Below are 72,005 nucleotides of genomic sequence, written 5' to 3' on the forward strand. Positions count from 1 at the left end.
CATTTCGCACACAAACACAGAAAAAAAAGAACTGCTTATTTTTTGTGGAGTGCACTTTGGGGGTTACACCACCCTTTAACAGACTTATGGGACACAGGCGCATGCTTGGCGCTGCTCTTTTGTTGATGCACATACAGTGCACACAATTCACAAACACAGAAGAAAATGTTTTATTTTTGTTGGAGTGCACTTTGGGGGTTACACCACCCTTTAACAGACAGACACACGCTTGTCGCTGCTGCTTTGAGGATGCAGTCGCGGCTACAGCCCACACAATTCACAAAGACAGAAAAAAAATATATTTTTTATTTTTTGTGGAGCGCACTTTGGGAGTTACACCACCCTTTAACAGACAGATGCACGCTTGTCGCTGCTACTTTGAGGATGCAGGTGCGGCTACAGCCCACACCATTCACAAAGACAGAAAAAATAAGAAGAATTTTGTCAGTGGTGTCAGTATCATATGCAGTGACAGTAGACATGTCAGAAATTGACATTGTTGGCACGTCCTTCAGTCCAGACCAGATGTCCAAACCGGCCCTTGACTTATGACACAGGCGCACGCTTGGCGCTGCTGCTGTGTTGATGCACGTGCGGCTACTGCGCAAACATTTCGCACACAAACACAGTAAAAAAAGAATTGTTTATTTTTTGTGGAGTGCACTTTGGGGGTTACACCACCCTTTAATAGACTTATGGGACACAGGCGCACGCTTGGCGCTGCTCCTTTGTTGTTGCACATGCAGCCACAGTGCACACAATTCACAAACACATAAAAATATTTTTTATTTTGTTTGGAGTGCACTTTGGGGATTACACCACCCTTTAACAGATGAGCCAGCCGGCCCTTTACTTATGACACAGGCGCACGCTTGGCGCTACTTTGTTGATGCACGTGCGGCCACAGTGCACACAATTCACAAACACAGAAAATATTTTTTTATTTTGTTTGGAGTGCACTTTGGGGGTTACAGCACCCTTTAACAGACAAGCCAACCGGCCCTTTACTTATGGGACACAGGCGCACGCTTGGCGCTGCTCCTTTGTTGATGCACATGCAGCCACAGTGAACACAATTCACAAACAGAAAAAAAAAAATTATTTTGTTTGGAGTGCACTTTGCGGATTACACCACCCTTTAACAGACGAGCCAGCCGGCCCTTTACTTATGACACGGGTGCACGCTTTGCGCTACTTTGTTGATGCACATGCGGCCACAGTGCACACAATTCACAAACAGAGAAAAAAAATTTTTTTTTTTTTGGAGTGCACTTTGGGGGAGCACCCCTGATGCACAGATCACCCCCTGGACAACACTACAGCACCCCTCTAGGACTACAGCCTTTATGGGACACTGCACAACACAGTCCAGCCAGCCCCTATAGACTTTGGAGTGGACACAGCCCCTATGGACAACTGACTGCACAACACAGCCCAGCCAGCCCCTATGACAGCAGCACAACACAGCCCAGCCAGCCCCTATGGACAACAGCAGCACAACACAGCCCAGTCAGCCCCTATGGACTGAGTGGTCACAGCCCCTATGGACAACAGCAGCACAACACAGCCCAGCCAGCCCTAGCTCCCACCCTCCCTCTTCACTGTCCACAGCCGGAGTGTGAAATGGCGCCGACGCGGGGACCTTTTATAGAATCCAAAACCCGCGAGATCCGGAAGGCGGAATGATGACGTTTTGCCTCGATTTCAGTTCCGAGTCAGGTGGGAAAAGTCGAGCCTGACTTGGATACGACTCGGATCGGGGGGGTTCGGATTTCAGAAATCTGAACCCGCTCATCCCTAGTATATGTATGTGTGACCCTGCCTGTATGTGTATATACAGGGGCGTAGAGAGCCTGGCCGGGCCCCAGTGAAGGGATGCGGGATGCGTGGTACCCTCCTTGAGCTAAAAAGTCGCACTGGGGAGGGGGGCGCTGTGAGCCCCTCAGCCCACCACAAAGCCAGGGAGGGCGCGACTGGGCTGCAGTGTGAGCCACGAGCAGTCTCCCAGGATATATGTATGTATGTATGTGTGACCCTGCCTGTATGTTAGGCTTGCTCCCGGTATTCGGGAGCTCCCAGACGCTCCCGAATACCGGGTGCAGCTGCCGGCTGCCTCCCGCCCCCCCCCCCCAAATACTAATAGAAACCCCCACAGCGGGGGGGGGGGCGGTGACGAGATTTGCGCTGAATAGCATCATTGTGGCCCCGCCCCCTGCTTCACAATGCTGTTATTTTCATCATTGTGAAGAAGGGGCGGGGCCATGATGATGTGATCGTGCAGCCCCGCCCCAAATTCGCCATCATTACCCAGCCATGTCCCCGCTGTGCGCCCAGAAGGAGGGAGCTGAATGTCGGCAAGTATGCTGTATGTGTATATATGTATGCAATAGTGACCCTACCTGTACGTATTTGTGACCCTGCCTGTATATATATAATATATAGCTGCTGTGTGTGTGTGTATCTATCTATCTAGGCAGGGGAGGGGGTTGGCTGGAGTGACAGGAGGCTAGTGTGACAAGGGGCTAGTGTGACAGTTGAGGATAGAGCCCCCTCAGTTAATGCACCCTGACGTCATCAGTTACTATCCACGAGGACATTGATCAGGATAGTAACCTGCCCATGCCCGAAGCGTGGCGATGCAGCAAGCCCACGAGGGCTGTAACGTCACTGTAAGGGCACAGCACTTACTCCCTCACTCCACATCACGTCCAGGCACATTAATTGAAGGGGATCTATACACAACCCTGACGTGACGGGGCTGAAGAGACTGGGGGCTAGTGTGACAGGGGGCTGTTGTATGATGATGACATTGGTTACATTCCATTTACTACACAAACAGGCATCTTCTAAAAATATTTGATTTCCTACATGAAGAGTGAGTACCAACAGAAGACACTGTCTGCCCATGGAGGATCAATTTCTTTAAGGCACAGGTTGTCAAACTCGGTCCTCAGGACCCCAAACAGTGCATGTTTTGCAGGTCTCCTCACAGAATCACAAGTGAAATAATTAGCTCCACCTGTGGATCTTTTAAAACATGTCAGTGAGTAATGACTACACCTGTGCACCTGCTGGGTGACCTGGAAAAAGTGAACTGTGTGGGGTCCTGAGGACCGAGTTTGAGAACCACTGGTTTAGAGCTTCCCTACTGCAGAAAAACCACCATATAGATAAGGTGTATTTTTATTGAGTACACACAAAACTGGATTTTATTAGTGGGTTGGAATATATAAATAGCCCTCTATGCCCCAGTTAGATGCTGCCCCTAATGTTTATTTTTATTTCCCTTTAATATATCACCACATGCTGGACACGCCTCCTCCCTGGCACACTTGGAGGGAGGCGGGGTGGGCGCCGTAGTACACACGTGCTCCGGACGCCCTGGACACATGCTACGCCTCTGTTTACGCTCACTTCAGGCCACCTCCCAGACACCGGCCAGGAACGCTAATGAATTTGCCCCACCGTTTGTAATGCCTACGTACGCAACAGTGGACTCCACATGCACTCAGGTAAATGCATGCACCGTAGGGGTTTACAGGACATTGCTTGCATGCGCAGTGCAAATAATCACAAGATGTGTGCAGATTTGCACCCATAAATGCCAAGTTTACGTCACCTATGCTTATGTTTTATAACATTTGTTTAGATAGCAAAATATGCATAAATAAAATAAAATAAAAATACTGGGATACAGCAAGAATAACTCTTCCTGTGTATAAATTGATAAAATCCGCTTACAAAATCTATGTACAGATGTGTCCTCTTACATTCTTGCCAATCGCGCTACAAACATGCGCATGCATCGCGCCATGCGATTACCTGCAGCAGCGTATGCTACGGTATGCTATGGTGCGCACTGCAATCGCATTATGCAATCCTATGGAGTCGCGGGTGAGAACGCAGTGTATGTATCCGCTAGTGGGTGTGATTTGCTGTGTATGCAGAAATGATGCTTGAGGACATATCTGTACGAGCAATACAAGAAGGAACTATTAGCATCAGCCGTTAATCCACAGTTAGTCAATCAATCAGAGGCTAGTGCCTGTGCCCTTCACCATCAGGGCATATCTCTGTGTGCCCTCAGACACTCGCAATTGATATGGCTTTGACCTGCAAATATGAGTTTCTGCGCCGGTCTGCCATTACGTACGGCTACGCCAGTCGCAAGAGGTCGGTGTCAGATTCCAAATCTGCATTGCTGCATGTAGATGTGGTATGTTTTGTGGGCATGCACAGTACCAACTTACGCATTTTATGCTACTTAAGCTGGCGTAGGTCCCATTCTGCATTGCCCTCAATGTGGAATCATTCCTGAGATAGTTTCAGGGGCCTCTTTTAATGTGCAAAATGCAGTATTGTTGCACATATATTAATGGCAGGAAACCATTCACAGAAAATCATTGATGGTTGAACCATCAATGGACATAACTACTATGGAACAGGTGTCCGTGGTGGGCCAATCAGAGAAGGGGGTAAGGCTAAGCAAAGAGGGGCAGGGCTAAGCACAGTGTGTCAGAAAAAAAAAAAAACCATTAACCATAGGTGTCAAACCATCGATGGTTGCTAACCATCAATGGTCAATGGCCATCCTTAGTTGCAAGGGATCATGAGGAACACAACGGAGGTAGTTATTATAGCCCTTTTAATGTATAACTTCATTAATTCCCTGAAAAAAAATACATTCAGTTTTGGGTGAGTTATCATTTGTGTGTAATAAATACTGTAGAAACTGAATAAATGAAAGGTCTCCACACCACTAACTCTAATTCATTTTATGAGCATGGCTGCCATATTTTTATATACCCCCTTATACATTTATATGTTCCACTCTGCATTCGGCTATACAAACTCCAGAAGAGGCGGCCCATGTGCTATATATAGACCAGCTGTGCAATTATATTATTATTTGCTGACAGGGCTTCCTCCAGACCCCCAGGCACATGATGTCCTGGAGAGGGTCTTCAAAGCTCTGTTTGTACACTTCTCAGCGTCTGGAGGATGTTAATGGGATGTGGGCATGACCAAGTAAACGTCCGGAGACCCTCACCATTCCCTGAAGGGGGCTCATCTTACGAAACCTTTTTTCGCAACAACGGCATAAGGCTATGAGGGCCGTCATTACACCATCGTCCTGCTTTGGTCGATCTGTTGTGACAAATCATGTGGACTGAGGCTGCGTTAGATAACTAGGTCACACATGAGCTCCTGTAACAGTGGTTATATTTTTACATCTGTGAAACTACTTGTATTAAGGCCCCCATACATCAGCAATTGATTGCAGCAATCGTGCAATCGATTGTGTATAAAAATCTTTCCCTTTTTCAATCGATTGCAGATTGCAGAATTGCCACAATCGATTGAAAAGGGAAAGATTTTTATACACAATTGATTGCAAATTGCACGATTGCTGCAATCAATCTCTGATGTATGGGGGCCTTTAATCAATGGACCTAATAATGGGTAATTTCAGAGTAATCAGCGTAGATACATTCTCACTGCTACAGCTGCAGTTCACTTGCAACATTTTACACTTATCTTTCCTCTCAAAATAAAAATAAATGTATCACATGTCATTTATCTGGGCCAGTTCCTAGTCATATGTATTAGTATACGTCCCAACATGACCCTCTCCAGGAGGGACACAACGCTCGGGTCCTGGACTTCCCTGGTAAGAGGTGGGGCTGCAGCGCAGATCAAAAGTCAAATAGGGGAGTCACACCAACTGTCATTTCACACACTGCCAAACATCACTGGCTGGGACTCACTGGCAGTTGGTGCGACTCCCCTATTTGAATTTTGGACTGTATTGCAGCCTCACCCCTGGTGCCACCACCAATCATAAATTACCAGGGAAGTCTAGGACCAGAGCATTGTGTCCCTCCTGGAGAGGGTCATGTTGGGAGGTATGATATTAGGGTTGTTCTGAGTGAATTTGCCACATATACTGGAGGCAGCCATCTTGTAGCATTGTACATATGAGAATGCATACACTCACCAGCAAGTAGTGATATCACTGAGGTTATTATTAATGTGACCTGAAACCATTTATTTATTATTTATTACCAGTTATTTATATAGCGCACACATATTCCGCAGCGCTTTACAGAGAATTCACATCTGTCCCTGCCCCAGTGGAGCTTACAATCTATATTCCCTACCACATGTTCACACACATACACACTATGGTCATTTTTTTGTGGGGGGTCGATTAACCTACCAGTATATTTTTGGAGTGTGGGAGGAAACCGGAGTACCCGGAGGAAACCCATGCAAGCACAGGGAGAATATACAAACTCCACACAGTTAGGGCTGTGGTGGGAATCAAACCCCTGACCTCAGTGCTGTGAGGCAGTAACGCTAACCCTTACACCGTCTATGCTTGCGAGTTTACAGCTAGATTCCCTTCAGTTTCTGTACCCTGACGTCATCAGTTACTGTCCAACGTCATTCCCTACCATCCAAGTGGGCATAGAGGGGGAATATAATTTTATGGCGAGCGTAGCGAGCCATCGAGCCTGAAGCGTGGCGAGCGAAGCAAGGGGACAATTTTCTTTTTTTAGTGAACTGTGTGGGTAGTGAAACGCACTTCCGCCCTCACTGCACGTCAATTCCAGGTACAAATACAGAAGGGGAAATATACTTTTGCATGCTTGCAACATCACAGCCCAGTGCCACATTCTCAGCCTATCACTGACAAGGAGAAGCAGCAAGCAGGAACAACATCACCACGGGGGGCCATCTTTCATTTTAAATCCATGTGGGGGCGGTGAAAAGTAGTAACAACAAATTAGACGCCTGATCACTCAAACCCTGTTTTAGCCTCCTCCAAAATGGTGGTGCTCTAGGTGACCACATTGGGTCACCCAGTGGTAGCACCGTTAGGCTGTAGTCGGTCCCTGTCTGCGCATAGCCCTGATGGGGTGTCATGCAGTACCAAATACCACTCTAAGGAGATACACCCACAGACAATTATTATCTATTATTTACAGGGCACCACAAAGTGTCCACTGCGCTGTACAATAATGGGCAATACAATTTACAGTAATAATTAGGATGGGTTAGGGTAAGTAACTATGTAGAAGTTACCAATGATTGGTCTTCCAGGTGGTGAAGCAAAACAGTACTCAATGAGTTTATACCCACATGTGGGCAGACAGACAGGGTTAGAATCACTGGTGGGGATAAGGGAGACAGGGATCAGAGGCGCACTGGTGACAGGGATACAGTCTAAGAGGGAGGGTGGTCAGAGGTGCTGAGAAGTGCCAATAGCCCTTATTGGGGTTGATTCGGTGGTGGACGCAGAATGAGCAGCAGCTGCGTCTATTGGAGGTCGCCAGGCTGCGACTTCAAGCAAATGCTGCTACAAAGCCATTTCCTGGTGTACATCTGTGCCTGGTGTATATGTGTGCCTGGTGTACATCTGTGCCTGGTGTATATCTGTGCCTGGTGTACATCTGTGCCTGGTGTACATCTGTGCCTGGCGTACATCTGTGCCTGATATACATCTGAGCCTGGTGTACATCTGAGCCTGGCGTACATCTGTGCCTGGCGTACATCTTTGCCTGGCGTATATCTGTGCCTGGCGTATATCTGTGCCTGGAGTACATCTGTGCCTGGTGTACATCTGAGCCTGGCGTACATCTGAGCCTGGCGTATATCTGTGCCTGGTGTATATCTGTGCCTGGCGTACATCTGTGCCTGGCGTATATCTGTGCCTGGTGTATATCTGTGCCTGGAGTACATCTGTGCCTGGCGTATATCTGTGCCTGGTGTATATCTGTGCCTGGTGTATATCTGTGTATCCGAGTGTGCAAGGCCTGAGACACCCACTGTCAGCGTCCATAGGTGCTTTAATATAGATTGATGCTTCTTTAGACACACCATCCAAACATGCACCACATCCAGCCAGGTGCAGTCTCTCCGTCCGTGTATGGCCTGCTATGTGAACTGCTGAGTGTCTGTGTAACCAAGTACACCATCTGACCATCTGCGTGCGGGCTTCAAGCCACCTTCCAGTAACCACCTAGGAACGCACATAACTTTTCCAAGACACTTCAGATACTGGGCGGGATGTAGCAACCTTCGCAAAATGACGTTACCCTATAGAAGCCCATGGGCCTCTATCGGGAGAGTGCTGTGAGAGGGATCCAATCGGATCCCTCCCAGCACTTCCCGCGGCATGCGCAGAAGGACGCCACACGGACTTCTGGGCCATAGACCCGGTAGTTTCTTATTCGCAAAGGACCGCTCTTACCGAGAGAGAGATGTCCTTTGCGGTGTTACTCATGCATACTGGTATTACTAATGCCGGCATGCATGTGAAGGGTGGCGTTGCCTCATGCATCCCGCCCACTGTGCATCTTGATTGCAACAGCCCCTTTGTGCGTACACTCTGGGAGGAATCCAACTAGCCGCAGGATTTATCCGCACCGCTCGGGGAAATGTTATTCAACAAAATAGCATTTTCCCCTGCGCTGTAAAAAAGGGGTTAATACACAGAAACCCACTGATTCCGCGGTAAGTGCAGAATCAATGGGGTTTTCCCACACCTTAACACCCCGCGAGTACCTTTTCTCACGGACTTTCCCTAAAGTCCACCTCTGGGAAATGACGCGCAGGGTTAACCACACTGATTGAATTGCTGGCCACAGCTAATTGGATTCCCCCATTTGTGAAACAAATGCGCCGAAGGAGTTCTCGGGGATTTTCAGTCGGAAAAAAAATGCTCAACTACATCGGCAGTGCCTGCGACTGTGAATCAGGACCATTGTGCTCAGGTAGTAACTGAAATTTGGCATACGACAGGTGTTGAGATGTGCCAGGTGTTTTCCACGTTCAGATTACTGATATTTATTAAATCTATAATAATATAGAACTCCTCTTAGCGCACAAAATGCTCAGAGTCTGCCGGTGAAATTAAACACAATGTGGGATTCCCAAATCCCACAACATAAAGTAATAAAAATCAGACAGTAGTGATAATTTCTTGGCGCTCAAATATACTTGAAAAAATGTTAAAATAAAATTATAGGCATTTTATTTTAGACATAAACAGCATAAAACATATAAAATCCACAGATAATAAAGTGCTATGTAGTCCTGTGGACCAGGACTACATAGCACTTTATTATCTGTGGATTTTATATGTTTCATGCTGTTTATGTCTAAAATAAAATGCCTATAATTTTATTTTAACATTTTTTCAAGTATATTTGAGCGCCAAGAAATTATCACTACTGTCTGATTTTTATTACTGATATTTATTAGTTTATGTAAGCCCTCTTGCAACTTTTACCAAATGTGCTTTGTCCTTGTTGCTTTCTGTGCTATGTTTAAATTATAGATGAGCGTTTCGGTTCTACTCAGAGACATTCGGATCTGAAAGCTGGCATCTTATTGGCTATCCGGTTCCCATGTGTTTTGGATAGCCAATAAGATAAATGCAAGCTTGCGATAATCTGACAAAAAAAAACCTGAGTAGAACCGAACGACTCATCTCTAGTTTAAATAGCTGCAGACATCTTTGTTTTATATTCTGATTAACTAGAATGTGGTACAGATGGGACGTGCTTAGCTGTGCTGTATCCTAAGGTGAGGGCAATTATAAGGCAAGAGAATAAAATAATAATAATTCCTTTTCTTGCCTGTTCAGTAATAAATATACAAACAGCACTGAGGGCTCCCTGGGCAGTCCTCTATGACTGATAAGCAGCTGTTTAGCAGTGAGCTCATGCTCCCTTGCAGTGGTCCGCGACTGGTGGTGTATGCCAGCATCATGTCTCCATTGTGTCTATTGACAGTGTACTCCCAGCCCCCTCAGGCAGCGATGAGCTGGCACACGTGTGCTCGGAAGCTTTAGGGTTGGGTTTAGAACATGCGTCATAATAATTTATTTTCCAGGTACAGTATGTCACAGTATTCCCTGCAATCTCATACCTTCATTAGGATGATAAAAAAACAGATCATACTTTACAAGTTCTGGAAACACTGCCTGTTTTATGGATGAATATTTGCATTCAGTTTTTTCACTACATTTTATTTTATACTGAGTATGAGGATCTGTACAGAATAACTATACACTGATAATCACTGTGTATAATACAGAGCATCTGTACACTGGTAATAATCACACTGTTATGTACACGGTTGGGTCACATTATTATGACCACCAGCTAATAGCCAGAGTGTGCAGCACGGACAGTAGCTAAAAGGGCAGGGAGTGACTCAATAAGGTGCTGGTAGGTTGGCACAGGTATCTGGAGCCCTGCTGGGTGCAGTACATCCCAGAGCTGTTGGAGGGTGCGTGGTGGAGTATCCATAGAGCGAACACAGCAATCGAGATGGTCCCACAGATGCTCGGGTTCAAGTCCAGGAAATTAGGGGGCCAGGGAAGTACTTGGAAGTCTTGGTCGTGCTAGTCCAACCACTGTCAGACATTTCTAGCCATGCGACATGTCTTGCTGGAAGATCCCATCCGCCTCAGGGAAGACAATCAGCATGTATGGGTGTACGTGCTCTGCAAGGATGGATTCATAACCAAATCGGTTGTGGATGGATGAGTGGGCCCAGAGAATGCCGTGAAAACATTCCCCAGCCCATAACGCTGCCACCACCAGCTTGTGTTCTTCCAGCAATGGTTGCAGGGTGTTTGTTCTCCGATGTTTCTCGCCTGACACGCCAACGTCCATCCGTTTGATGAAGCAGAAAACGTGACTCACTGGAGAAGGCAACCCTTCACCAATCAGCGGAGGTGCAATTCTGATACAGGCGTGAAAATTGAAGCCTTTTCCGGCGACGCACCTTCGTTAGCATAGGTGCAGTGACCATCTGTTTGCTTCGGAGCCCCATACGCAGCAGGGATTGCTGAACTGTCATTTTAGACGCACGTCTGGTGGCCCCCAGGTTTGTTTTGACAGTGAGCTGCTCCACTGTAGTGTGTCTGTCGGCCCTCACGCACCTCCGTAGACGACGTGCACCTCCCACATCAATGGCACGTTGTGCTCCGCAGTTTCCACGTCGGTTATTCGCAATAATCACACTGTTACGTATTATACGGAGCATCTGTATACTGGTAATAATCACACTGCTATGTATAATACGGAGCATCTGTATACTGGTAATAATCACACTGCTACGTATAATATGGAGCATCTGTACACTGGTAATAATCACACTGCTATGTATAATACGGAGCATCTGTATACTGGTAATAATCACACTGCTATGTATAATATGGAGCATCTGTACACTGGTAATAATCACACTGTTACGTATTATACGGAGCATCTGTACACTGGTAATAATCACACTGCTACGTATAATACGGAGCATCTGTACACTGTTAATAATCACACTGCTACGTATAATACGGAGCATCTGTACACTGGTAATAATCACACTGCTACGTATAATACGGAGCATCTGTATACTGGTAATAATCACACTGCTATGTATAATACGGAGCATCTGTACACTGGTAATAATCACACTGCTATGTATAATACGGAGCATCTGTACACTGGTAATAATCACACTGCTATGTATAATACGGAGCATCTGTATACTGGTAATAATCACACTGCTATGTATAATAAGGAGCATCTGTATACTGGTAATAATCACACTGTTACGTATAATACGGAGCATCTGTACACTGGTAATAATCACTCTGCTATGTATAATACGGAGCATCTGTATACTGGTAATAATCACACTGCTATGTATAATACGGAGCATCTGTACACTGGTAATAATCACTCTGCTATGTATAATACGGAGCATCTGTACACTGGTAATAATCACTCTGCTATGTATAATACGGAGCATCTGTATACTGGTAATAATCACACTGCTACGTATAATACGGAGCATCTGTACACTGGTAATAATCACACTGCTACGTATAATACGGAGCATCTGTATACTGGTAATAATCACACTGTTACGTATAATACGGAGCATCTGTATACTGGTAATAATCACACTGTTACGTATAATACGGAGCATCTGTACACTGGTAATAATCACTCTGCTATGTATAATACGGAGCATCTGTATACTGGTAATAATCACACTGCTATGTATAATACGGAGCATCTGTACACTGGTAATAATCACTCTGCTATGTATAATACGGAGCATCTGTACACTGGTAATAATCACTCTGCTATGTATAATACGGAGCATCTGTACACTGGTAATAATCACTCTGCTATGTATAATACGGAGCATCTGTACACTGGTAATAATCACTCTGCTATGTATAATACGGAGCATCTGTACACTGGTAATAATCACACTGTTACGTATAATACAGAGCATCTGTACACTGGTAATAATCACACTGCTATGAATAATACGGAGCATCTGTACACTGGTAATAATCACACTGCTATGTATAATACGGAGCATCTGTACACTAGTAATAATCACACTGCTATGTATAATACGGAGCATCTGTACACTGGTAATAATCACACTGCTACGTATAATACGGAGCATCTGTACACTGGTAATAATCACACTGCTATGTATAATACGGAGCATCTGTACACTGGTAATAATCACTCTGCTATGTATAATACGGAGCATCTGTATACTGGTAATAATCACACTGCTACGTATAATACGGAGCATCTGTACACTGGTAATAATCACACTGCTACGTATAATACGGAGCATCTGTACACTGGTAATAATCACACTGCTACGTATAATACGGAGCATCTGTATACTGGTAATAATCACACTGCTACGTATAATACGGAGCATCTGTACACTGGTAATAATCACACTGCTACGTATAATACGGAGCATCTGTATACTGGTAATAATCACACTGCTACGTATAATACGGAGCATCTGTACACTGGTAATAATCACACTGCTACGTATAATACGGAGCATCTGTATACTGGTAATAATCACACTGCTACGTATAATACGGAGCATCTGTACACTGGTAATAATCACTCTGCTATGTATAATACGGAGCATCTGTACACTGGTAATAATCACACTGCTATGTATAATACGGAGCATTTGTATACTGGTAATAATCACTCTGCTATGTATAATACGGAGCATCTGTACACTGGTAATAATCCATACTTGCCGACTTTTCTGCCCCCTTCTCTAAATATGCAAAAAATTTAAAAAGATGTGCTCCCAAATTAGAAAAAAGTCTATACCAGTCCAGTGAGTCTCTGATATAAAGCAATACTGTGGAATATTGTTGGGTCCTAAAGCATATTTGGATCTGGAATTGTTATCTGTCAAGGATCTGCTGAACTGGTATATGAAACATATTCTATCAGAGACTCACTGGACCGGTATAAACTTTTTTCTAATTTGGGAGCACATCTTTTTAAATTGTTTGCATATTTATTGGGTTGGGGTAACCTTTTTGTGAAATAGCGGCACCCTGATCTGTGCGCATAAGGTGTACTTTGTTCTTTCACACAGCCTTTCAGCCACATGGTCTCCCTAAGTACATAAAAATAGAAAAATGGCATCATTTTGTAAGAAAACTAGAAAAACAATTTTAATACATGATTTATGGCTGACTGTGTGACCAGTTGGGAAGCTAGTTGTCATCATGCTGTCATTATTATTATTATTACATTTTATTTATAGGGCGCTACAAGTGGTCCGCAGCGCCGTACATACAGTAAAGGGTACACAGAACATTACATTACAATACAGTAACCAAAATATAAACAGAACACAAGTAACAGTTAGCAACACAATTCTCCATACACAATACAGCTCTGAAGGTGAAGGCTGTCATAGAAGTGCTAGAGAAGAAGGCTGTGAGACAGTGGGGAGGAGGACCCTGCTCCTAGGAGCTTACAATCTAGTCATTATGATGTTTGTTAATCTGGCCCTGAGGGGAACAAATATCCCCCCTTTGCAGCATGCGGTGCTGATTACCAGTAGCCACGCATAATTGTTTCACACTGTTATGTATATTACGGAGTGACTGGAAACACTGGAGTATATTTACGTAGCAGCGGGTTTTTCTTTTTTGCAAAGTTTGACTTCAAACTATAAAGTGTCAGTAATAATAAGTGCAAAACATGACGGAATTTGAACTTAATATAAATTTTGCTTTAAATTTTGAGGTCAGACTTGCCGCTAAATATGCACAATTGAAGTGAATGTCAAATGCTCTTCCACTGTAAAGGGAGCACCGGAGTTCCATGCAATGTTTTGAGAACGCACCTGCTCCAGTGTGACCACTAATGGGCATTTCCCATTCACTTCAATGTCTCAGTACCAGCAATTTGATCAATATGAACCCTTCTGACTCTCGAGCTGGGCAAGAGCCAGTATGTCACCACCCTAGTGCCTAACTGCAGTAAATAAGTTAATGGTCTTGTTGGAAACAGCTGAGTGAGCTTTGCCCAGTGAGATTTCTCTGGAAGTCCCTGGCTTTCTGTTTCTCCTTATCGCAGGCGGTTCCATTTCATTTTCAAAGCTTGGACAGGAGTCAAGTTTCTGTTGTCAAACATCTTTAACTTCGTCATTCTCTTATCTACCAGATTAATAAATGGTTTTGACTGCAGAGAATTGCTCTATACCTGGGAGAGATAAACCTGATCCTCAGAGATCATTGTACAATAAAACAGACATAACACTTACAAAATATGCAACACTCATAAACACTGCTGACATATGTACACATAACACAGGTGAAACATTCTCTCAGGAACTATATAAGGTGTATTTCCCCCTTAAGGTCCATTTCAGAGGGCGCTATAGAAAAAGGTCAAGTTCCGCTATATTGTAATTGCTATAGAAAAAGGTCACGTTCCGCTATATTGTTATTAAGAGATTTCTCAAAATAAAATGTTTGGTACTTGTGTACTTTACGGACTCATTGCAGAGAGAACCCAATGAATGTTTTAAGTGGTACTTGTGTACTTTACGCACACAAATACCGAAAGTTGTCCCCACCTAAAGAAGAAAGTTGTCCGCTCGCCACGCTTTGGGCTCGGTGGCTCGCCACAAGGTTATATTCCCCCTCTATGCCCACTTGGATGGTAAGGAATGACGCTGGACACTGATTGATGACATCACGGTCCTCTCCGTGAAGGGGATTTAGACATTACCATGATTGATAATAGTAATGAGTGTAGGACACTTGGTTCTCTCTGCAATGAGTCCGTAAAGTGCACAAGTACCAAATGTTTATTTTGTTTGCACAGTAAGAATATATAATAGCTCCTACAGTATTTCCTCAGACAGATTGTCCGTTTCCTGCATTGTCCACTTCCCATAAATAGATCTAATTACGAATTAGACAAATGCATGAACCTAATGGTCTTTTACTAATGATGTCACTGTCCGTCTCCATGGTGAGGTGTCTAATCCCTGCAAAAATAGGTCCTCACAGAGACTGTCTATATATAGAGTGTGGTGTCAGTAAGCCATCTCCTCCTGTTTTGCCATGATAGGTACAGGACAGACACTAAAGGATCTGTTTGTTATGTTTTTTTAAAGATGTAAATCTTGCAAAACAAAACATCAGTTTTCTCAGGATTATGGCAAAAATAAAAGTCGCCTCTATTTATTAGTGCTACAATGCCGGACATAGTGCATCTGGCATATTTTTTAAACTACCGTCGGGTCCTCACAGGGCCTGAGGCACTACAGATGGCAATTTTGCTTATACGCACGCAGAGCAGTTGCTAATATCAGCGGTGATAGGTTTGCATTCACATTGCGATCGCAGCCTGACATAAGGACGCCCACTTCCCCTTACTCACATCTGTATACTAGAGGAACATAGCGAAACCATCGGTAACATCGTACCCATATGCACAGGCCCTGACCATTCAGAAATTGCTACCAGCCACGCAGGCTTCTTATGGCCACGCAGTCGATAATTTATGGATGCCCCTGTGACAGTGTTGAAACGCACTGGCATGCCTCGTACGCCCAACCACCCCCCATCACCACCCACAAATGGCACTTCCTGTCAATCACTCTGCAGAGGCTACGTAGACTCAGAGCAATCGCAGTTCTGATTGCTATTGCTAGTTTGCGCACTGCGATGCATTCGCAGATCACAAACAGAGCGATTACGTGCGTATTAGCATCTGCGTTCCTTGCTGAATCAGGCCCATAGTCCTCTCTGAATCAGGCCCATAGTCCTCTCTGAATCAGGCCCATAGTCCTCTGTGGGGCAGCGATATTGGGCTAATTAACAAGTTCAGAAAAGCTTAGGTAATGCCATCTGAGAGTGGTGCTAGCTGGTTCTGCCTATGGGGGGGAATGCGGCACATTCGCGATAAGCAACAAGATATATAGTAATAGCTTTTATTACCACTATAATGAAAACTCTTAGCCGGGACAGCCTGTTCTTGGATGCGCTGCCCAGCAAGAGTTCCCAGTTTAATTGGTGCTGTAATTCCTCTGTTATCGATTTGAATAACAGTGATAATAAATGTTAATTATCAGGCAAATATCCCAATTATTAATAATTATGCCCTTAAAACACCATTCTAGGTACAGCAACAACATTACTACAGTGAGATATGTATACATGCAGCCAAGATCCAGGCACTTCAATTGCATTAAATTTATGAACACAGATCCAGATGCAGCCCAGAAAACGCAACATCATAACATGTATACACACAGAGCAGGATTATCCCAGACACTACAACACCAGACACGTAACAGCCGAGGCCCAGTACAGACACTACTACACCATGACATGTATACACACAGCCCAGGTCCAGTACAGACACTACTACACCATGTCATGTATACACTCAGCTCAGGTCCAGTACAGACACTACTACACCATGAGATGTATACACACAGCCCAGGTCCAGTACAGAAACTACTACACTACTACACCATGACATGTATACACACAGCCCAGGCCCAGTACAGACACTACTACACCATGACATGTATACACACAGCCCAGGTCCAGTACAGACACTACTACACCATGACATGTATACACTCAGCCCAGGTCCAGTACAGACACTACTACACCATGTCATGTATACACTCAGCCCAGGTCCAGTACAGACACTACTACACCATGAGATGTATACACACAGCCCAGGTCCAGTACAGAAACTACTACACTACTACACCATGACATGTATACACACAGCCCAGGCCCAGTACAGACACTACTACACCATGAGATGTATACACACAGCCCAGGTCCAGTACAGACACTACTACACCATGACATGTATACACACAGCCCAGGTCCAGTACAGACACTACTACACCATGTCATGTATACACTCAGCTCAGGTCCAGTACAGACACTACTACACCATGAGATGTATACACACAGCCCAGGTCCAGTACAGAAACTACTACACTACTACACCATGACATGTATACACACAGCCCAGGTCCAGTACAGACACTACTACACCATGTCATGTATACACTCAGCTCAGGTCCAGTACAGACACTACTACACCATGAGATGTATACACACAGCCCAGGTCCAGTACAGAAACTACTACACTACTACACCATGACATGTATACACACAGCCCAGGCCCAGTACAGACACTACTACACCATGAGATGTATACACACAGCCCAGGTCCAGTACATACACTACTACACCATGTCATGTATACACTCAGCTCAGGTCCAGTACAGACACTACTACACCATGTCATGTATACACTCAGCCCAGGTCCAGTACAGACACTACTACACCATGTCATGTATACACTCAGCTCAGGTCCAGTACAGACACTACTACACCATGAGATGTATACACACAGCCCAGGTCCAGTACAGAAACTACTACACTACTACACCATGACATGTATACACACAGCCCAGGCCCAGTACAGACACTACTACACCATGACATGTATACACACAGCCCAGGTCCAGTACAGACACTACTACACCATGACATGTATACACTCAGCCCAGGTCCAGTACAGACACTACTACACCATGACATGTATACACTCAGCCCAGGTACAGTACAGACACTACTACACCATGAGATGTATACACACAGCCCAGGTCCAGTACAGACACTACTACACCATGTCATGTATACACTCAGCTCAGGTCCAGTACAGACACTACTACACCATGAGATGTATACACACAGCCCAGGTCCAGTACAGAAACTACTACACTACTACACCATGACATGTATACACACAGCCCAGGCCCAGTACAGACACTACTACACCATGACATGTATACACACAGCTCAGGCCCAGCACAGACACTACTACACCATGTCATGTATACACTCAGCCAAGGTCAAGTACAGACACAACTACACCATGAGGTGTATACACACAGCCCAGGTCCAGTACAGACACTACTACACCATGACATGTATACACTCAGCTCAGGTCCAGTACAGACACTACTACACCATGAGATGTATACACACAGCCCAGGTCCAGTACAGAAACTACTACACTACTACACCATGACATGTATACACACAGCCCAGGCCCAGTACAGACACTACTACACCATGACATGTATACACACAGCTCAGGCCCAGCACAGACACTACTACACGATGACATGTATACATACAGCCCAGGTCCAGAAAAGAATATATCTCCCTTTACTCTTATCTGTAGATCCTTAGTGCTACGCCATTCTGGAGGTGCTAAAGTGCCGAATCACTGCTGACTTTTAGAATGCTGTGACCTTTAAGAGTGGCCTCTTTCTCCAGCCAAGTGTAAAGAACAGACAATATACTTAATAAAAGTGATTTTATTTGCAAACAGAATCACATGAAATGAGAAAATGTGTGTCCCAAATAAAAGCTTGTAAAGCGTTATCACTGAGACAGATACAAGAGGAGTCTGGTGTGTTATGACTAGGGGGTGACAGTTCACTGATATTACAGAAATGTGGCTGCTTACATCACGCTAGGGCAATAGCTACCAGCTGCTGAGGAACTACAAGTCACCTAATACCTTGTGATCCAGAGGCTGGCAGGGCAGGCTGGGAATTGTAGTTCCCCAACAACTGGGGGTCACAGGTTGTACAAAGCATGTTTTACGGGTTGATACAAGTTTTGAGACAGATCTGTTTTTTTTCCAAGCTGTTTATGTAAAAGTAATTCAGCCCAAGTCATCCCCCAGTCACTAACACCGGTGTCCATACATAATACATAGTATTACAATATCTATACTTTACACACTTCTTAAAACAGAAGCTATATTTGGAATTCAGCTACCACGGCAAGGTAGCAAATCAAAGCAATTATTATATTAATTCTGTACAGGCATCATCCCGGTCACCACTTTTCATTCTGACACATTCCAGCTTGGAATATTAACCAGTGTAAACATAGGTGCAAATTGGGTGTATCCCTTTGAGAAGAAGTGTCAGAATGTCGTTATATAGGTTAATCTACCACCCAGGTACAGGGTCTCCAGGGGCTATTGGGATTTAGTCAGTGTTATGCCCCTTTCACAGTCTTAGATCGGCGTACAAAAGATATTGGTCCAGGAAAAGGAGCCTCCTATTCACCAGGAGATATGAATCTCTTGCTCGGAGTGCTAGCTCTTTGGATAAGGCACTTAGCGGTTACTGCGTGTAACGGTGACAGAGTCTTACACACACACATACTTTTTCCACCAAGCTTTAGATAAAGTCTTCATCTTGCTAGCCGTGGCTGCCATTTTCCTCTCCCGCTGGTTTCGAAGGTCGGAGTAACGGAGGCCTGAGAGAATGGCCGTGTCAAAGACCTCTTTCAGATTCTTCTGAGTAAGGGCCGAGCATTCAACATAAGCAACAGCCCCAATTTTCTCAGCAAGGGCCCTGGCAGATGAGGCAGGCACAGGTTTCTCCCGATACCGTGCCAGCTGGATCAATATTTTGACATCCTCACGAAGGTCGGACTGTGTGCCCACTAGAATAAGTGGCACATTCGGGCAGTGACTTTGGATCTCGGAGATCCACTTTTCTGATATGTTCTGGAAAGAAGACGGGCTGACCACACTGAAACACAAGATGACGACGTCCGTTTTGGGGTAACAGAAATGACGCAGCTTGTCAAATTCATCCTGAGGAAGAAGGAAAATATGTTCACATAATGTATTGTGTATGGAGAAACCACACATAGGGTGACACAGAGAGGAGCGGGCTGTGACACTTGGCCTGACTGTCCCTTGTCCTGACTGTCCCTTGTCCTGCATGGTGTGTCAGAGAAGCCAGCTAAGGCATATTCAATGGGCCAGATTTACTAAGCTCTGAAAAGTGATAAAGTGCAGAGTGATAAACCAGCAGCCACTCAGCTCCCAACTGTCATTTTTCAAACACAGCCTGTAACATGACAGTTGGGAGCTGAGTGGCTGCTGGTTTATCACTCTGCACTTTATCACTTTCCAGAGCTTTGTACATCTCCCCCATTGAGTCAATTCTTTCTACTGTGGGGTAACACATGAGGCAGCTAAGAGACATGGAGTCAGCCCCTTCTACTGCAGGGTGCCATAGCCAGAAGTGAACTATAACATATAGAGTCTGTCTGTCCCTCCTCCTGATGGGTAGTGCAGAAGGCACTAAGGGATGTTGAGTCTGTTTCATGTACTGTGGGGTGACACAGACAGAAGGGAGCTAGGAGTCATGGGGCAGGATGTACTAAGCATCGCATCAGCGATGCAGTGATTGCCGCCTGTTTTTGGGTACATACTGCTGTATGTACCTAGAATGTCACAAAGGACAGCTCTCCCGATAAGAGCTGTCCTCTGCGATGGCACCGGACGGAGGAACTTCTGGGTTTAACACCCGTAAGTCCCTCTGGCGTCCTTCTGCACATGCACAGAAGGCAGCGGGGGGTGATGGGAGGGATCCGATCGGTTCCCTCCCAGGGGGGAGCGTCCTGATAAGAAAGCCATTGGCTTCTATTGGGTAACTTGGCGTACATAACAGTATTGGCGGGATTTTTACCACATTTTCCCCTTTAGTACATCTCAGCCATGGAGTCTGTCCCTCCCACTGCAGGGTGACACAGACAGATAGGTGCTATGAGACATGAGTATGTCCCTCCTAGTGCATGGTGACATAGACAGATGGGTGTTATGAGATATGCAGTATGCCCTCCCACTGCAGGGTGACAGATAGAAAAAAGCTATGAGACATGCAGTCTGCCCCTCCCACTTCAGGGTGACAGATAGAAAAAAGCTATGAGACATGCAGTCTGCCCCTCCCACTTCAGGGTGACAGATAGAAAAAAGCTATGAGACATGCAGTATGCCCCTCCTACTGCAGAGTAATACAGACAGAAGGGAGCTATGAGACATATAGTCTGTCCCTCCCACTGCAGGGTGACACAGACAGAAGGGAGCTATGAGACATGGGGCCTGTCCCTCCCACTGCAGGGTGACACAGACAGATGGGTGCTATGAGACGTGCAGTCTGGCCCTCGTCCTGCAGGGTGACACAGACAGATGGGTGCTACGAGACATGTAGTCTGCCCCTCATAATGTACGGTAACATAGAGTGCAGCAGTGGGATATGGAGTCTGTTCCTACACTGCGGGGTGACACACACAGAGAGAATAGAGCTGAGACATGGCGTCTGTCCCTCCCTCACATTGCAGGTTGATGCAGCGCCAGTGACACAGGCAGTATAGCTGTGTTATACACTCACGCTGCAGGGAAACACACTGGGACAGAATGAAGCTCTGCTGTCCTTCCCACAATACGGTGACATTTCCAGGTTGACAGACATCCAGCTAAGCACCTACCTGTCCTGCAGTGTCGCACAGTTGCAGCTTCACAGGAGTGTTTTCCACTTGTACCAGAGCTGCAGAAAAGATTATACAGAATTAGCCATTTATACCAGCTAAGGACACTTTACAAAGCGGGCCAGACCACCCTATATTCCTGCACTGATCCCCTATGTAAAATTAAATATAACCTCACTTTAGTCAGCCTAGGAAGGAGCTGGGAGTACATGACCGCTTTACAGTGGACTCTCTCTGCCTGCATAGATATACAGTATATTACATGACAAAGCGAGCTATAGGATATTGTGGTATAATAATAATTCCAAATTTATTAACATGCACCACTTGGAAAGATGTAAAAATAGCATTCTGCAGTATCAGAGGCACAATCTCAGAGCCTCTTATTCAAAAAATAGAAATATGTAATATAAACACATTATCTAGAATTGGGGTGACATGGAGCATTCTGCTACGACAGAGGCTTATGTGAAGTTATGTCAAGTTATATAAAATCTGGCCTAAACCGGTTACTGGGGGAAAAAAAAGTTAGCCCTTAAGACTTATACATTCCGCAATGTTAAATCTCGGAGAGCAGTAAGAAGCACCCCCCAGGGGTGTCCTAGAATTTGCTAACATCAGATCCTTTTCATTAACACACAAGGAAGCCTGTGCAATCAGCCATAACCTTATAACGCATACAGGCCAACTGGGACAGGAGGTGATCTGGTCAAAGCAGAAAGGCTTTGGATACCTTGTGACCCTCAGACTTACACATGTGGACATTATTAAGGCTATCAACCCAACTAAGGTAGATTATAGAGCCTAGATCTAGTTCAGCTTATCCCCCCTTCTCATAAGATATCCATAAGTGTCCTACCTGAAAAGTCATCGAAAGCGGTGGGGATGTAGCGGGTCGGGTAGCCATTGGTGGTGTAGCTGACCAGAAGGCTGGTCTTTCCCACTGCTCCATCTCCCAGTAGCACGCATTTTAGATTCCTCTCTTGACAACCAGCTGGTGGTAGAGGTTTAGGCATGTGAGGTGGCACAGGGGGTGCAAAGTGTGACGTGTATTCCATGGACAACTCTTGGGGGGGCATTGTCCTCTGGTCCAGGGATGTCCACCTTGCCAGATCACCACAGGTATGCTGTTCAGCAAAGCAGAAATCACTTTTTAAAATCCTCTTCCCCTCCCTCTTTGTGCAAGGCTCCCCCCTTCACTCCTGGGAACTCTGCAGGCAGAGGGGCTGGGATCAGGACTTGGGGAAGGAGGAGCTGCAGCCATGCAAGGATAATCAATGTGGGGAGAAGAGAGGACTAAGGGATTGGATGCGGTGGGGGAGGTGGAGGGATTGGGAGGAGGGAGGAAGGGAGGGCACTGGGGGACTGATACACAGTGATCTAAGCTTCTCAGAAAAAGTTTTGCATACAAGTGAAAAGCAGGAATACTGCCCTATAAATCTGTCTGACACTCCCATGACTATTGCTTGTGCTTACCCTAAATTGTGTGAGGTGGAGACGAAAGGGTTAAATGTTCATCCTCATGGAGGCTCCACCCTGGAAAGCTGTATTAGGAGTCTGTCCCAACAATGGACTTTCCTAAGAAGTCCAGATTTTAACTCTCCTGTGCCCAGACCTTGGCTTATTATAGAGATCTGTACGAAGTGGTGCTCCTGCTCCACATAGCTTACACTATAGTATTAGAACACAATACAGTAATCCTGATTTACAGAGTTTATTATACAGAGAGAAGCAGTAAACTGAAGGTACCCCAAAAAAATCCTCTTAAAACTGCTCCCACATTTTGGATCTCTGCACCTGTACTCCTATAGGCATTGGTGGAGTTTGCAGAATACACAACAACAGACCTGTAACATCGCTGGGGAGAAGCCCACACTTGTCCGGCTGTCAGTTACCGCAGTCACTGCAGGAGTAGTGTAGCCCTAGGGCTCTGCAGAATGATGTAATGGTGCGCGCTTGTATCAGAGCCACCACATTCTTGTAAGCCAACATGATTGCCTGCCAGTGAGCTGGTTTCCTCTTACATGCATGAATCTGCCCTGATATATCCAGTGTTCTGTGATCTTATGATGGTCAGCATTAGAAATAAAAATTAAATTCCAACCAGTTCAAAATTGAATTCACTTTCATCGGTGCAGGGATCTTGAATATCGATTCAGAGTTGCACGATATGCCAATGCTTTCGCAGATGAGCAATTATCGGCCGCCTGCACATGCGAACTGAGTCGTACTGCGCAAGTGTCAAAGTACATTACCGTAGTTGCTCACAGCGAGTATTTATTCAAAGTGTGACAGGAAGCATTTAGGGGATGTAACGCAGCCGCGTTGCGATGGTTTCGGGGATTTGTCTCACTCTGTGACTGCAAACCTGTATGCAAGAAATATGGCTCACTCCGTACTGCATTCATTATAAAGATCTGCGGACGGTGCTGCGATATTTTATGTAGATGCTTGGATTAGCAAATCCGCAGGTGGGCGCTTCAATACATCTCCTGGCAGCATTAGCTGTATTATAACTGTGAATCAGGCCCTATGCTCACAGAACAATATTGATTTTATTCCGAGTCATCTTTGCGGTTGCCGACTTGAATTTTACAGTCGACATTGCAAGTTCAGAGTTTAAACTTTGCGTTTCGCTGTTGGTCGTTCTTATTAGAAAAAAAATTTATCCGTTAAGCTACAACATGGTAAAACCAGACTGCATTTCCTTCACTTAAGTCTCTGAATTTGGGGCAAATTTTCGACAAACTCATTTAAAACACACTTTTCAATCATTTTGAGCATCTTTATCGAGCATTCATCCTGTGGGGATTACCTCAGGACTCTCACATACTGTATATTCCCACATTGGAAGTTAGCACTCTAGGTGTGAATAGTGTCACTTTGCCAGGCCTGCACTCTCCCTACTGATTCGCAGCTGTTTGTCTGTCTGTCCCTGAGGAGCAATAGCCCACCCAGCCTGTCCTTCTCCAAACACTCTGTTCCAGATCAAACACTCCGCGCTCTACCTCATAATAGAGGCCTATACTTCAGCTTTCAATGCAGTGAGGCCCACTCCCTCCTCACTGCCACGGCACATATTAGAGGAATGTTATACCATTACTGTGATCTTGTATGTATAGTTCAGCAGGTACTGCATTTCATTCACAACAAAACCACCGTTCAGTTATTAAGTAATAACTTATTCTTTTACGTTATGCAATAATATTATAATTGTTAGTAACTATAGCCAGGGCCGACGCAACCCACTAAGTAATGTATGCAAAGCAAGGAGGCATTTTTCCCGCCTCATCTAGCCTGCTGAGTCCACTGTTGCTACTGGTTGCCGCTGCGTCTCTCAAGTTGTATAACAGGCAGCGGCGCCAGCAGCGTGCCCCCGGAAGCGAGGATCTTCAGTCTCAGTCCTCCACCGCTGTTGCCGATTCCCCGAGCCTTGGCGTGACATCATGAAGTCACCAGGTTTGGGTAGCGAGGCTGGTACAAGGTGGCATGGAGCCCTGCTCCGCCACCCTGGCTATTGCCATTTATCGCAAGCAATAGCCTTCACCAGGGGCATCCTGTGATGTTTACCCAAAAGTATTGGGAAGCCTGTTTATCATGGACAGCTGCAATACAAGTACCTTTGTTGTTCTCTAATAGCTAATATTGTCCCTGGATGGCACCAGCTGGGAGTGCCCACCTTGTTTTCAAGAAGGCACTGCTTTAACCCTGCGTCAGGAGCACCTCTGGGACTCCCAGGTTTGGGCGCAGTGCGCCTGACAGGTGCATGTTAGAAAATCGTCATTAGCACCTAATTAACTCAATTCTAACGTTCTTAAAGTGATCAGTGACCTTCATTAGGATGTACAAAGAAAGAATATATGGAAATCTGATTCACAAAAACACATTTATTAACCTTAAAGCAAATAAAACAAAAAATACTAAATTTTAAGAGGTGCAGTGTTCCTAAGAGGCCACCCTGGACAAATCTACATATTTCCGCAAAATACCCACAACCCTTGTAATTTTCATTCATAAAATGAGAAAAATACACAAAATTGTGAGAAAATAAAAAGAAATGCGTACCTTCAAAAGTCGGACGAGTTTGTGTGCAATGAGCCTGAGAGGCCAGGAATGTCACTACTCCACGCAGGCGGCGGGAAAACTGACTAGAGGGGTTTCAAACAGCACCTAGAGATAGGAAGGTATTAGGAGGGGCAGGCCACTGCGCCCCCTTTGCGGCGGAGAGGTGAGCGAGAACAGCTTTGTTGTGCCTGTCAGGCCAGCTGCGCCTAACGCAGCGTTAAGGGTCCTGACTCCTGACCCTGAAACCATTTTGTAACATGTACTCCATTTTTTCTTGTTTTACATTTGAGAACTTTGCATTTCCTCTGTGCTCTATGCCATAGCAAGCTTAAGCAACTCTTGTGTCTCCAGCTCTCGTGGCACTACCCATAGGGGCCCATTTATTAAGGACCGCATTTTGCAATGCGATCAGGGCATGGAGTACCGCCCATGATCGCATTGCAAAATGCGATCATACCGGCAGAATGTATGACCCGGCACATGCAGGGAGACGGGCTCCGAAAAGAGCCCGTCCCTGCGATGTGGCCGGAGCGCATTCCGGGCTGCTGCGCATGCGCAGTCCTGCGGACTGCACATGAGCGGCGCCCATTGCTGGCGGAGGGATCTGGAAGATCCCTCCACCGGCTGAAATGTGGGCAAGTGCCCATAGGACACAGCGGCTAACACTATCTGCAGATAGCGTTAGCTGCTGGGGTCAATATCGGGAATGCTTCGCATTCCCGATATTCATACATTTGGCAGCATCGCATCCCCCATAGAAACCTATGGGGGAGGCGGCTGCCGGCGGTAATGGACGGATCACAGCAGGTATCGGAGATACCTGCTGCGGTCCCTCCTTCATACATTCGGGGGATACTTAGTATTTGAGGTAAACCCCCGAAAACAGGTGTTTTCTGGGAATTTACCTCAAATGCAGTTTGATAAATGGGCCCCATAGAACTATAGCACATCTTAGACATCCAAAAAAAAAAAGATGTCTGCTGCCACCATGTGGCAGTATTAATGTATCACTCACTCTTGCAATTATGTACTTCATTTATCTGTATGTTAATAAGACACACAAACATGCATTTTGTGGCATCATATCACCCACTAACACAGAACGCAGCAGTTGCCAACATAAATCTGGTAACTAGCATTTCACATATCTTACAGTTATGTAGATTTTTATAGTGGTCACTCTATAGAAAGAGATTTGTGACCGATTGGTCTTGGTCACCATTATCAGGGTAGGAAGCTAGATTTAAGCCCTGTGGAAACAGAAATGTCCATCTGTTTGCAGTTTGCACATATCCTAAGGTGAACATGAAATGAGACTTATGGATCAGTGAGTGTGGGATCAGTCATGAGTGACTAATTCTTATACAACTTTCCTTGGACTCCTGAGATAAACTAAAAAGATTGAATGATTCAGATACGTACACTAATACTGCCGCAGCTGCGCATTTCTACGCAGTGGTTGTGTGAAAATATGCAAATGTCGCAGCCACCATGATTTCTATTGAGACGCTCACCTGTGGTTTTGCAAATTTAAGTGACTCTATAGAAACAAAGATGCAGCATCAGACTCTGGTCAGTAGATTATCGGACTTCTGAGTAATACTATAGTCACACAGAATGGCTGCAGGAACTGCGACGCCAGAGCAATTGTTACTGTGTAGGGGGTTGCAGCCGTAGGCAGAGACTCTCCCCCGAAAACGGATGCAAACACCTCTGCATTTGGTGTTGTGTCCTGTGCCATGTCCCAGAGCTCAAGCTTTAAATTGTACTGCGTCTGCGCAAATCATATAGAAAAGCTCATATGCTGGACGCACACCTTGCGCAAGCCTATGCCCATAATCTCACTCCATTTCATCTCACCCTCTCTTGTGTCAGCCCTCGTCTTTAGTCTCACGATCGGGGCACTCTCGAGTCAGCACATCCTTAATTAACCTTAATAGATATTTGTATTTCTCATGATTTGTTGTTGAACTCACTGGTACTGCAGAGTTTTGAGTCCCCTTATAAAGTAATCAATGATGATGATAATGGCCTAAACAGAGTGGAGACAGCCATTTTGTGTACTGAGGAGTCTGATATTGATTAAAGTCATCTACCGATCACTGCCTAACTTCTGTAGTTACTACTTTGTCTGTCTGTAGGCAAAAGGGGATCCCCCAAAAAATATATTTAACCCATTCTCCTGGCTTATTTGTTCATTCATTAGAACCATTCAGAGTCTAATTTACAATACAATACAACATGCTTATTTTAAGCCCATGTAATTACATTATAATGAACTAACACTTAGCACCCGTGTGTGAATCAGTCCTTTAGGATTAAAGTTCCCACATTAAATGGTAAAAAGCTTGCAGTTAAGGCCCATTCACACAGGTGACTGATCTGGTGTAAAGACTGGGTGGATCAATGATCATGGGCACTTTGTGGCCAGTTCACACGACCATTTGCTTTGTATCATTGCTTCCTGCACGGTTGTGTGAACAGGCCAGGGAATTATCACAGGGTCATTAATCACAAAGGTCTCCTCCTCATGTAGCTGTCAGATATAAAAAATAGTAAAGTCTCGTATGGATTGTCTCAGTGTTAATAATTGTCCAATTACTTTAAATCTTTTTCTCATCTTTCTTGATGAACTGTAGGCATTGCTCCAGTCTGTCGTCTTCCTTAAATCGTCAATTACAGGAATGACCTCCAAAACTTTTTTTTTGTAGGTCCCTTTTATTGTATGACAGTAGGTATATCAGTGATGGGCAACTTTAAAAATCGAATTCAAGCCCCCTACCCCACCCCTCCCTCCTAAAGCTCTGCACATTACTGTTAGGGGTAAATATACTAAGAATCGTGTTTGACCTGTGTCTGTCCGATTTTAAACACGGGTAGGAATCAGAATCAGGAGGGTTTTTTAAAAATAAATTTTGGAATTTACCAAGGTCCTGTGTTTGTCAGGGTCGTGTTTCCCGATGGTGTACCTGATCGTTCTTACCCCTTTTTAATCCCCGTGTTTCCTGCCCATGTTTTCCTCCCGAACAAGCAGCCTGCACATATCAGTGAGATACGTGCAGGTTGCTCATGTGTGTGTGTGTGTGTGTGCATGTAAAAGGTTAATTTAAAAAAAAAAAAAAAATTACGTGCTTCCCCCCTTCCTCCCAAAGAATAACCAGCCTGGGCTCCTGAGCCAGTCCTGGTTCTAAAAATACAGGGGAAATAATGTGTAGGGTCCCCCGTATTTTCGAAACCAGCACTGGGCTCCAAGAGCCGGACCTGGTTTTAAAAATAGGGCGCAAAAAATGCGTGGGGTTCCCACTATTTTTAAAACCAGCACCGGACTCAGATCTAACAGGGTGCAAAGCCACAGCCAGGGGACCCTTTCACTGGGTCTTCCCGATCAAAGCATTAACATCCCAAGCTAGTCAGCTCAAGCCAGAGATCTCAGAGGAGGTGGGGACCCCCCTAATAAATGGGTCCCCCCTCTTTCAAGCACCCCAGACTTACGCTGAAGCCCGTGGCTCTTTCTTGGCCAGTGGGTGCAGGAGTGATAGTGGGAAAATTAGAATGATACTATTGTTTTTTACAGTAGAACTACAAGTGCCCACACATTTTTTACCCTATTTTTAAAACCAGGACCGGCTCTGGGAGCCCAGTGCTAGTTCTGAAAATACAGGGGAACCCTAAACGTTTTTCTCCCCATATTTTTAGAACCAGGACTGGCTCAGGAGCCTGGGGCTGGTTATGCTTTGGGAAGGGGAAGGGGGGGCCACATAATTATTATTTTTTTTTTTAGTTAACCATTTATTGAACGTCAAAAGGCAGAAACATACATGGATCACACTATTCCAGACACGCTGCTCAGGAGGGGGTCTATTTGTAAGTTCTATCTTTACATTGTGTTTGGTTTTATTACACCCGTGATTCTAATCACGATTTTTGGTGAATTCCTGTGTTGTATTCCCGTCTAGGTAAAGTACTGCCGTGTTCAGACGATGGTGTATTCAATTGTGGTTGTATTATCTGGTGCATTTTAACTTCAAAATCGGCCGTGATCACCTCTAAAAATACAGAGAATACCCCCATTTTTTTCATAGTAAATTTCCGTGTTTGAGAAAATGGCAATTTTCCTCCCATGGTTGCAATCTCAGACCAACACGATTACTCCTTAAAGTCAGTAATACAAAGAGAGACCCAAGAAGAGCACTGAGGCCCAGCAATATAACAGATTGCAAACTATCCCCACAAGTCCATTACTTTATCCAAAATGCCCCTCAAACACCCACTGGCCATAAAACATCCCCACATGACCTCAGACCCACAAGTGATTTCAGATCCCATATGAATTTCAGAGGTGAGCTGCATCTCTCCCAACATTCCAGAATCTGGCCAAGCAGCACCTAAGCTCTTACCTCATTTCCTAGGAACATTCCGGATTTTTCAGGTAGTCCCATGAACTCATGAAAGGGTGAGTGAGCCCTCCGCATCCCACCCATTTTATAGTGAAGTGGGCAGGGTGGGAAGTGTAATGGCAGGAATTGCGGCCAATATGATGCCATTCAATGAGAATCCCCACTGTTCTTGGACACGAGATAGCTAGCATCCTGACTTTCGGGATGCTGATGATCCAAATACCGGCACCAGGATCCCGATCCCGCCTCCAGTATCCCGCTCTAGGGGGAGTGTTAGGCACTAAGGAGGGAGGTTTAGGATGCGGGGAGTGGGAGGTTAGGTTTAGGCACTAGGGGGTGAGGTTAGGCTCAGGCACCGGGGGGAAGGGGGGAAGGGGGTTAGGGGGTTAGGGGTTAACGTTACGGTACTTATCTGATGGTGTCGGGTTTCTGACTGTTAGGATGCCGTTGTCGGGATCCCTTACCCAACCCTATTGGACTTGTGATTCACACCATTGTCGCAAAAGGGGGTGGGGCTTCATGACAAAATGCACTCTGTTTGCCCCCTCAGTGACCAGTTGTTAAGGTGCATACACACGTAAAGATTATCTGTCCAACCATCCCAGTTGGTTGGTTGGAATGAAAATCTGGATAGGTATGAAAGTAAATGACAATCAGCAATTTGCTCCCAAACGCCGGAAAATGGACAAAAACTGTTTGAACAAATTGTTTAGATCAAACATTTAACAATCTTGTCCGAACGTCCATTTTCATCTGTTTTCTGGCATTTAGGAGGAAATTGCTAATCATCAGTTACTCCCATACATTACCAGATTTTCATTTCAACCAATCAACTAGTTGGATGGTTGGATAGAAAATCTTTAGGTGTGTATGCGGCTTTAGTGCTGTCCTGTCTGTGCTGGGACTGCGTCGTTTAGGAGTTAATCCTGGAGTTATGTCCCTTTTCATGCTGGTCTGCTTCATGTGGAAGCCACATGCTTCTAATAGTGATGTGTAAAGCTTTGTAGTGTGTTTGAAGAAGAAGTGGTTGGAGGATGGCAAAATCTTCCACGAGGGGGCCACTTTTAACTCCACGCTGCCCATTCCACCTCACATGCCACTAAGACCTGCCTGTATGTCCCCCACGTCACCATACCATACAGAGCTAATATATTAACGTAACTTATTACACTAATTAAATCATTAACTTAAATTAATTTTATTAATGGCAGCCTACAAATGTCTTACCTCCAGGTGGGATCCTGCAGAGGAAGGAAGCTACATAATGCAGATGAATACACTGCCCCCTACCTCTGCTGATATGCTGATAGCAGTGTGTGACCCCCTCTGAGTTGTTCAGGAGAGGTCATGTGATGCAGAACCTGGCCCCCCGTTCAGTATTATTTTCTGCTTTATAGAGTTGAGGTCACAACAAGTGAAGTTTAACTGTAACCAGGTTACTGACATCCTGTTTCCTATCAATGTAGATAAATAATACTGCAACTATTATATTTATACTTATGACAGAACAACTGTACTGCTAATGAAAATATCTATATAACACAAAACAGCCAGAGACTGTTGGAGGATCAAAGCTAATTTCATGCATATGACGCTTGAAGATTCTGTCAATTGCTGGGAATTGCTTGGAACTGATATTGCAGATTGTGGCTCCATCAAGTGGTGAAAATAAGGCACTACACAAGTACACATTGTTAAAGGGGTGTGACATGTCTCAAGCTAATGAGATGGATCGTCTGATTCCCCTGCCATAGATATATTTTCTATTTGACCCATCACTCTGTATAACTGGAGAAACAATCAGTGACTACTTATTAAACTGTCGGCCCTGATAGGAGATGTGATGCTGCCAGATTTACCAACTTCTGCAATGTGAAGCATTCTGGTGATTGGCCTCCGCAGCTAATGCCATCTGAAGATGGCGTTAGCCTATTGTAGCCTACGGGCTACACTTCACATAATTAGCTGGTAGAGGGCTCCCTCCCCGGCAATGGCGGCCGTGCATGTACAGTCAGCGAGACTGCCCCTGCCCTGCTAGTGCCGGATGATACATTCCAGCGCTATGATCGCATCTTGCAATGCGTTTATGGGCAATAATATCATGCCCAGATCTCATTGGAAATGCAATCATAATAAATGGGCCCCCATGAAACATTGCAATCATCTGTATCTAACAATTCTTTCATAAATTCGAGAATGACAGCTGACATATGTCTCTAGAGTGACAAACTTTGCTTTATATTATTTGACAATGCCTAGATATATACTGTACATAGGGCCTGATTCAGAGCCGGACGCTCTGACCAGAGCGCTCGCTCTGAATCAGGGCCCTCCTCCATTAAAATGGAGCGTCCTCCTGGACGCTCGTATAGCTGTGGGTCACCACCCACAGCATATACGAGCGTCCAAAAAGATGGTCGCGATGGTCTTGACCATTGCGACCATCGGACTTGCGACGGAGACCCTGCGGTAGGGTCTCCCAGCCACAAGCCCTGGAGTTATTGTGGCTCTATGGGAACGCCTCCGTCTGGCAGGCACGCCCCCGGCACGCCCACCAAAGGGGGTGTGCTGTCAATCAACATCGACAGCACGCCCCCTTTGGTGCAAGACCCCGAGTGACAGCTTTGCTGTCGTAGTCCGGGTCTCGCGCATGTGCACGATGGAGCTCCCTCCGTCGTGCGCATGCGCAGTGGGGAACATCGACCCACTTGCGAGCGTACTGCCGCTTGCGAGTGGGTCTGAATGACCCCCATAGAGAGCAGGCCGGTGTAATCCTCCCCACATTTATCACGATAGATAATGAATACTCCTGAATCCTTTCTCTTCTGTGGTATTATTATATAATAAAGAAACCAAGGTCAGATCAGTTTTGCTCACCCACATCTGGGGCTGGAACAAATATTTACTGATTAATTTAATGTCTGTTATAAGTTAGCATCCGTGACTCAATTTGATGAAATCATTTCACTATTGGCAACATGGCATTTTATTTTCATGTAATACGTACAAAGTATAATGAACAGAAAGTAGTTTATATTCATGGAAGATCTGGTTTTCTGTCCCGTCGCAGTCTGCAATAGGTAGAGGACTGGTGAGCTCCGTGGTGTATGGAGCACAGAACAGAGAGGGGAGTCAATTACACATAAAATCCCATTGCTGAAAATAAAGAATACAAGCAACAGAGTCATCTCATGGGTATAGATAAATGGAAACACAATTATGTTTATACATACTGTATATATATATATATATATATATATATTATATATATATATATATATATCTTCTGCCTCTGAAAAACTGTTTAGAGGCTCAATCCCTAATATGTAATGTTCTTTATCTCAAATATTTATTTTCATATTCACCCATATCGGTAAAAGGAAAACCACGCCCTTTACTAGAGGTCAGGATTTTTGAAGAATAGAAACAATATTACTTTATGTATCTAATTTCCTATTTTGGTGTCAAGAAGCCTCACAACGAGTGATAAAACATGTGGCGCATGATGTCATTTTACAAACGGATGACAGTTAGGAGCCGGATAATTGGCTGGAGCACAATTATCATATGCAACAAGTTATATCACTCGTTGTGAGTGAGAAAACTCGTTGATAAATAGGCCCCATAGGCTTCACGTGAAAGAAAAACAAACACATAGGACCCACTAAGAAAATAAAAATACATTGATACAGAGAAAAATAAAACACAATGTCGACCACAGAAAAAAAAAGAAAATATAAATTATAAGATTTGCATAAAACAAACAATCACATTGTCCCAGTAACACTGTGCTCCCCATCCCACCCACACTGTGCTCCCCTTCACTTATCCCACCCACACTGTGCTCCCCTTCACTTATCCCACCCACACTGGGTTCCCCTTCCCTTATCCCACCCACACTGCGCTCCCCATCCCACCCACACTGTGCTCCACTTCCCTTATCTCACCCACACTGTGCTCCTCTTTCCTTATCCCACCCACACTGCGCTCCCCTTTCCTTATCCCACCCACACTGCGCTCCCCTTTCCTTATCCCACCCACACTGCGCTCCCCTTTCCTTATCCCACCCACACTGCGCTCCCCTTTCCTTATCCCACCCACACTGTGCTCCCCTTCTCTTATCCCACCCACACTGCGATCCCCTTCCCTTATCCCACCCACACTGCGCTCCCCTTCCCTTATCCCACCCACACTGTTCTCCCCTTTCCTTATCCCACCCACACTGTGCTCCCCTTTCCTTATCCCACCCACACTGTGCTCCCCTTTCCTTATCCCACCCACACTGCGCTCCCCTTTCCTTATCCCACCCACACTGCGCTCCCCTTTCCTTATCCCACCCACACTGCGCTCCCCTTTCCTTATCCCACCCACACTGCGCTCCCCTTTCCTTATCCCACCCACACTGTGCTCCCCTTCCCTTATCCCACACACACTGTGCTCCCCTTTCCTTATCCCACACACACTGTGCTCCCCTTTCCTTATCTCACCCACACTGCACTCCCCTTTCCTTATCCCACCCACACTGTGCTCCCCTTCCCACACTGTGCTCTCTTCCCTTATCCCACACTACTCTCCCTTTTCCTTATCCCACCCACACTGCTCTCCCCTTGCCTTATCCCACCCACACTACTCTCCCCTTTCCTTATCCTACCGTGCTCTCTTTCCTTATCCCGCACTACTCTCCCCTTTCCTTATCCCACCCACACTGTGCTCTCTTCCCTTATCCCACACTACTCTCCCATTTCCTTTTCCCACCCACACTGCTCTCCCCTTTCCTTATCCCACCCATACTGTGCTCTCTTTCCTTATCCCACACACACTGTGCTCCCCTTCACACACTGTGCTCTCTTCCCTTATCCCACCCACACTGTGCTCTGTTTCCTTATCCCACACTACTCTCCCCTTTCCTTATCCCACCCACACTGTGCTCTTTCCTTATCCCACACACTACTCTCCCCTTTCCTTATCCCACCCACACTGCTCTCCCCTTTCCTTATCCCACCCACACTGTGCTCCCCTATCCTTATCCCACCCACACTGTGCTCCCCTTCCCTTATCCCACCCACACTGCGCTCCCCTTCCCTTATCCCACCCACACTGTGCTCTCTTTCCTTATCCCACACACACTGTGCTCCCCTTCACACACTGTGCTCTCTTCCCTTATCCCACCCACACTACTCTCCCCTTTCCTTACCCCACCCACACTACTCTCCCCTTTCCTTATCCCACCCACACTGTGCTCTTTCCTTATCCCACACACTACTCTCCCCTTTCCTTATCCCACCCACACTGCTCTCCCCTTTCCTTATCCCACCCACACTGTGCTCCCCTATCCTTATCCCACCCACACTGTGCTCCCCTTCCCTTATCCCACCCACACTGCGCTCCCCTTCCCTTATCCCACCCACACTGTGCTCTCTTTCCTTATCCCACACACACTGTGCTCCCCTTCACACACTGTGCTCTCTTCCCTTATCCCACCCACACTACTCTCCCCTTTCCTTACCCCACCCACACTACTCTCCCCTTTCCTTATCCCACCCACACTGTGCTCTTTCCTTATCCCACACACTACTCTCCCCTTTCCTTATCCCACCCACACTACTCTCCCCTTTCCTTATCCTACCGTGCTCTCTTTCCTTATCCCGCACTACTCTCCCCTTTCCTTATCCCACCCACACTGTGCTCTCTTCCCTTATCCCACACTACTCTCCCATTTCCTTTTCCCACCCACACTGCTCTCCCCTTTCCTTATCCCACCCATACTGTGCTCTCTTTCCTTATCCCACACACACTGTGCTCCCCTTCACACACTGTGCTCTCTTCCCTTATCCCACCCACACTGTGCTCTGTTTCCTTATCCCACACTACTCTCCCCTTTCCTTATCCCACCCACACTGTGCTCTTTCCTTATCCCACACACTACTCTCCCCTTTCCTTATCCCACCCACACTGTGCTCCCCTATCCTTATCCCACCCACACTGTGCTCCCCTTCCCTTATCCCACCCACACTGCGCTCCCCTTCCCTTATCCCACCCACACTGTGCTCTCTTTCCTTATCCCACACACACTGTGCTCCCCTTCACACACTGTGCTCTCTTCCCTTATCCCACCCACACTACTCTCCCCTTTCCTTACCCCACCCACACTACTCTCCCCTTTCCTTATCCCACCCACACTGTGCTCTTTCCTTATCCCACACACTACTCTCCCCTTTCCTTATCCCACCCACACTGTGCTCTTTCCTTATCCCACACACTACTCTCCCCTTTCCTTATCCCACCCACACTGCTCTCCCCTTTCCTTATCCCACCCACACTGTGCTCCCCTATCCTTATCCCACCCACACTGTGCTCCCCTTCCCTTATCCCACCCACACTGCGCTCCCCTTCCCTTATCCCACCCACACTGTGCTCTCTTTCCTTATCCCACACACACTGTGCTCCCCTTCACACACTGTGCTCTCTTCCCTTATCCCACCCACACTACTCTCCCCTTTCCTTACCCCACCCACACTACTCTCCCCTTTCCTTATCCCACCCACACTGTGCTCTTTCCTTATCCCACACACTGCTCTCCCCTTTCCTTATCCCACCCACACTGTGCTCCCCTATCCTTATCCCACCCACACTGTGCTCCCCTTCCCTTATCCCACCCACACTGCGCTCCCCTTCCCTTATCCCACCCACACTGTGCTCTCTTCCCTTATCCCACACACACTGTGCTCCCCTTTCCTTATCCCACACACACTGTGCTCTTTCCTTATCCCATACACACTGTGCTCCCCTTCCCTTATCCCACCCACACTGCACTCCTCTTCCCACACTGTACCCTCTTCCCTTATCCCACCCACACTACTCTCCCCTTTCCTTATCCCACCCACACTACTCTCCCCTTTCTTATCCCACCCACACTGTGCTTTCTTCCCTTATCCCACACAGCTCTCCCCTTTCCTTATCCCACCCACACTGTGCTCCCCTTCCCTTATCCCACACACACTGTGCTCCCCTTTCCTTATCCCACACACACTGTGCTCCCCTTTCCTTATCTCACCCACACTGCACTCCCCTTTCCTTATCCCACCCACACTGTGCTCCCCTTCCCACACTGTGCTCTCTTCCCTTATCCCACACTACTCTCCCTTTTCCTTATCCCACCCACACTGCTCTCCCCTTGCCTTATCCCACCCACACTACTCTCCCCTTTCCTTATCCTACCGTGCTCTCTTTCCTTATCCCGCACTACTCTCCCCTTTCCTTATCCCACCCACACTGTGCTCTCTTCCCTTATCCCACACTACTCTCCCATTTCCTTTTCCCACCCACACTGCTCTCCCCTTTCCTTATCCCACCCATACTGTGCTCTCTTTCCTTATCCCACACACACTGTGCTCCCCTTCACACACTGTGCTCTCTTCCCTTATCCCACCCACACTGTGCTCTGTTTCCTTATCCCACACTACTCTCCCCTTTCCTTATCCCACCCACACTGTGCTCTTTCCTTATCCCACACACTACTCTCCCCTTTCCTTATCCCACCCACACTGCTCTCCCCTTTCCTTATCCCACCCACACTGTGCTCCCCTATCCTTATCCCACCCACACTGTGCTCCCCTTCCCTTATCCCACCCACACTGCGCTCCCCTTCCCTTATCCCACCCACACTGTGCTCTCTTTCCTTATCCCACACACACTGTGCTCCCCTTCACACACTGTGCTCTCTTCCCTTATCCCACCCACACTACTCTCCCCTTTCCTTACCCCACCCACACTACTCTCCCCTTTCCTTATCCCACCCACACTGTGCTCTTTCCTTATCCCACACACTACTCTCCCCTTTCCTTATCCCACCCACACTGCTCTCCCCTTTCCTTATCCCACCCACACTGTGCTCCCCTATCCTTATCCCACCCACACTGTGCTCCCCTTCCCTTATCCCACCCACACTGCGCTCCCCTTCCCTTATCCCACCCACACTGTGCTCTCTTTCCTTATCCCACACACACTGTGCTCCCCTTCACACACTGTGCTCTCTTCCCTTATCCCACCCACACTACTCTCCCCTTTCCTTACCCCACCCACACTACTCTCCCCTTTCCTTATCCCACCCACACTGTGCTCTTTCCTTATCCCACACACTACTCTCCCCTTTCCTTATCCCACCCACACTACTCTCCCCTTTCCTTATCCTACCGTGCTCTCTTTCCTTATCCCGCACTACTCTCCCCTTTCCTTATCCCACCCACACTGTGCTCTCTTCCCTTATCCCACACTACTCTCCCATTTCCTTTTCCCACCCACACTGCTCTCCCCTTTCCTTATCCCACCCATACTGTGCTCTCTTTCCTTATCCCACACACACTGTGCTCCCCTTCACACACTGTGCTCTCTTCCCTTATCCCACCCACACTGTGCTCTGTTTCCTTATCCCACACTACTCTCCCCTTTCCTTATCCCACCCACACTGTGCTCTTTCCTTATCCCACACACTACTCTCCCCTTTCCTTATCCCACCCACACTGTGCTCCCCTATCCTTATCCCACCCACACTGTGCTCCCCTTCCCTTATCCCACGCACACTGCGCTCCCCTTCCCTTATCCCACCCACACTGTGCTCTCTTTCCTTATCCCACACACACTGTGCTCCCCTTCACACACTGTGCTCTCTTCCCTTATCCCACCCACACTACTCTCCCCTTTCCTTACCCCACCCACACTACTCTCCCCTTTCCTTATCCCACCCACACTGTGCTCTTTCCTTATCCCACACACTACTCTCCCCTTTCCTTATCCCACCCACACTGTGCTCTTTCCTTATCCCACACACTACTCTCCCCTTTCCTTATCCCACCCACACTGCTCTCCCCTTTCCTTATCCCACCCACACTGTGCTCCCCTATCCTTATCCCACCCACACTGTGCTCCCCTTCCCTTATCCCACCCACACTGCGCTCCCCTTCCCTTATCCCACCCACACTGTGCTCTCTTTCCTTATCCCACACACACTGTGCTCCCCTTCACACACTGTGCTCTCTTCCCTTATCCCACCCACACTACTCTCCCCTTTCCTTACCCCACCCACACTACTCTCCCCTTTCCTTATCCCACCCACACTGTGCTCTTTCCTTATCCCACACACTGCTCTCCCCTTTCCTTATCCCACCCACACTGTGCTCCCCTATCCTTATCCCACCCACACTGTGCTCCCCTTCCCTTATCCCACCCACACTGCGCTCCCCTTCCCTTATCCCACCCACACTGTGCTCTCTTCCCTTATCCCACACACACTGTGCTCCCCTTTCCTTATCCCACACACACTGTGCTCTTTCCTTATCCCATACACACTGTGCTCCCCTTCCCTTATCCCACCCACACTGCACTCCTCTTCCCACACTGTACCCTCTTCCCTTATCCCACCCACACTACTCTCCCCTTTCCTTATCCCACCCACACTACTCTCCCCTTTCTTATCCCACCCACACTGTGCTTTCTTCCCTTATCCCACACAGCTCTCCCCTTTCCTTATCCCACCCACACTGTGCTCCCCTTCCCTTATCCCACACACACTGTGCTCCCCTTTCCTTATCCCACACACACTGTGCTCCCCTTTCCTTATCTCACCCACACTGCACTCCCCTTTCCTTATCCCACCCACACTGTGCTCCCCTTCCCACACTGTGCTCTCTTCCCTTATCCCACACTACTCTCCCTTTTCCTTATCCCACCCACACTGCTCTCCCCTTGCCTTATCCCACCCACACTACTCTCCCCTTTCCTTATCCTACCGTGCTCTCTTTCCTTATCCCGCACTACTCTCCCCTTTCCTTATCCCACCCACACTGTGCTCTCTTCCCTTATCCCACACTACTCTCCCATTTCCTTTTCCCACCCACACTGCTCTCCCCTTTCCTTATCCCACCCATACTGTGCTCTCTTTCCTTATCCCACACACACTGTGCTCCCCTTCACACACTGTGCTCTCTTCCCTTATCCCACCCACACTGTGCTCTGTTTCCTTATCCCACACTACTCTCCCCTTTCCTTATCCCACCCACACTGTGCTCTTTCCTTATCCCACACACTACTCTCCCCTTTCCTTATCCCACCCACACTGCTCTCCCCTTTCCTTATCCCACCCACACTGTGCTCCCCTATCCTTATCCCACCCACACTGTGCTCCCCTTCCCTTATCCCACCCACACTGCGCTCCCCTTCCCTTATCCCACCCACACTGTGCTCTCTTTCCTTATCCCACACACACTGTGCTCCCCTTCACACACTGTGCTCTCTTCCCTTATCCCACCCACACTACTCTCCCCTTTCCTTACCCCACCCACACTACTCTCCCCTTTCCTTATCCCACCCACACTGTGCTCTTTCCTTATCCCACACACTACTCTCCCCTTTCCTTATCCCACCCACACTGCTCTCCCCTTTCCTTATCCCACCCACACTGTGCTCCCCTATCCTTATCCCACCCACACTGTGCTCCCCTTCCCTTATCCCACCCACACTGCGCTCCCCTTCCCTTATCCCACCCACACTGTGCTCTCTTTCCTTATCCCACACACACTGTGCTCCCCTTCACACACTGTGCTCTCTTCCCTTATCCCACCCACACTACTCTCCCCTTTCCTTACCCCACCCACACTACTCTCCCCTTTCCTTATCCCACCCACACTGTGCTCTTTCCTTATCCCACACACTACTCTCCCCTTTCCTTATCCCACCCACACTACTCTCCCCTTTCCTTATCCTACCGTGCTCTCTTTCCTTATCCCGCACTACTCTCCCCTTTCCTTATCCCACCCACACTGTGCTCTCTTCCCTTATCCCACACTACTCTCCCATTTCCTTTTCCCACCCACACTGCTCTCCCCTTTCCTTATCCCACCCATACTGTGCTCTCTTTCCTTATCCCACACACACTGTGCTCCCCTTCACACACTGTGCTCTCTTCCCTTATCCCACCCACACTGTGCTCTGTTTCCTTATCCCACACTACTCTCCCCTTTCCTTATCCCACCCACACTGTGCTCTTTCCTTATCCCACACACTACTCTCCCCTTTCCTTATCCCACCCACACTGTGCTCCCCTATCCTTATCCCACCCACACTGTGCTCCCCTTCCCTTATCCCACGCACACTGCGCTCCCCTTCCCTTATCCCACCCACACTGTGCTCTCTTTCCTTATCCCACACACACTGTGCTCCCCTTCACACACTGTGCTCTCTTCCCTTATCCCACCCACACTACTCTCCCCTTTCCTTACCCCACCCACACTACTCTCCCCTTTCCTTATCCCACCCACACTGTGCTCTTTCCTTATCCCACACACTACTCTCCCCTTTCCTTATCCCACCCACACTGTGCTCTTTCCTTATCCCACACACTACTCTCCCCTTTCCTTATCCCACCCACACTGCTCTCCCCTTTCCTTATCCCACCCACACTGTGCTCCCCTATCCTTATCCCACCCACACTGTGCTCCCCTTCCCTTATCCCACCCACACTGCGCTCCCCTTCCCTTATCCCACCCACACTGTGCTCTCTTTCCTTATCCCACACACACTGTGCTCCCCTTCACACACTGTGCTCTCTTCCCTTATCCCACCCACACTACTCTCCCCTTTCCTTACCCCACCCACACTACTCTCCCCTTTCCTTATCCCACCCACACTATGCTCTTTCCTTATCCCACACACTGCTCTCCCCTTTCCTTATCCCACCCACACTGTGCTCCCCTATCCTTATCCCACCCACACTGTGCTCCCCTTCCCTTATCCCACCCACACTGCGCTCCCCTTCCCTTATCCCACCCACACTGTGCTCTCTTCCCTTAGCCCACACACACTGTGCTCCCCTTTCCTTATCCCACACACACTGTGCTCTCTTTCCTTATCCCATACACACTGTGCTCCCCTTCCCTTATCCCACCCACACTGCACTCCTCTTCCCACACTGTACCCTCTTCCCTTATCCCACCCACACTACTCTCCCCTTTCCTTATCCCACCCACACTACTCTCCCCTTTCTTATCCCACCCACACTGTGCTCTCTTCCCTTATCCCACACAGCTCTCCCCTTTCCTTATCCCACCCACACTGCTCTCCCCTTTCCTTATCCCACCCACACTACTATCCCCTTTCCTTATCCCACCCACACTGTGCTCTCTTCCCTTATCCCACACTACTCTCCACTTTCCTTATCCCACCCACACTGTGCTCTCTTCCCTTATCCCACACAGCTCTCCCCTTTCCTTATCCCACCCACACTGCTCTCCCCTTTCCTTATCCCACCCACACTACTATCCCCTTTCCTTATCCCACCCACACTGTGCTCTCTTTCCTTATCCCACACACACTGTGCTCCCCTTCCCACACTATGCTCCCCTTCCCTTATCCCACCCACACTGCACTCCCCTTCCCACACTGTGCTCTCTTCCCTTATCCCACCCACACTACTCTCCCCTTTCCTTAACCTACCAACACTGCTCTCCCCTTTCCTTATCCCACCCACACTACTCTCCCCTTTCCTTATCCCACCCACACTGCTCTCCCCTTTCCTTATCCCACCCACACTACTCTCCCCTTTCCTTATCCCACCCACACTACTCTCCCCTTTCCTTATCCCACCCACACTACTCTCCCCTTTCCTTATCCCACCCACACTACTCTCTCCTTTCCTTATTCCACCCACACTACTCTCCCCTTTCCTTATTCCACCCACACTGCTCTCCCCTTTCCTTATCCCACCCACACTGTGCTCTCTTTCCTTATCCCACACACACTGTGCTCCCCTTCCCACACTGTGCTCTCTTCCCTTATCCCACACTACTCTCCACTTTCCTTATCCCACCCACACTGTGCTCTCTTCCCTTATCCCACACTGCTCTCCCCTTCCCTTAGCCCACCCACACTGTGTTCCCCATCCAGCATAGTGCTTTCCCCAATCCTACATAGTGCTTCCCCATCCCCCACATCCCACATAGTGCTTCCCCATCCCCCACATCCCACATAGGGCGGTAATCAATTCGTTTCGCACCCGCGATAACGTTTTACATTCCGAACTTTTAGCCTACATTGTGTATTTTAGCCGCGGAAACTTATCGGTTGGTACCCTCTATTCAATTCCAAAAGACGCGAAAACGGCGACACGCGAAGTCAGAACAGGCGAAAAGTGGTGTCAGAATCGGGGATATCAGCCTGAACCCCCCAAAAAGATGCAGAAACATTGGGGATCAATGTAGTAGTGCCCGATTAGCCCTAATAAAACTGTTTGGGGTACTTAAGTTCATACAATTGTGTCTAATTAGCATCTTTGCACAAGTGGTGAAGGATGGCATAAAGTAGTATTTTTTGGGAGAAAATAAGTAGTCCTGGCAAATTTGAGGTACCTGAAAATGGGTGATAGCATCTTTTACTGTCTCTAATGTATAGTTTTAATAAAAGTGAAATTCCTCCCTCATAAAAGCACCTGCAATCCTAAAAACACTTGGCCCCTTCTTAGAGCACCCCCAGAACCTTATTTCACCAGTTTGCGAACTTGTCCCCCCACTTTGTGCTTTTTTACCCCCAAATTCAAAGTACTTTTTTGGGGTGTTCATCACTTTTTTTTTAGGGATTTTTTTACGCAGCTATCCTTTGGGGGCTGTTCTAAGGGTCCTGAGTGGTTTCCCCACCTTTGCACCCCAAAATAAAAATGTTGCACTTCTTTTCTCCTGCTATAGAGGCGAATCTTTTACGCCTATTACATTGCATTGACTTTCTGCGTACGCGAAAAGTAGATGGAATTGAATACGGAGATAAGTTTCCGACAGGCAAAAAGTTTTCACGGATCTCAGCTTTTCGCTTCTAATTGAATATGGGCCATAGTGCTTTTCCCTGCCCCCATCCCACATAGTGCTTCCTCTATCCCACATAGTGATTTCCCTATCTCACATAGTGATTTCCCTATCTCACATAGTGATTTCCCTATCTCACATAGTGATTTCCCTATCTCACATAGTGCTTCCTCCATCCCACATAGTGATTTCCCTATCTCACATAGTGATTTCCCTATCTCACATAGTGCTTCCTCCATCCCACATAGTGATTTCCCTATCTCACATAGTGATTTCCCTATCTCACATAGTGATTTCCCTATCTCACATAGTGCTTCCTCCATCCCACATAGTGATTTCCCTATCTCACATAGTGCTTCCTCCATCCCACATAGTGATTTCCCTATCTCACATAGTGATTTCCCAATCTCACATAGTGATTTCCCTATCTCACATAGTGATTTCCCTATCTCACATAGTGCTTCCTCCATCCCACATAGTGATTTCCCTATCTCACATAGTGATTTCCCTATCTCACATAGTGATTTCCCTATCTCACATAGTGCTTCCTCCATTCCACATAGTGATTTCCCTATCTCACATAGTGATTTCCCTATCTCACATAGTGATTTCCCTATCTCACATAGTGATTTCCCCTGCCTCCATCCCACATACTTATTTTCCTATCCCACATAATGCTTTCCTCCCCATCCCACATAGTGCTTCCCCCATCCAGTGGCGTAACTAGGGTGTTTGGAGCCCAGGGCAAATTTGAAAATGGAGCCCCCCCCCCCCCCCTGTGCGTGCGCCGAAGGTGCGTGCAACGAAAAATGGGCGTGGTCACTTAAACATGGGGAGTGTCAGCATGAGAGACCCCCCTTTATTGTCACTCAGAACATTCCTATCCATATGCACCTTAACCCCAGTAGTGCCCCTTATACAGTACCCCCAGTATGCAATGTCCCCAGTTGTGGTTCCTCTTATGCCGGCCCATAGTAGTGCCATTTATACAGTACCCCCAGTAGTGGTCCCCCTTATACAGCCCCCTCCACTAGTTCCCCTTATTGAGTGCCCCCAGTAGTGGTCCCCCAGAATGCAGTGCCCCATGTAGTGGTCCCCCTATGAAGTGCCCCATGTAGTGGTCCCCCTTATGCAGTGCCCCTTATATAGTGCCCCCAGTAGCAGTCCCCACAATGCAGTGCCTCCAGTAGTGGTCCCCCTTGTGCAGGCCCCCAGTAGTGATCCCCCCTATCTAGTGCCCCCAGTAGTTTTCCCCCCAGTGCAGTGCCCCTAGCAGTACGCCCCTTATATAGTGGTGCCCCCAGTAGTAGTCCCCCACCCCATGCAGTGCCCCCAGCAGTAGTCCCCCCATGCAGTGCCCCCAGTAGTGATCCCCCCTAACCAGTGCCCCCTATAGTGGTCCTCCCTATTTAGTGCCCCCCAGTGCAGTGCCCCTAGCAGTAAGCCTCTTATATAGTGGTACCCCCAGCAGTAGTCCCCCCCCATGCAGTGCCCCCAGCAGTAGTCCCCCCCCATGCAGTGCCTCCAGTAGTGATCCCCCTATCCAGTGCTCCCTGTAGTGGTTCTCCCTATTTAGTGCCCCCAGTAGTGGTCCCCCCCCCCTATCCAGTGCCCCCTGTAGTGGTCCCCCCTATGAAGAGCCCCCAGTAGTGTTCCCCCTTATGCAGTCCCCTTATATAGTGCCCAGTAGCAGTCCCCACAATGCAGAGCCCCCAGTAGTGGTCCCCCTTATGCAGACCCGCAGTAGTGATCCCCCCTATCCAGTGCCCCTTATACAGTGCCCCTGTAGTGGTCCTTCCTATTATTGCCCCCACTAGTGGTCCCCCCAGTGCAGTGCCCCTAGTAGTAAGCCCCTTATATAGTGCCCCCAGTAGAAGTTTCCCCCACCCCAGTAGTAGTCCCCAGCAGAGGTTCCCCCTCCCGATGAAGTGCCCCCAGTAGTAGCCTCCCTCCCCTCCCAGGGCCGGCGACCCGTGCAATCGCACGGGGCGCGCTGCCTCCTACCCCTACTGTAGAAACAGCATGTTAACTGCCGGGCGCCCGCTGAGATTCAGTTACCAGCGGGCGCCCGGCAGAGCAGAGCAGCCGGAGACGGAGGCTCCTGCTTGCGGCTTGCGGCTCCCACAATGTGCACTATGGGAGGACGTCATGACGTCTTTCCCATAGTGCAGAGAGAGGAGCAGCCGAGCGGAGCGGGGGCCAGAGCGGGGGCCAGAGCGGGGCTGAAGGTAAGTGTTACTGTTTTTTTTTTTTGTGTGTGTGCAGGCAGCCTGGACAATACTTGGGGGGAGGCACTACTACTGGGGGCACTTCTGCTGGGGGAGCCACCACTACTGGGTGCACCTGGACACAGCTACTAGGGACATTACTCTGGGGGCACTTCTACTGGGGGAGACACCACTACTGGGGGCACCCGGGCACTACTACTGGGGACATTACTCGGGGGGCACTTCTACTGGGGTTATTGCTTAGGAGGCACCACTACTGGGTGCATTACTCAGGGGCCAGGGGCACTTCTACTGGGGGCACTACTACTTGGGGCTTTTCTACTTGGGGCACTACTACAAAGGGAGCATTACTATTGGGGGCACTAATACAGGGGCATTAATACTGGGGAATTTATAAAGGGGACACTACTACAGGGGGCATTACTATTGGGGGCAATACAACTGGGGACACTACTACTGGGGCACTACAACAGGGACCATTACTATTGGGGGCATTACTGATGGGGGAATGACTACAGGGGACATGACTACAAGGGGCACTACTAATGGGGGCTCTGCATAAGTTACACTACCACTGTGGGCACTGCATAAGGGGCATAAATACAGGGGACACTGCATATGGGGACAACTACAGGGGACACTGCATATGGGGACAACTACAGGGGGGCACTGCATAATGGGCACTTTTGCCTGAGAGCCAGTGGGGGGGAAGCCTAAGACCTGTCGGGATGGAATGGCAAGGGAGGGGGCTGGAATGAAGTGTGTATTAATTGAATCATGTTTTTTCAATGTGTTTTATGTGGTTCTGGATTTAATAATGTATTTGAGGTGAATGTGGTTTTAAAACGTAGTTTATGTGCCTCTGGCTTTTCCAATATATTTTATGTGGAAGTGGTTTGTTGCAGTGTATTTTATGTGGATCTGGCTGGGCTCGCTCCCAACGCGACTAAAACCGGGTGTGATGCAAGGTTATACTTCTGCAAATGTCACACCACAGGCATGCACACAGAAATGCGGCGTGGGCTTGTGACAGCTAGGCCACACCCCATTTTTTGAGCGCACGCCTCCGGCGCACGCATGCTGTCTATCTTTTGTTTAGCTACATATATTTTTCAGCGCTTTGCCTCTGACAGGTTAGACACCCCTGTACTCAGTAGTCACGGTGGCTGTCATTCTGTGGGCTTTCTAGATCACGCTCCCTTACTGTGATACCACACCCCCTCACGATGACACCACGCCCACTCCACAATATTACTGCTTCGAGGGGGGGGGGGGGACATTTTGACTGCTCGCACTGGGAGCCTCAGACCCTAGAAACTGCCCTGCCCCCTCCCCCCAGTAGTAGACACCAGTAGTGCCCCACCCCCAGTAGAGGTCATCCCCAGTAATGGTGCCGCCAGTAGTAGCCACCCCCTCCCCTGTTGTGTCCCCAATAAGGCAGACAAGTTAACAAAAAAAAAAAAATACACTTACCTGAATCCACGCTCCGGCTCCGGGCACTGCTCCCTCCGCCGCACGTCAGTTCTCCTGGGCTGGCGCGCTCAGCATTATGGGAGAGACGTCATGATGTCTCTCCCATTACCCACTGCATGAGTCGGAAGGTGGAGCTCATGAGTGAGCTCCAGCCCGGCTCTTGCAGTGGGAGCTGCAGCAGTCAATGAGAGTCTGTCTGACTCTCATTGGCTGCCGGTAAGCGCACACATTGCTGCCGGGCTGGCGGCGTTGTGTGTTAACACAGCCTGAGCCCACCTCCCACACCCTCCACCTGGCGCTATTGGGCAAGGGCTCAGGGGGAGGGAAGGGGTTCGGCTGTGCAGCACAGGACCGGCGCAGGGAAGCCTAGCGCCGGTCCTGTGTAAATGTGTAGCGCTGACCGCACACACTGCGGGTCGGTGCCATGGCCGGCGGCGACCCCTAAACCCCCACATGTCGCGCCCGCCCCCATTCATGCTCACAGTGTGGGCGGGCGCGACATGACGTCATTATGGGGTCTATTTACTAAGCCTTGGATGGAGATAAAATGAACGGAGATAAGTTACCAGCCAGTTAGCTCCTGTCATTTTTCAAACACAGCCTGTGACATGACAGTTAGGAGCTGATTGGCTGGTACCTTATCTCTGTTCACTTTATCTCCATTTAAGGCTTAGTAAATAGACCTATCAGTCACATGACTCGCGCTTTGCAGCCGCCCACCAGACAGCCAGTCAGGGAGCGGAGCTGCTCCTCAGAGAGACCACATCATTGTGAAGATGTAATTTAAAAAAAAAAAAAGACAGACAGACAGACAGACAGACAGACAGACAGACAGACAGATAGATAGATAGATAGATAGATAGATAGATAGATAGATAGATAGATAGATAGATAGATAGATAGATAGATAGATAGATGTAGAAACCCCCCAGAGAGTGAGAGACTAGATAGATAGATGTTCTGTCTGCTTATATACACCATTTGTGCACTGACTCACTATATTATGTCCAAGGTTTGGGACAATGCTGGCATATTGTGGGAGTTCTGGCCTAGTGTGTAATTTGATCAGTGACTATTATGAACTTCACCCCTGTAGCATAGTCCTATTGTCCTCTAATAACAACAACAACACAAAAAAGTAACTTACATCTGTTTTGACCTCCACTTTTCCTGGCATCAGATAGTGTTCTTCTTGTACAATGGCGCTCGGAAAATAACCCAGCTTAGCTGTATACTCCCCATATTCATCTCCTTGCACCTATAAAGAGTGACACTGAATAGTTAATATATATATCATTATTTTTTTTATAAGGTGTGCACTCACCAGTACTCATAAAAATAGCTTTTAATGCATCATAGCAGCACAGTAAAAGTTACAGCATCTGCATTGACGTTTCGGTCCCACTCATGGAGCTTTATCAAGACAAGGTCCATGAGTGGGAGCGAAACGTCGATGCTGATGCTGTATCGTTACTGTGCTGCTATGATGCATTAAAAGCTATTCATATGAAGACTGGTGAGTGCACACCTTATTCATTTTTTGTCACCCTAGCGAATGCTATATTTTGACGAGAGTGTGGACCATATTGGTTATATAATAGACATATATATTTAATATATATATATATACTGTCGTGACTACCGTAGGTGAAGGGGATGCAGCTGTTATGGGGCTCGGCCCTCCCCCTGCACCTATGGTGCCAGGCCAGCCGTGGTTGCGTCCTCCAGCAGTGTGCTGCGCTGAGCAGGCACATATCTGCCCACGCAGCCGGCTCTGATTCCGGCTCTCCTCATTGACTAATACTGGGAGGAAGCGTAGCCAGCATTGTGAGGCATGGGGTGGGGTCATGATGACGCATTTCGCACCATATCCCTCCTCACAGTGTGGAGGTTTGGCAGGAAATGGGGGGGGCCGGGAGACTAGTCTACTTTTTTGGGGGCCAGGAGCACCACGCGATTTTTGGGAGGCACCAGGCTGAATCGGGAGAATAGGCAAGTATGATATATAATATATATATATATATATATATACATATATATAAAATTGATTTTCTGTAGCTCCACCCCCAGTTCCTGAATCTACTTTTCCAGAAAAAGAGCACTGTATATATATATATATATATATATATATATATATAGTGCATCCAAAAAGTATTCACAGCGCTTCGCTTTTTCCACATTTTGTTATGTTACAGCCTTATTCCAAAATGGAATAAATTAATTTTTGTCCTCAAAATTCTACACACAATACCCCATAATGACAACGTGTAAAAAGTTTTTTTGAGATTTTTGCAAATTTAATTAAAAAAAACAAAAAAAAAACTGGGCTCTGGCTGAGCCACTCAAGGACATTCACAGAGTTGTCCTGAAGCCACTCCTTTGATATCTTGGCTGTGTGCTTAGTGTCGTTGTCCTGCTGAAAGATGAACCGTCGCCCCAGTCTGAGGTCAAGAGCGCTCTGGAGGATGTCTCCATCCAGGATGTCTCTGTACATTGCTGCATTAATCTTTCCTGGTATCCTGAATAGTCTCCCAGTTCCTGCCGCTGAAAAACATCCCCACAGCATAATGCTGCCACACCATGCTTCACTATAAGGATGGTATCGGCCTGGTGATGAGCAGTGTCTGGTTTCCTCCAAATATAACGCATGGCATTAACACCAAAGAGTTCAATCCTTGTCTCATCAGACCAGAGAATTTTATTTCTCATGGTCTGAGAGTCCTTTAGGTGCATTTTGGCAAGCTCCAGATGGGCTACCATGTGTTTTTACTAAGGAGTGGCTTCCGTCTGGCCACTCTACCATACAGGCCTGATTGATGGATTGCTGCAGAGATGGTTGTCTTCTGGAAGGTTCTTCTCTCTCCACAGAGGAATGCTGTAGCTCTGACAGAGTGACCATTGGGTTCTTGGTTTGGTCACCTCCCTGACTAGGGCCCTTCTCCCCTGATCGCTCAGTTTAGACGGCCAGCCAACTCTAGGAAGAGTCCTGGTGGTTTTGAACTTCTTTCATTTACGGATGATGGAGGCCACTGTGCTCATTGGGACCTTCAAAGCAGCAGATATTTTTCTGTACCCTTCCCCAGATTTGTGCCTCGAGACAATCCTGTCTCGGAGGTCTACAGACAATTCCTTGGACTTCATGCTTGGTTTGTGCTCTGACATGCACTGTCAAGTGTGGGACCTTATATAGACAGATGTATGCCTTTCAATATCATGTCCAATCAACTGAATTTACCACAGGTGGACTCCAATTAAGCTGTAGGAACATCTCAAGGATGATCAGTGGAAACAGGATGCACCAGAGCTCAATTTTAAGCTGTGAATACTTATGTACATATGATTTCTTAGCTTTTGTTTTTAATTAAATTTGAAAAATTCTGTAAAATCTTTTCACACGTTGTCATTATGGGGTATTGTGTGTAGAATTTTGAGGACAAAAATGTATTTATTCCATTTAGGAATAAGGCTGTAACATAACAAAATGTGGAAAAAGTGAAGCGCTGTGAATACTTTCCGGATGCACTGTATGTATATATATATATACTTCTGCATATATGTACGCACACACATATATATGTACATACAGACTTCTGTGTGTGTATATAAATATATGCATACACACACATATATGATGTAGTGGTGCTACAATACTTACACTGCCCAACCAGAAGAGTCGCCCACGGCCCTTTAACTTGGAGTAAATGTACATTGTTTGCCCGCGTCTGATGGGGATGAAGCGGCAGTCTGAGGGGGTGTAGTCAGACAGTGCCACTGCAATAGAGATGGGATCTGTGGATGGGAATAAAAGTGTTAATCTACACCTACTGTATATGTAATAATGCTGTCATGTTCTGATTTTGCATGCTATACTGTAGTAGTAACAGGGCAAGACTTGTCTCATAGGTTCCATATTAGCACTAAGGGCTTTACATTACACTCTGCACTGCCTTCCTCACTTGCCACTTCAGAGTTCTCTGTGTTTTGTCTTTTCATATTCAAGTTAAGAGTACCATGTCGGCTAAGGGAAACTCCTCCAATGCTGTCCCCGATAAGGGTACTCCTGACCAAAAGTCCCTTTTATGCAAAAACTGACAAAATAAAATTATTGGTGCTCAGGACAAGTTTGGTCTCTGTGATTACTGCTCCGCTTTGGCGCAGGAATCGAGACCCCAGGCAGCTGTAACTATGCCGGAGATAGCATGGGTCTCCACCCGTTCACAGGCAATATTGGAACTGGCCAAGCAATTAACTCTATCCAGCACATCCCCTTCAGATCCCAATGCTGTGGGACCTTTCCATTCACAGCTTTTACCTGCTGTTGAGCCTCCCTGGGTACAGGGCTTGTCTCACTCAGGGCTCGATTCAGACCCGCTCGCTAGATGCGGATGCTCGCACTCAGCGTATGCAAATTTGTCTAAGTGACAGCATGGCAGGCGATCGTACGGCAAGGCATAACCACGTCCACTATATCCTGGCGTGCAATCGGTTTATGTATGTAGACGCCCACCAGCCTGTCTTAAGACACCCACTTGCGCACATCATCTCCAGGAAGTGTAAGCAACCATCGATACATCGGGTACCATCGGAAGCGAACGCAGCGCTTGAGGTTGACTATACCCTACCGCAAGCACTGCGAGCACTTCAGTGTTAAATACAACCAGGTGACGTGTACTATGACGCTGCCTCTTAATTATGCACGCCTCTGATACGGCATTAAGATGTTCAGGCACGCCTACGTTCGCACATCCGCTCCCCCGTTTCTAGTGGTCTGCCCCTGTTACCACCAACAAACAGCCTCTCCTGTCACTCACTCTGCTGGGCTCTCTATGCTCGGCGAGCGGCCGCTTCCCAATCTCTCACACTGGTTCGCGCACGCGCACTTCGATGCTTATGCAGAATGCGAAAATCTGCCAGCTATGAGCGAACGCTTCTTAGCAACCGGGTCTGAATCAGGGCCTCAGTTCAGAGCCTAGTTCAAGTTTCCCAGTCCTCAAAACAGATGCTGGGACCTGCGGCCTCTCAACGCCCTCTTAAATGTTCTCCTCAAAGTCCCCTGCCTGGTCCACTTGAGTCAAGGGACAAATCAGACTCTGAAGTCTTCTCACCAGCGGAGGATCATTTTCAGCAGGACTCGGATTAGAGATGTCTTCCCTTCAAGAGTACAGTAAATGAGGAGGCTTTGATACCTGCAGCTGAATTCATGCTGCTCATCTAGGATTTCAAGGACACTCCTCAGGATCCATCTTTATTTAAATGTAAGAAGAAGGAGATTTTAACTTTACCTTCCTTTGCACAATTGGAAGACCTACTCGCTGAACACAGCGATACGTGAAGTCAGAACAGGCGAAAAGTGGTGTCAGAATCTAGAAAATCAGCCTGAACCCCCAAAAAGATGCAGAAACATTGGGGATCAATGTAGTAGTGCCCGATTAGTCCTAATAAAACTGTTTGGGGTACTTAGTTGGTACAATTGCCATTAATTAGCGTCTTTGCACAAGTGGTGAAGAATGGCATAAAGCAGTATTTTTTGTTGAAAATAAGTAGTCCAGTCAAATTTGGGGTATCTGAAAATGGGTGCAAGCATCTTTTTTCTAAAGTGTAGTTTTAATAAAAGCACCTGCAATCCCAAAAACACTTGACCCCTTCTTAGAGCACCCCCAGAACCTTATTTCGCTAGTTTACGAAGTTGTCCCTCCACTTTGTGCTTTTTTACCCCCAAATTCAAACTACTTTTTTGGGGTGTTCTTTTCAAATAATTTTTTTGACAGAGTTGTCCTTTGGGGGGCAGGCCCCAGGGTCCTGAGTGGTTTCCCCACCTTTAGCACCCCAAAATAAAAATGTTGCACTTCTTTTCTCCTGCTATTCAGAGACAAATCTTTTTCACCTATTACATTGCATTGACTTTCCGCGTACACGAAAAGCGGATGGAATTGAATATGAAGATACGTTTCCGACAGGCGAAAAGTTGCAATCGGCTAAACTTTTTCACGGATCTCGGCTTTTCACTTCTAATTGAATACGGCCCTAAGTGTTTTCAGGATTCTAAGCGTATTCTTATTTTCTATTCATTCCCTCTCTGATCTGGATGAATAGGAGACCCCACCCTGGTGGATGACCCCATTGCTAGGTTGGCTAAGGCTACCACCCTTACTTTTCCCAATGTGGCCTCTCTCAATGATGCCACAGACAATGAAATGGAGGTTTTCCTTAAAGCTATTTTCTCAGTGGCCAGTGCATCCATGCGCTCTGTCCTTGCATCGGCATGGGTTTCCAAAGCCTTGGAGAAGTGGGCGGATTTCCTGTATGGTGGCCTCTATTCTGGAACTTTACACTCTGAACTATTGTCCACTGTGGATAATATTCGGTAAGCATCCACTTATCTAAGTAAGGTGGCTTTAAATTCTAGCTTTCTTTCGGGATTGGTGGTGGCAGCTAGGAGGACTCACTTGCTCCGCACATTTGACACTGAATTCAAAACTGTCCTTGAATCTCTCTCCTTCATTGGTGAGGTACTTTTTGGGCATGAACTGGACAAGTTTATCGCTTTAAAACTAGCCTCGAAGTCTAATTTCTTACCATCCACGGCGCCTAGACCCAAGCCTCACCCGCTTCGGTTCTTCTGTTCTCCTATTTGGCCCCATTTCTAGCTCTCCTCTCAAGGACAAGGTTCTTCCTCCTGTGGTGGAAAAGCCAAGGCTAGGACAGTACTGGGTCAATCACAAGGCTGCTCCCAAGCTCGCAGAAAAACAGTTTGCATGATAGGCTGAAATCCAAACTGGGGACTTCTATGGTGGGAAGCCGTCTTCTGTTCTTTTGTGGGGAGTGGTGGAGGATGACATCAGACTCTTGGGTACAAGGTATTGTAAAAAAAGGGGGCACGCTCTGACCTCCAGGAAATTCCCTCCCAGCCTTTTTTTCACCACAGGTTTGCCTCACGAAGTTGTGTTGGGTCTCTCCTCAAAAAGGAACTGGTTTTTACTCCAACCTCTTCCTTGTTGGAAAGCAGATGGCTCCTCCCATCCCATCCTGAGCCTAAAATCATTAAATATTAATTTCAGTGTTTCCAAATTAAAGATGGAGTCGCTCAGATTTTCTTCTGTCCCTATATCTGAAGGATGCTTATTTACACATTCAGATTTGGGAGGGACATATGCTTCGCCGTACTCTTGGATCACTTTCAATTTCAGGCTTTGCCATTTGGGTTGTCAACAGCTTGTTCAGTTTTCACCAAACTAATGTTGGTGATGGCACCCACCCTGCAGCTTCAAGGGATCTGGATAATGCCTTATCTGCTTACAGCCCAGCCACCAGATATCCTGCAGGAACACCTGAATCTGACGATTCAAATTTTTCGTACTTAGACAGCAACTGGTACACTTGGGGGCCCTATTGAACATTCAGTTCAGAGGGTTTTCTCCCTTGGTACAAGATTGTTTCCCTCCAGATCTTGTATGAGGGTCCTCAGGAAAATGGTCTCCACATTGGATATGGTAGAGTTTCTGTAGTTCCATTCCTGAGCTTTCTAGTTGAAACTTTTGGCCAGGTGGAACGGGGTTCATGATCAAATCAAGTCAAGTTTCTCATGTTATCCCCAGAGACTTGTCTCTCCCTCTTATGGTGGCTTCACACCTCTTACTTGGACAAGGGTCATTTGTTCCTCATTCAGGAAAGGACTTTGCTCACACCAGTCTCAGGGATTGGGGTGCAGTCACTCTAGCAACATTCCTAGGCCGCTGAACAACACAGGAATCCAGGCTCCCTGTCAACATCTTGAAACTCTGGGCGTTTTGCCAGGCTTTGCATCAGGAAAGATACCTTCTCCAAGGTTGTCTAGTCAAGGTTCGCTTGGATAATGCCACAGCCGTCGGCTACATCAATCATCAGGACAGCACAAAACGACACCAAGACAGGCGCAAAGTGTGCAGGATTCTTCAGTGGGTGGAAAGGTTTCTACTAGTTCTGTCGACAGTCTACAATCCAGGTGTCAACAACTGGAAGGCCAACTACCTAAACAGTCAGAATATTCACCGTGGAAAATTATTTTTTCACCAGGAGGTTTTTCAACAACTAGTGACCGCTAGGATAGTCCATCCATAGAGCTGATGTCATCCTGTCTGAACTATAAGCTGGCTTGTTACAACTCTAGGACGCAGGTTCCAGGGGCTTTTCAGGTGGATGCATTGTCATTGCTTTGACCTTCCCTGTCCTGTATCTTATTCTCACGATGTATCTTCTGCTTCAGGTCATCCACAAGCTAAAGCAGGAAGGCGGAACAGCCATCCTGGTTGCTTTAGATTGGCAGCTCAGGGTGTGGTACGCCGACGTTAAGAGCATGTTGGTGGCTCCCCCTTTGTGCCTGCCCTTCCGACAGCTCTTCTTTCGCAGGGGCCATTCCTACACCAGACTCTTTCTTGACTGCATTTGACTGGGTGACTGTTGAGATAGCTCTCTTGAAGGCCCAAGGGTTCTCAGATGCTATTGTCCAGAATATGCTCTGCACCTGGAAACTGGTTTCGGACTTAGCGTACCACAGAGTGCAGAAGGCTTACATTGCTTGGTGTGCTCTTCAGAAACACAATCCAGAAGTGTTTTGTCTCTCCAATATTCTATCTTTCCTTCAGTCAGGGTTGAATTTGGGCCTCTGTCTGTCCTCTCTGAAGGTTTAGGTTTTCTCCCTCTCTGTCTGTTGTCAGAGACATATAGTGGTCCTCCCGCTTGTTGAGACTTTTCTGCAGGGGGTGCTTCACATCCAACCCCCCTTTTTTCCACCAGTATAGCCCTGAGATTTGGTCTTGGTGCTCAGGGCTCTTCAAGTACCCCCCCTTTGTTCATTTGGACTCTGTGGACCTTAAATGGCTAATGTGGAAGACTGTTTTCCTTCAGGCCACATTGTCGGGTCTCTGAATTATGTGCATTGTCTTGCAGATCTCCATTCCTGATATTTCACCTGGACCAGCTTGTCCTGCAGACTACTCAAGATTGTGATCTAAACTTTTCCTGTGGAAGATTAAAAAGATCCTCAGGTGTCCTTACGTTCTTTGGACGTTGTGCAGGTTCTTTGCATTTATGTAGACAGGTCTCAGGAAATTAATCGCACAGACTTTTTGTGCTTTATTCTGTTGTCAACGGGATTGGCCTGCCTCCAAACAAACAATCGTGTGTTGAATCAGGGAGGTCATTTGTCAGATTTACTCTTCTGCTGGCCTTCTGGTTCTGGACTTGGTGAGGGCTCACTCGACCTGGTCAGTGTGGACGTCCTTAGCGGTTTAGCGTGGTGCTTCAGCAGAGCAGCTTTGCAGGGCTGCCACCTAATCCTCAACACTCAAACTCATCAGATTTTATCGCTTTGATACCTTTGCCTCCAGGGACACTGGTTTTGGGCGAAGGATTCTGTCCACAGCTCAGGAGCTTTTCCTCCCTTTGTGGACATCCCCAATGGCTGTAAGATACAACAAGATTTTAGTTCTTACCTGATCAATCTTTTTCTCTGAGGCCATGGGGGACACTGGACAACCTCCTGTACACTCCCTAATCTTCCTTTGTGTGTCTGTTTTGTGTGCCTGATTTTATTTTCCTTCTGCTCTCTGACCTTTGGGATTTTGTTAGCAAACTGCCTGCCCTGGGCATGGGATGGGGCAGGAGTTAAAGTGGGCCGGAAAGGAGCAGAATTGTGTTCCGTCAGGTGTATTTGGAGGCAGCACAACTTCAGTCTCTCTTCCTGCTGTCGCTGCACTGCTGCTGCAGATGCAATGCTGTAGGAGGCGCTTCACATATTAATAGATGTGGCGGGCAAGCGGCGTTACAGAGACAGACTTGGCCCAGCCCCACCTCCTGTTCCTGTGGTGGCGGCTGGTGGGGAAGAGATCCAGTGACATCATCACTAGCGGACATCTGTCTCCTTCCCACGATGCACAGATGGAGAGGAGCTGCAAGGAGGGCCCATGCGGACATCGACGGCATTTTTGTCATGTGACTGCAGCCTCTACACAAGAGCTCCAGAAACTGGCAGGTGATACTGGACAAGGCAGGACTCCAGGCCGTGACCGGTCCCCGAATACAAGTTATTTCATTAAGGTGAATTGCTGGAGGGACACATGTGGCCTGAACTGTAAAGGAACACAGGTGGGGTGAGCTGCTGGAGGGATGAGCTGCTGGAGGAACAGTTTGAGGTCAGGGTGTGACGGTGTAGGGTGTGAGGGGCACACGAGGTGGCCCCGCACTGCACACTCTGCACCCTTAGTATTACTTACCTCTCAGGAGTCCCACGTCGGCGCGGGGGTCCGGCGCTGTAAAAACGACTTTTTTCCCACTGACCTGCACATTCTCTATAGACTCTGGGCACACTCTAGTGCCCAGAGTCTATAACTCCAGTGCTGACCGCACACAGCTGAGTGGGCTGCCGGCCGCCGGACAGAGAGGAGGGGGCCCGTGTCGGAGACTGCACACGGGCCCCCTCCTCTCTAGAAACGCCCCTGACAGGTGGGGTGAGCTGCTGAAAGAACACAGTTGGGGCCAGCTGTGGAGGGTCTCAGGTGGATCAGCTGCTGAGGGACACAGGTGGGTTGAACTAGAGAGATGTAGAAAGATGATGCTGGTGAAACGCAGGGGGGAATGATGCTGAAGAGTCGCAGGGGGGTTGGTGCTGAAGATACACAAAGGGAGTTGGTTTTGGAGTCACATGGGGGATGGCGCTGAAGAGAAGTAGGGGGCGTTGGTTCTGAAGAGTTGCAAGGAGGGTTTGTGTTCGAGAGACACAGTGAAGATGGTGATGGTGAGACACAGTAAGATAGTGCTGAGACAGTAAGAGATGCAAGGGGGGGTGACACGGGGGATGGTGCTTGTGAGACATAAAAATATGATGCTGAAGAGACGCAGGGGGGATGGAGCTGGGGGGCACTGGAGAGATGCAGGGGTGGATGACACTGGTGAGACACTGGAAGATGTTGCTGAAGAGACACAGGGGGTGTTGGAGTTACGCAGGGTGTTGATGCTGGTGAGACATGGGAGGGAGCTGAAGAGATGCAAGGGCATCCAGTGCCCTCCCCCCTGCGTCTCTCCCATGCCATTTCCCCCATCCGTGCGGGAGAGATGCAGGGGGAATGGTAGGCATGGGAGAGACGCAGGGGGCAGGGTGCTGGAGGGATGTAGTCGGATGGTGTCTCCCCAGAATGTTAAGTTCACATTTTGTCCTGCCGCAAAACGTCTATAACTGTGTATTATCTGGTTGAATCTCTGTTGTGTGTAGATAACATATTATTCCTATGCAAACAGGTAACTTCTGTACCACATGATCTCCTATCTGCATACTGAATACTGGTTCAAGACACTGTCTGCCTAGCGAGGCTCAGCTTCTTCAGAGGTCGACCAGTCAGTGAAACCACCATATAGGTAAGACTCAAGCACAGGGGATACATACGGGTTGCAAAAAGATAAAAAAAAAACATGGGGCACCCGAATGACAAAGGCTTGGGGACCCCATAAAAAAACTCACTGATGGTATCGAACATTTTTTTTTAAATGAACTAACATTGTAATCTCAATGGTAGTGGTATTTATCCCAGCCATATTACAGGTTTTACCTTGCTCTTGCACTTCCCTTGTGTGTGTCCAATATGCATCAATAGATGTACAGTATAGACAGAATTTTAAAGAACAGCTTTCAAGGAGCAACATATTTTTTGAAATTTACTATGGACACCCTAGTTGCGCCTCTGGCAAGACAATCTCATAGTGCTCCGACTGACAAGTGAGTGTGTGTGTGTGTGTGACGTCACCTGTTATTCTGTTGTTACTCTGTACTTCTTCCTGCAATACACTGACTGCTTTCCATATCTATCCATACCACCATGGCATGGTCCCTTTCCTGTAATCCAAAATCTATGGTAAATTTCTACTAAGTGCACATCCTGCCAACTGTAACCTACAGTATGCAGTGTGCACACAATGGCTGCCTCAGCTGGTACTTTCATGGGCAGGATGAACAACATTTTAGAACTATACATGCAGTGCGTATCGTATTAGACAGTTTTCATTTATCTGTTTATGTCTTACCTCCATGTATTGCTCATCTCACACATTGTAACCTATGTAGTGCGCCCAAGACGGCTGCCTCACCTGGTACTCTCGTGGGTAGGATGAATAACGCATGGATCTGATGATTTTGTACAAATCCTGCATAGTCATTAATTATTATGAGTATTATAAACCTCGTCAGCTCTGAAGTACTTACGACTGCACTCCTCATCCGCACAAAGCTTCCTGTCCGCCAGCTTTGGCATCTTCCGGCTCCCTCCAACCATTCCGAGCAGGGCGCAGAGGACCAGACATGACAGCCCCCGATACATGACTGTGTCTCTCTGCTAACGCTGGACACTGGATATCCCTCAGCCCAGCATCGCTATCCCTTGGAGCTCAGAAACTTGCTTCACATCACCTCCCCACTTGCATTTCAAAGTTTATAAATTGACAAGTGAGCCAACAGCGAAGGGTAGAGTGTAAATATTCATTAGGAAAAAGAGAACTCTGGCCAATGTGCTGAAAACACTTAATGTGCACATTTTTCTTTAGTTTATTTGCAATGTGTAAATAACTTGCTTTACTGCTGTTTATCTTACTACAGGCTGTGCTCTGTCTGCTTGTGTTATGTTTGAGCAGATTGTCTTCATTACTGTGGACATGTCAAGTTGCTGCTAGTTAAAATTATCAGAGGACTTTGTTCTGATGATCATCCAGGGTCATGAAAGTTGATTACAATTTTCTCCTACAGAGGCTCCTGTGTTTAAACACATAATATGATGTATTGTGTGGTCTTGATGTGACTAAATTAAGATAAACTAATGTTGTACTGCAGCCCCCGTGAGCCTCCAGGCCTTTTCCCCAAACCCGGCCACCGATCCCACAGTGCACCACAAAGCTTGTTCTATGTTTTAATTTGACCTAATATGTTAGTTAAGGATAAGGGACTTACACATCAAACATTAATGGGGGTAAAAGACTTGTTACTGGGTTCATGGTGGCAATTAGAAGTCATCAAGTTCAGATTTGCACTACCCTACCCCTGAGATCCCTCTACCTTGTTTAAATCATTCAATCACTCACTTGTGATGGCTACTGTGAAAGAAAATTCTCCCAAAAGTATAGAAAGCAGACCTCAATCCTAGTGACTCGTGTAATATTCTGAGCCCAGGTCATGTGGTTGGTTAATAGATTACAATCTACAAATCCAGACCCAGGTGACTGGCAGTTTTGCAGTATTGAAGCTTTAGAATGCAGAAGTTTACTGATAAGGTCAACAACATAGGCCTTGCCGTAACAGGGCAGCATTACGCCTTGTGCCACCCCCTGAGCGCATGGCATCATGATGTTGCACCAAGGAGAGCGGGACCGCCAGCACCAGGAAGTATGGCACTGCCTGGAGCATCCTCAGGATTCTATGGACGGCTATACAGCTCCCATGGTGCTAGCCAGATTCAGGGGCCTTGGGGCAACGGCTGTGCCGCCCCCCAGGGCCCAGTGCTCTGGGCAAAGGCACCACTCGAACACCCCTAGTTATGGCCCTGGGCCTTATGCTGGGCATACACCGTCAGACTGAAAGACATTTTATGTGACAGCCTGAAACCCATCAGATATTGTGGCCATACAGTACACTGTAAGATATGTCACAGTGGGGTTGGGTATGATATACCGACAGTCGGGATGCCAGCTGTCAATAGACTGACAGCGGCATCCCGATGCATACAATCCCGACAGGGCAGTGGTAAGTAATGTTCCCCTGCCCTATTCACCCCCTAACCCTCCTTTCCTGCACCCTAAAACTAACCCTCCCTACCCTGCACCCTAACCCTCCCTGTAAGTGCCTAAACCTAACCTCCCCCCGATGGTGCCTAACCCTAACCCTCTTTTCTGGAGTCTAACCCTAACCTCCCCCCTCCCGCAGCCTAACCCTAAGTCCCCCAGCGGCTAACACCTACCCGACCCAGTTATAATTACGATCGGCACTCCGGCGTCGGCATCTCCAGCCTTGACGGGATTCCAGCACCGGTCTTCTCACGCTGATCGGGATCCAGGCGCCGGCCGTCAGTAAATTGACCGCATCCCGTCCCAGTATATGACCCACAATATCTGCACTCCTCCCATGGGGAGGAAACATTTCCCTGTTACTCCCCTGTGAAGGAACACATTATATGTCGGACAGCGACTGCGAATACACTGCCAGATGCAGCTGACCAATAATTGGATCAGTCGGGCATGTTGGACAATTTCAGCATGCCCAACCGTCCAATCACTGCTGATCAGTGGCGGCCATACACTATGCAATTATCAGCCCAGTCCTCCGATCACTGCATAATGTTTCTGCATTAGTTTCTTACCATGATCTCATGCTTTGTGAATTTGTTTCTAAAAGATGAATTAAGATTTCTTTTTATATTAGGCATAGTTTAGTATTGCAGCTAATAACACAAACTATACTCCATCCTTCCTATACATACAAGATGGAGAATGGCGCAGTTACCCAGGATTAATGATTACGTTATGTAATATTTTGGTGCTATATAAAAATAAGAAAGTTAGACGGAAACCTATTGATCGTCATCACTGGCTCTAAACCAACTTCCGAAGGACTGGATTGATAAGAATAGGTGACTAATTTCAATAAAGAAAATATAACTTCGATATGAAGCCCTATCTCGGGAAAGCACTTCAGTATATGGCCGTAACCAGGTTATCCCACATTTCATTACAGAGTATGGCCCTGCAGCCAGCTAATGTATGTACATAACCTGTACAGTCCCTTAGCATTCTCCACATGCTGCTAAGTTAAACAGACGTTACTGACTGTAGTATATGAGCCCCGGCCTCTGCGTGTATAAAGTGAGCAGTGTACCTCTGCTTATTTACAGAGAACTTTTCCACAAAGGAGGGTTTGTTCAGTCCTAAAATTTCTCATAGTATGCTGAGGGTGGAGTTTTCGTGTCATGCCTAAAATGTAGATAGAAAGCTGTGTGGTAGGGCTTCTTCTTGTGCATAAAGCAGATTAGTGACATGTTTAGTTAGTTGGAAATAGATAAAGATGTATCAAGATCAAAGTTTCCTAAATTTGAGCTGTGTTATGTGTTGGAAAAGAGTGCACTTCTGCGCTGACTCCTATCCAGTACCCTGCAAGGTAAACTGACTTGGCAGTCACTAGGACCTACCGGTGCTCAGCCGGACAGGCCCAACCTCTGACCTGTGCTACTGAGCATGCCTGGCGTTCCATGAGAGCTGACGGACCCAGGAGACTCACCAGCTGCACAGCCATACACAGCTCATACTGGACACTGCAGGTACACTGTATCACCACGGTGGGGGCAATAGTGCTACCATCTGCCGGTCTATTTACCGCTAACACCCCCCCAGTGCACTACAATGCCCAGCAACACCCTAAGCTCCAGGCTGCTCATATATATGTGTGTGTATATATATATATATATATATATATATATATGTATATGTAAAACGTTGCTATAACAGCCTGCTTATATGAGTCTTATTAAAGTCCTGGAGTTCCACCACGCTTGTTCTGCTACATTCCCCTTTTTGGTCGTGCACCTGGGCCCGCTGAGTATCGGTTAGGTGAGTGGCGGCTATGTGCTGTGATATATATATATATATATATACATACACATACACACACATACATACATTCAGCTCCCTGGCCATTTCAATAAAGCTTGAGATTAGGCATCAAAGTTATGTAACTTTAAAAACAACAATCAATCTATATATATGTGTGTGTATATTCCATAGACAAAAAACCTTACGGTTTTACATGTCCCATTAGGGCTTCTTAGCCTTAATGGACATGTTCATTGTGCAATACAGATATGGTATGCCTTCACACCCTGTGGTTAACTGCAGATTCAGCACTCTCACACAATGAGATTGCTGTCACTCACAAAATGGTGGAGCTGCTAATTCACAGAATTGTGTGCTCATTGGAATACACACATGCAGTCTATGCAACTGAGGTTTGAGCAGTTATGTGGCTCCCACAACCCACTCAGTGCCCACAATCTTCCCATTCAATCACCACAGAAATTTCACTGGCTTGCAACATCCTTCTCACTGCATACATTTATCTCATTTAGAATACACGTTCAGCTCCCTTATTTTTAAAACCATCATACTCTGTCTATGCATGTACACTTTCTTCCCCTATATGCTTCCATGCTGCTATATATTCCCCAATCCCTACTGCTGTGTGGTCTCCCAACTGTGCTAGTCTGTGTTTTCTCATCCGCACCAATCTGTCTTTCTCCATCCGCAGGATGGTATAGTTTCTATACATTGCCTGATCAAATAAGCCTTTAAGGAAACACATTTGCACAAGCACTGGATACATTTGAATTCAGTCATACATACCATCTTGCCAAGCATGACATTAGTGACACTATTAAGAGCATTCTGATTGCGATTGGCACCAGCCCCTAACCCCAATTCTTAGCTCACCCTGTGACACATAAGGCTATAATTATTAATTATAACCTGATAAGGGATGTAATTAATCATTCTGATTGTGTAAGGGGAACGTCGCAATGGTTACACCATTTCCCTGCACTATGTGACATCTTGCTTTCTGCAATAAATGATTCAAGTAACCTGTTATCCTGAAGCCTGTAGTGTGCAGGTATACACGTCAAGGACACAGGTAGCAGAACTTACAGGCATCATGGGTGACTTTTTTTTATTTTAATTTGGGCTGGTGTCTGTATGTTACAGCTCATTACTACAGAGTTTTCCACTCTGGAGCTTCTTATATGTAAATGGTCACTGGCAGTGACTTGCGATGAGCTCAATGGCTGGGGAAGCACACATGGAGATGGGTCTGAGTGCTGGGAGTCTGTCTCACCCCCTACTCACTTTAACTCTCCCCTCACCACACTAAGCTTCAGTGTCCTTGATTCTCCTACCTGCATCACAGGGTCTTCTCTTGCTGCTGCTGCTGACTGAACTCTGATCTCTAAACACTGCAGTGCACATCTTGGTTCCCAACACAGTCCTCAAGGTTCCCCAACCGTTTAGGTTTCAAAGATATCCATGGTTGAACAGAGGTGGTTAAATAAAATTTACTTGGCTACTAATTAAGTCACTTGTGCTCAACCATGGATATTACTAAAACCTGAACTGTTGGGGTGCCTTGAGGACCGTGCTTGGGAACCTCCGCTGTAAGGGTTCATTCAATTCAGTTATAAGATTGTTCATTCCAGAGTGTACACCCGCCTATACGGTGGGCTTACATGGTGAAATTCCTGAGCACTGATATGGGGCTGCGAGGTGAAATGCACAATGGAGGGTGACATTGCATTCATTCACACACCGTCACAACTGCATATCGCTGCTAACTAAATTGCTCCCCTAAGAGTTTATTCAGTGTTCTTATATGCAGGGAGTTCTGGAAATACCACCACAGTAACTGTGAGGTCTATGTACTAAGCCTTGGAGAGCGATAAATTGGAGAAAGTAACAACCAATCAGCACCTGTCACTTTACAGGCTGTTTGAAAAGTTAAAGGAGCTGATTGGTTGGTATTTTATCTCCATCCATAGCTTAGTACATGGGGGTCTATGTGCTAAGGGTGCGACAGTCCAAAATTCAAAAAGGGGTCATACCAACCGCCAGTGAGTCCCAGCCAGTGATGTTTGGCAGCATATAGGGTGGTAGTTGGTTTGGTGCCCCTATTTGAATTTGGAACAGTACTGCAGACCACCTTCTAGAGGCACCACTGTCTTTCACACACTTAGCACATAGTCATAGCGGAGGGACTTTCCGACTTCCCTGTATATTGCCGTCTCTTGGCGACCACTGCAAATTGACTCTTGATTTATATCAGCTGATCTTTAACAAAATAACATTTCTGTTCTCACATCTGGGAAATTGTGCTGGTAGATGGCCCATATGGAATCCCCTTCTGTCACCGCAGTGACTCTGGGATTTCTTCTTGATTTGATAGTCGCCATTCTCTGGTGTTAGCAAAGCTCTTCTTTATTACATATCTATAAACACGCCTGCCAATGTTAAACTCCTGAGCCAACTTAATTGACTTCTTTTCTTTGCCGGCAATCCAGCCAGGCTCCGGTAGTAATAGTCATAGCCAAGCTGTGGCTTCAACTGGATTTTGCCGACAGTTATAGGTCATTTAGATATGAAGGAATTTTGCAATAAATACAATTAGAACCATTGTCAAGTTCCTTGATGGGATTGACAGACCGGAAATTGTTAGCCTCAGCAACTTTTGGTGTAATTGTTTTATTGGGCCGATACATGGCCTAGTGATCTTCTTAGGGCAGGAAAACAAGAGATATGGTAAGACCTTACCTTTGTTATCTCTGTTTCTACGAAGTCCATAGGGTTGACCTTGGGGTATAGCTGGATCTGGATCCACGGGCACCACGCAGTTAAAGCTTTGCTGCTCCCAGGATGCACTTGGGTCCGTCCTCCTCTATACCCTGCCCCCGAGCCACAGGCACCTCAGTTGGTAAGCAGCCAAGGCCTGAGGAGGAGACTAAACATAGAGAAGGAAGACTGGAACACACAAGAAACCACTCTCACAGAGATGGGAGACGGAAAACCAGTGACCAGCCACACAGCCCATATGAAGCCAGGTGCGTCAGGGCAGGCGCCCTGTGGACCCTATGGACTTCGTAGAAACAGAGGTAACAAAGGTAAGTTCTTAAGATATCTCTCGTTTTCTACTTCAGGGTCCATAGGGTTGACCTTGGGGATGTCCCAAAGCAGTTCAACTAAGGGCGGGGACGCTCCTGTGCTGAAAGGAGTACCCGGCGCCCAAAGGATGCATCCTGAGAGGCGAAGGTGTCAAACGCATAGAACCTCAAAAAACGTCTGAATTGAAGACCAAGTGGCCGCCTTACACAGCTGAACAGCAGAGGCACCACGTCTAGCAGCCCAAGAGGGACCCACAGAACGAGTAGAATGAGCCTTAACAGAGGCTGGCACAGGTAAACCCTCCTGTGCATAAGCCTCACAAATAACGGAACAAAGCCAACGGGCTAACGTCTGTTTGGTTTTCACAAGAGGGGTTGGCCTGCCAACAAAGAGGACAAACAATGAATTGTACTTCCTAACCGAAGCAGTCCGGTCCACATAGATTCTAAGCGCCCGGACTACATCTAAGGAAGCCTCACCAGCTGAAAGATCAGGTGACTGAAAAGCTGGCACAACAAGTTCCTGATTGATGTAGAACTTTGAGACCACTTTAGGCAAAAACTCAGGACGAGTGCGGAGCACCGCTCCATCCTGGTGAAAAATCAGAAAAGGAGGACAACAGGAAAGCACCCCCAATTCTGACACCCTCCTGGCAGAAGCAATTGCCAGGAGAAAAACGGTCTTAAATGTCAGCCACTTGAGTTCCACAGACTCAAGAGGCTCAAAAGGAGGACCCTGCAGGACCCGTAGCACCACCATCAAGTCCCAAGGAGTCACAGGAGGCACGAAGGGAGGCTGGATCCTGAGAACACCTTGGAAAAAGGTGTGAACATCTGGCAGTCTAGCAATCCGTCGTTGGAACAATACGGACAAAGCGGACACATGAACCTTCAGGAGAGGCAAGGCGTAAGCCAAGGTCCAAACCGCATTGAAGAAATTCCAAGATTCTGGAAACTCAGAACACCTGGGGATCATAGCTTCTGGACTCAAACCACTGAAAGTGCGCCACACCTTGTGGTAAATCCGTGCGGAAGCAGGCTTGCGTGCCCTGAGCATGGTACCAATAACCGAACTGGAAAAGCCCCGAGACCTCAAGACGGCTGTGTCAAGAGCCACGCCGTCAAAGACAGCAGACCCAGATCTGGGTAAAGGCAGGGCCCTTGAGACAATAGGTCCCGACGCTGAGGAAGAAGGTACGGAGCGTCAATGGAGAGGCTCCTCGCCCAAGGAGGATCCTGCGCCACCGGGGGTTTAGAGGGACCAGGTACCAGCTGGCACCGCCCGCACAGACCGTCCTGAGACAAATCCACCCCATCAACCCCTGCCGAACAGCGTCGGCAGGAAAACAACATGAGCCACGGAGCGCTTATTCTCATCAGACATGACACAAAGCTTTTGCAATAAAAATGTATCACCGAAAAGAGGTGAGGCGTATAACACCTGCGCACTCCCAAGTATGCAACACAAACAGCCCACAAAATGGTACTGAGTAGCACACCGCTGTATGTGACGGACCTCACAAATAGGTAGATCTATATAAGTGAGGTACACAGAAAGAACACCCCTCCCCCACACACCTGCGGGCCGTAGGAGAAGGAAAGGGATAGGTATAAGCTGACAGTAAGTAGAAATAAGCACAGACAGGCAGCACTAGCAAAAGTCACATACCATGCAGAGAAGTAATACTAACTGCACCTTCAGCTACAATCAACCTCCCAGATTCAGTGTCTGGGAGGGCTGTAGCGCTGCGAACACTGTCCTTTGCAGGGGGAGAGGTACGCAGGGGGACCGGTCCTCTGAGAGAAGATGGCCGCCGGAGAGCTCTGAGGAGAAGTGGCCGAGAGAGAGAACAGCCCAGTGACACCAGCACGCATGAGAGAAGGCGCGCTGGGCTGAGGGGAGGAGCCGCTAAAGCAGGGAAGGCTGCCTCCCCTGGCTAGTGATTAACCCCCAGGGATGCCAGGTTCCCTTCCGGTACTTACACCCTGGTGGTCCAGCGGTCACGCGGGGTATACTTGAAAAGGGGGAGCCCACCGCCGCTGGTCTGTCCCCAGAGACCGGCGGCTGAAGACTGCCTTTGTTCTCCAGGTAAGCCGCTGCACGCGGCTTACCTGGCCCCGTGCGCCCGGCAGCAGTCTGTGGGACGTCCCGGAGCCAAGCTTGTACTGACTCCGGGGTCCCGCTGCGATCCCCAGATCAGTACTGGCGTTGCAGCGCCAGCGGGGCTGTTTGAGCGGCAGCATGGACGTCCAGATGGACAGGCTGATGCTGGCGCTCTTAAGAAGTAAAAATAAATAAATAAAATCTTCTTGTGAAAAAAAATAAAAATAAAGCTTAGGGGCTGCTTATGCAGCCCCACTGCCCAGGGTGACCGACTCCGGCCGGGCACCAACTAAAACTGAGGTGCCTGTGGCTCGGGGTATAGAGGACGACGGACCCAAGTGCATCCTGGGAGCAGCAAAGCTTTAAACTGCGTGGTGCCCATGGATCCAGCTATACCCCAAGGTCAACCCTGTGGATCCCCTATGGACCCTGAAGTAGAAATTCCACAGCATTTAATAACTGTCTGCTCAATATATACATTATGAGTTTCTCTATTGAGTAACATTTTGCCACTTTTATAGAAGATATAGTGATGCTCAATAGAATGATGGTGGTGGTGGTATTGCCACCCAATCGCATAATTTCTGCTGGCTGCCTCATGCGAGCAGAAATAGTTGAAAAGTCCTATTATAGGGCACGCTAACCTGGACTTTAGACCGGTTTAGCCACTTTACCTGGCTATTTGGACATGACAAAAAAAAAATATGAGATATGGTAAGAACTTACCCTTGTTATCTCTATTTCTACGAAGTCCATAGGGTTCCACAGGATACCTTGGGGTATAGGTGATGACGTCAGTCTTCAGGCACCACAGAGTTAAAGTTTTCAGCCTCCCAGGATGCATCTGGGTCCCTCTCCTATACCCCGCCCCCGGGCCAAGGCATCTCAGTTACGTCACAAGCCATAGGCCGGAGGAGGAGAAGAAAGAGAGAGAAGAAAAAAAATCTGGACACTCACAAGAATCACATTCTCACCATAGGGAGACGGAAAAACCGGTGACCAGAATAAAGCCCATCTGAAGTACAGGTGCGACAGGGCGGGAGTCCTGTGGAACCCTATGGACTTCGTAGAAATAGAGATAACAAGGGTAAGTTCTTACCATATCTCATATTTTCTACTTCAGGGTCCATAGGGTATCCACAGGATACCTTGGTGATGTCCCAAAGCAGTATCCTTTAAGGGTGGGGACGCTCCTGTGCTGAGAGGAGAATCCGCCGCCCGAAGGAAGCATCCTAAGAGGCAAAGATGTCAAAAGCATAATACCTCACAAAGGTATTGACAGAAGACTACGTAGCAGCCTTGCAGATCTGAACTGCAGAGGCACCACGTCTAGCTGCAAATGAAGGACCCACAGACCTAGTGGAATGAGCCCTCACCAAGGAGGGAACTGGAAGACCTTCATGAAGATAAGCTTCTGAAATTACCATACGAATCCAGCCTGCCAAAGTCTACTTTGAAGCAGGCCAACCCTTTTTACAGAAGCCATAGAGGACAAACAAGGCGTCCGACTTCCTAAAAGAAGAAGTGCGGTCAACATAAATTCTCAATGCCCGCACAACATCCCAAGTGGCGTCACCCACTGAAAGTCCAGGTGAATTGAAAGCCGGCACAACAATTTCTTCATTGATGTGAAAACTGGATACCACTTCGGGAAGGAATCCCGGACGAGTGCGAAGCACCGCCCTATTCCTATGAAAAATCAGAAAAGGGGGTCTTCAGAGAGCGCAGCAATCCTACGATGAAACCAGACTGACAGGGCAGACACCTGCACTTTCAGAGAAGCCAGGTGAAGCCCATGATCCAGTCCAGCCTGTAGGAAAGCCAACACCCTAGACAGGCGGAACTCCCTAAGGGAATACCCTCTAGGTCTACACCACCGGAAGAAAGTATGCCACACACGATGGTAGATTCTTGCCGAGGAAGGTTTACGAGCTCTTAGTATGGTTTGCACCACGGAGCTAGAAAAACCCTCTGGACCTTAGCATGACCGTTTCAACAGCCACACAGAGTCAGGTCCGGGTGAAGACAAGGACCCTATGACAGCAGATTCGATCGTAATGGTAACCTCAGAAGAACGTCTACTGACAGACTCTGGAGGTCGGAGAACCAGTGCCGTCTGGGCCACTCGGAAGCTATCAACAGTAGCGTACCTCCTTCTTGATTTGAATTTCCGTAATACCCGCGGAAGAAGGGAAAACGGAGGGAAAAGGTAGGCAAACTGGAACGTCTACTAGACGGACTGGGCATACACCAGAGACGCCTTTTCGTCTCATGTTCGAGACCCGTACACCGGCAACTTGTTGTTGTGCCGGGACGCCATGAGGTCTATCTCTGGAAGACCCCACTTGTCCACCAGACTCCGAAAGACGTCCTGGTATAAAGACCACTCTCCCGGTTCCTCCTTGCTGGTTTAAATAGGCCACCGTGGTGGCTTTGTCCGACGGGACCTGCACAGGGTGACCCTGGAGAACCGGCTGTGCCCGCTGGAGAGCTCTTGACACCGCATGGAGCTCCAAAATGTTTATTGGAAGCTCCGCTACCGCCCGAGTCCACCTGCCCTGAAACAAGTGTGGACCCGTGACAGCTCCCCAGCACCGGAGACTGGCGTCCGTTGTTAACAGGACCCAGTTCGCCACCCAGAACGGGCGACCCTTGTTGAGGTGGGTTGTCTGCAAACATCAGGTTAGAGACAGGCGAACATCCGGAGTGAGCCCCATCGTCTGGGACTTGAGACACTGAGGCAATCCATTCCATCTGAACCGGATCAATAGCAGCAGAGGTTTGGAGTGACATAGGGCGTACTCCACCATGTCGAATACCGACATCATTGAGCCCAATAACCTCTTTGCCAAGTGTATCGACACTCGACGACACTGCAGACAACTGCGCACCCTCAACTATAAAGCAAGGATCTTTTCCTCCGTCACAAAGATCCACTGCTGCCTGGAGTCCAATAAGGCCCCGAGGTGCAGGATCCTCTGAGACGGGGTGAGAGTGGACCTCTGCCAGTTTGTCAACCAGCCGTGACGTTGCAGTACCGCAATCGTCAGATCCAGATGGTGTAAAAGAAGCTCTGGAGACCCCGCTATCAACAGGAGGTCGTCCAGATAAGGCAACAGTCGGACTCCCTGCGTCCGCAGGAGAGCCGCCATGACAGCCATGACCTTGGTGAATACCCGTGGAGCAGTCACCAGGCCAAAAAGGCAGTGCCCGGAACTGGAGATGTTCGTTGCAGATTGCCAATTTGAGGAACTGCTGATGGCGCAAAAGAATAGGGACATGCAGGTAAGCGTCCTGGATGTCCAATGACACCATGTAGTCCCCAGGTTCCAGTGCCAGAATAATGGACCGCAGGGTCTCCATCCGAAACAGAGGCACCCTCAAGGACTTGCTGAGGGCCTTTAGGTTTAGTATTGAACGGTAAGACCCATTGGGTTTCTGCACCAAAAATAGAATG

General features: G+C 47.5%; 2 protein-coding genes across 2 annotated transcripts; both read right to left on the reverse strand.

The window, feature by feature from the left end:
* Positions 1 to 18,737: 18,737 nt before the first annotated feature.
* LOC148501655 (rho-related GTP-binding protein RhoU-like) lies at positions 18,738 to 22,954 on the reverse strand. The gene is made up of 3 exons (XM_088450096.1): positions 22,596 to 22,954; positions 21,737 to 21,795; positions 18,738 to 20,054 (listed from the first exon to the last, which is right to left on the reverse strand). Exons 1-3 carry the CDS (start codon positions 22,813 to 22,815, stop codon positions 19,602 to 19,604), a joined length of 732 nt encoding a protein of 243 aa, XP_088306222.1. The 5' UTR covers positions 22,816 to 22,954; the 3' UTR covers positions 18,738 to 19,601.
* Positions 22,955 to 33,104: 10,150 nt separating this feature from the next.
* On the reverse strand, positions 33,105 to 60,183 carry MIA (MIA SH3 domain containing). The gene is made up of 4 exons (XM_088450097.1): positions 59,973 to 60,183; positions 51,399 to 51,532; positions 48,891 to 49,001; positions 33,105 to 33,354 (listed from the first exon to the last, which is right to left on the reverse strand). Exons 1-4 carry the CDS (start codon positions 60,085 to 60,087, stop codon positions 33,331 to 33,333), a joined length of 384 nt encoding a protein of 127 aa, XP_088306223.1. The 5' UTR covers positions 60,088 to 60,183; the 3' UTR covers positions 33,105 to 33,330.
* Positions 60,184 to 72,005: the final 11,822 nt, after the last annotated feature.

This window comes from Taudactylus pleione, unplaced genomic scaffold (genome assembly GCF_031769625.1).
Source record: "Taudactylus pleione unplaced genomic scaffold, aTauple2 ptg000507l, whole genome shotgun sequence".
NCBI classification, from domain to species: domain Eukaryota; kingdom Metazoa; phylum Chordata; class Amphibia; order Anura; family Myobatrachidae; genus Taudactylus; species Taudactylus pleione.

What these genes read in the sequence shown, in the direction of transcription:
- MIA (XM_088450097.1), bottom strand. Translation starts at nt 60,087, where the DNA reads ATGTATCGGGGGCTGTCATGTCTGGTCCTCTGCGCCCTGCTCGGAATG. An exon ending in TGCGGATGAGGAGTGCAGTC is followed by an intron (nt 51,533 to 59,972) that starts GTAAGTACTTCA and finishes TCCCATCCACAG; the next exon opens with ATCCCATCTCTATTGCAGTG. An exon ending in AAGTGGAGGTCAAAACAGAT is followed by an intron (nt 33,355 to 48,890) that starts GTAAGTTACTTT and finishes CTTTATTTTCAG; the next exon opens with CAATGGGATTTTATGTGTAA.
- LOC148501655 (XM_088450096.1), bottom strand. Translation starts at nt 22,815, where the DNA reads ATGCCCCCCCAAGAGTTGTCCATGGAATACACGTCACACTTTGCACCC. An exon ending in CGCTTTCGATGACTTTTCAG is followed by an intron (nt 21,796 to 22,595) that starts GTAGGACACTTA and finishes TCTTTTCTGCAG; the next exon opens with CTCTGGTACAAGTGGAAAAC. An exon ending in TGTGCGACACTGCAGGACAG is followed by an intron (nt 20,055 to 21,736) that starts GTAGGTGCTTAG and finishes CTTCTTCCTCAG; the next exon opens with GATGAATTTGACAAGCTGCG.